The following is a 72,089-nucleotide window of genomic DNA, read 5'->3' on the forward strand; positions in this document are numbered from 1 at the left end:
TCGGGTCAGTGGCACAACTGTGTCCGCCCCCTAACTCCACGATGGATACAAGTAGTGAATGGGGCCACCATAGGGTCTATGGGAATTAGCATTACAGACCCCCCCCCCCCCGGGCCGGTATGGGGTCTATGTAAATTTAACATGGAGAAAAACCCTGGGCCTGTATAGGGTCCACGGGAATTACCATTACAGACCTTCTTGGGTCGGTATAGGGTCTGTGTAAATTTAACATTGACACCCCTGGGCCTGTATAGGGTCTATGTAAATTTGACATGGAGAAAAATCGTGGGCCTGTTTAGCGTCAAGGGGAATTGAACATGGGGAATAAATCGTGGGTCTGTTTAGCGTCAAGGGGAATTGAACATGGGGAATAAATCGTGAGTCTGTTTAGCGTCAAGGGGAATTGAACATGGGGAATAAATCGTGGGACTGTCTAGCGTCAAGGGGAATTCAACATATGGAAATTGAACATGGTGGGTCTGTATAGCGTCAAGGGGAATTGAGCATGGGGAATAAATCGTGGGTCTGTTTAGCGTCAAGGGGAATTGAACATGGGGAATAAATCGTGGGTCTTTTTAGCGTCAAGGGGAATTGAACATGGGGAATAAATCGTGGGACTGTCTAGCGTCAAGGGGAATTTAACATATGGAAATTGAACATGGTGGGTCTGTATAGCGTCAAGGGGAATTGAACATGGTGGGATTGTCTAGGGACAATGATGGTAGAGGGTCAAACACAACAGAGACAGAGACATACATACACTAGTACAAGCGTGAGATTTATATATAAAGCATTACCAAGACCTGAAATCTTGCTGGGGTGTTCTGTGTTGATAGTATATTTGGGGTTTGTATTGCGTTCGCGTACGTTTGTATGGATAGTATATTAGGGGTTTGCATGCGTTCACGTACGTTTGTGTGGAGAGTATATTTGGGGTTTGTATGCGTTCGCGTACGTTTGTATGGATAGTATATTTGGGGTTTGTATGCGTTCGCGTACGTTTGTGTGGATAGTATATTTGGGGTTTGTATGCGTTAGCGACGTTGTGTGGATAGTATATTTGGGGTTTGTATACGTTCGCGTACGTTTGTGTGGTTAGTTTATTTGGGGTTTGTATTATCTCCCTTCTGTGTTGATAGTATATTTGGGGTTTGTTTTTTCCTCTTCCCTCTGTGTGTGTGTGTGTGTGTGTGTGTGTGTGTATGTGTGTGTGTGCGTATGTCTGCGCGCGTACGTTGTGTGTGTGTGTGTGTATGTGTATGTGTGCGTATGTCTGCGCGCGTACGTTGTGTGTGTGTGTGTGTGTGTGTGTGTGTGTGTATTGGTCTCTGTTTGTCCCTATAAAACTCACTTTATCCCTATCATTTACACTCTGCCTACCTACCTACAGTAGCGTGTATTCAGGTCAGCCACTTGCAACACTGTTGACATTTATCCCCTAGTGTTCAGTACAGTGACGTCACTGACGCTGGAAATTTCGAGACTATAAATATGGACTTGGGGATTTCCACAGGTTGTAGCTATACATATGTACTAGAGTTCATAAACAGGAACGTCACTCAAGCTGAGGCTATAAAAAGATAGTGGGGTTTTCCAAAGGAATAACCCACAAGTTGTAGTATAAATAGATAGTGGGATTTCATAGGAATTTTAGCTGATTATAGCTATAAATAGATACATGGGTGTTTATCCACGATGGTCACACAAGTTGATATTGTAAGTACTTACTAATTTTATCCATTTTAGTCTAAACCATTGTAACTTAATTTTCGGGGATATGTTTATTTTCCTTTAAATTCCGGGACAATTTCCTCATTTTAGCGTTACTTTTAGTCACATCCATTTTGTCGTTGAGCATTTCCTTGATTATAGCTATTTATAGAATCATTACAATTATGCAAATTTTTGAACACCCCAGCAAGATTTCAGGTCTTGGTAATGCTTTATATATAAATCTCACGCTTGTACCAGTGTATGTATGTCTCTGTCTCTGTTGTGTTTGACCCTCTACCATCATTGTCCCTAGATAATCACACCATGTTCAATTCCCCTTGACGCTATACAGACCCACCATGTTCTATTTCCATATGTTAAATTCCCCTTGACGCTAGACAGTCCCACGATTTATTCCCCATGTTCAATTCCCCTTAACGCTAAACAGACCCACGATTTATTCCCCATGTTCAATTCCCCTTGACGCTAAACAGGCCCACGATTTTTCTCCATGTTAAATTTACATAGACCCTATACAGGCCCAGGGGTGTCAATGTTAAATTTACATAGACCCTATACCGACCCAAGAAGGTCTGTAATGCTAATTCCCCTAGACTCTATATAGGCCCAGGGTTTTTCTCCATGTTAAATTTACATAGCCATTATACCGGCCCAGGGGGGGTCTGTAATGCTAATTCCCATAGACCCTATGGTGGCCCCATTCACTACTGATACAGATACCGAACCAAATTATTTCCGAGTGATTCAAACACGGATGGTTGCGACGCAAAGCCACTTTAAAGGTAATAGTCTTCTGCCGGAAACGCCAGCGGTTTTGACCCAATCATACATGCGACTTCATCATTTAACGCTGTTATGAGTGAGCGATGTTATGTCACCCATTCAGGACAGCGCACTACATGATTCATTAGCAATTCTTGCTCTCACTGATGCACATATGATTTTGCCTTAAGTGTGATGTGTCGTTCCACAATAGCTTGATCGCGATGCATGCATACATGTTCACGACGCGCCTGCACGTGAGTTTATTATCAACACAGCAACGTCTCTGATAATCTATTTTACTGGATCCACCTGTCGAAGCCGCAGCCAGGTTAGTGGCCCACTTGCATAGATGCGTTTGAATGCGTCTACAATACTTGCTGGATTTGGACATCACGGTTCGTCTTCCTTATATCTGATGAGAACTTGATATTTTAGGCACAATAACATGTCGGTAGTATGTGACATCGATGCGATCGACAGGGTTTACTTCAGGTGCTGGTCGTTTATTGGAGTACAATTGTATACCGAGTGGTGTTCGAGACACACAGCAATTGTATCTGGGACGATGTTTATCACCAATATATTTGCTCCATGGTACCCCCAGTAGCTTTGTTAGCGCGGTAGCTATAACACCGCCAGTGACGTTTTTCACAAATATCTCATTGCTCCACATCTTACACACGTTTTCAGCGATTGCGGTTTGGTCGTTATGTGTTACAAGCCGAGCTGAATATGCAGTACGTGATTTTTGTGTGACATCGAACAGGGTATCACTACAGCGAAAACATCTTTGACGCCATTGACTTCTCTGAGTTGGTGAGCCTCGACCGCCAGTTGAGTGATGGATCGCCCAAGTAGCACTAACATGTGTCTCATGTGTCAAGGAATGACAGTCTGGCTAAACATATACAAAGACGAAATCTGCCAGAGATGCCATAACCGAGACTGCCGGCCGACGCCATAAACCTGATCGTGGACACCTGTAAAATTTCACTAATTTAAAAATTGCCCGCAAACATGTCAAAGTTATGTTACAGTCACACATACTGCACAAGAAGACCTCACAGAGGGGTTTGAAAAAATGTTTACACCTATGATCAAACCGACAAATTAGATGGCATGCGATACATTAGGCAGCGATGATGCGAACAGACGAAAGACTTTTGAACGCTTGCCAAAAGCCATTGAGAGGTTCCAAGAAAACATAGATGCAAACAGAAATGACAGGGAGGAAATACGTCAGGAAGTTAGTGCTCCCGAAAAAGGTAACCAGGTACTCGATGAAGAAGGCATGCAGGCAATTATCAGTCTTCCGAAGCCACAACCACAAACGACCAACTAAGAGATGGAAACTCTCTTCTTTATGGACGAATTTCATCAGTGGTTCCTTTTAAATCCGACTTGTGCCGTTCTTTATCGACCCCCTCCACTAACAGGAAAGAAATCTTTTCAAAGAACCAGCGAAGACAAATGACATAAATAGATATTGAATGACTAAAAATTGTATTAATGGATTTTACTGGGGGAAAAACTGCTACAGTGGAAAGGTCGAATCGTTTTAAAGAAACTAATAATGATTTAACTGCCGGGGACCTTTAATAAAGCAAGAATGTGTACATTATGTTATGTATATTTGATTTAGTTATATCTGATTTAATATATGCTTATTTAAATTTAATTGTTTGTCAGTTTTAAAAAAAAAATTATTTTTCATTACATGATATTGTAATGTAAATTTATTTACTAGAGATGATACTTTTTTCAGAAACTAAGTTGACCTTGAGTGTTAGATTATAAACACCAGGTGTTGATCTAAATCCTGTCCTTGTTTCAGAATTTGTAGCAACCATCGTAAAAAGGTTCTATTTTATTTTAAAATGATTGTTTGTTTTCGAGGTCATGATGGGACTTTGTCTTTAAGATAAAAACATTTTTTTCTTAGAATAAAATGATTGGCTTTCGTCAGGATCACACTGAGTAATGTGATCTGCACTCGCCTTCTATAACCTTCGAGAAGATGATCACGTGTGAACCCTTGTTTACGTTTTTGGAAACGATACAATCTCTGTTTTGGAGAATTAATCTCAGTAGAAGCTGGGCTGTTAAACTGTTAATTGTATGTTGTGATGTTTGGAGTTATTTCAAATTACTTGGTTTGGAGTTATTTCAAATTACTTGGATCCAAAGGATTACTTCTGTTATTTATCCGGAAAATACGTGTGCTCGTGTAATATTGAGGAACAGTCACAGGTTTTTATAAAAATGTATTCAACTATCAGAAATAGGAGTGATAATTATTGTTTCTACAAGGAACTGTAGACTTCAATACTACATATTGCAGCATACGTCATCGTCTTCCATCTTGGAATTTTCCTCGTGATTCGAACGTGAAATCAGAAGAATATTTTGTTATTAGGACTACTAAAATTGTATTCTTCGATTATTCTTGAATTGTTTTTGGATTTAATTCTATAAAACCGTAAGTTCATATTTTTTAATTTTTACAGAACTTTTCCAGGGAAATAACTTTTTGTATTTTTTTCAAAGCTTGTTGTTTTCACTCGTTCTTGTGTTACTGTTATTCGAGCCTAAACAAGTGACATAAGAATTATAACATACAAACATCCACCACAAAAATTTGTAGGAAACTGTCTTGTGAAACCTTTGTTTTGTGTAGTGGACAACATAGATAAACAGGAGTCAAAACCGCAGAGTTAAAATGTGTATCTGTAACGAGCAACAACTCAGTGAACTCTTTGATCGTCTGGAAACAATCGCGATGTATGTTCGTGAAGGCAACAATGCACCTGAAGTCATAAATGAGGCGGCGTTGATTTGAAGCCGGTTGCTCACAAATGACGTCATGGCTCCGGGGACTTTTATCTCTAATATGCGTGAATTCGGTGAAGACATAGACAACACCTTCTTATTTCCAAAATTGGCTAGATTGCGCAGAGAAAATACTAATTTACAGACTGAACTCAAATTCATTTCTCTACTCTGAAAAAATTTACAGTGCTGTCCTAAGATCTTGCAAACATTACGAGGACAATCTACAACCATTGGACGAAAAGAACATAAACATGAAAACCAAAGTTCAGTTTAAAATATGAAATATCCGTTTTATAATACAATCTAGAAATGAAACGATTTAATATCAATGTACCTGATGCATACCTCTGAAAATATTGAAGTAATAGTTAATTGTAAATGGATCTCCTGTTTGCCTGTTCATAATGCCTAAACGTGATTTGTCACGTGCGAAGTATTCTCTGGATTATGTTTCTTAAATACCGTTTTGAATGGTTGGCAAAGAACAGTATTTACAACATTTTGCTATGATCCTGGAAGCACTTTTGCTTACATAAGTATCTATCAACTGTCCGAACAAATTAAATACAATAAAATAAAAGAAAAGAGTCCGAACTGAAATAAAGGTTAAACTGAACCCTAAAGACTAATGTGTGAAATTATTTATTCAAATCAACCAGAAAATGAGTTAAAGTTTATTAAAGCCAATTGATCTACACAATGACACTTATCACACATGGATATAAACTAATCTAGTTAAATCGGCCACAAAAAGAACAGATCGCAGTCAAGATTTACACCTGTGATAACCGAGTCAAAGTGCAGCTATTCCCGAACATAGAAGTAACTTCCCTAAGACAAAATGTTCTTATCTACACAATTGATCAGATTACTTAGAGATTACGTATTTTAAATTTCCAAATTCTTAAAGATATGAGACTCCACAACATTTATTTTACATGATCAATCGCGTTTCAGCTGCTTCTCACTAATGCGTTTCTATGATGTCAGCTGTACTTAAACGTCAAAGTTGCTAGAGTACATATGAATTTTTTCCATAACCTGTTTTTGTACGTATTTTGTTTTCACATTTGAGTACACGTACTTTTTCAAAGTAGGTTGAAGATACCCAACACGACCGTTGTACCAATACCTGAATCGCATGCGATTTCTGATCTATCATCGAGTGGTTACAATGAACTTTTCAAAAAGCTTGAAGATTTAGAACAATGAACGTCAATGACATGTTAGAAATTTTGAATTTTTGATCCAATATCTCTGAAGTTTACTTTCACTTTCGATAGCCGTTGTATCTGCTATCTGAAGACAAGCATCAACTTGTGAAATACCTACGGTTAAATATTACTGTATAAATGATCATTGCTGAAATATAGTCACTGATTGGGAGATGGGGGTTTACGATATAAGAAACAGAAGAGAACGAAAACAAACCAAATTTTTTATGATTTGATGCAAACACGTCTTTTACAAGCCATTCTATTTTTGTGGTTCTCACGCATGCGTGTGATGTTATGTCAACCGAATTTAAACATCAGAATTACACGTGCTCCCATAATTTCATGAAAGGATATTTATAAGATGACATACGTAAAATGCACTGCACTTGTGAGCTATTCTTTGGCCAATCGTGTTGCTTATAATTTTAAACATGCGGCAAAGATATTTTATTTTTTGAGGTGACTGATTATACATTTTGAACAATATACTTACTGGCTCAATAATCGAGAATGGTGAGTAATAACTAACTGATAACTAAACATTTCATTTTGAAAATTGGCAAAATCAACAAAATAAAAATAATAATAACGGGAAGATAATCGGTAATAACAATGTATTTTTTAGAGTAGAATATGGCTTAACTATGGGAGATAACTCCTACAGGAATACTTCAACATCTCGATTCGCTCCTCTGAACCATATTAATGTGTTTTACATCAAATGCAAAAATATGCAATACAGTTTTCTATTGTTTGTAATTTGTGTTGCAAAAGTTAAAGTTTTAGCACTATTCATAACACTCGGGAGAACGAAGATCAATGAATTGTGTTGAAATAATCACTGAGATACGTCTTTATAGCTGTAGGATATGTTGGCATGTAAATAGATAATATAAGGGAGATTAAGCTCACTTGCAACTTTTATAATGGTAAGATTTGTCTGCCCTACATGTCGCCTACGCGCAAGAAAAGAAAATTAAATACGAAACGCTGATAAATTCAAACTTTCAGAACTCTCATTTACTATCTACTCCCACTATCGTGGCGCGAGTTTTGTATCATGTTCATTCATCTATTCCATCCATTCCAAGTATTGATATCTTGACTGAGTGAATATATAATTCGAAATATGTTAGCATCATTAATAATAACTCTAAACTTTATTGTGATAATCTCAACAGTTGTCATAGAGGTCATACGAATGTTTCATTACTTTAACATAAAATTACCAATCTATGTATCAATAGATAACGTGTATTTATTTTCATGATATAAATAGCATGGTCAAAACTATGTTACGAAATAAAAACTGAAGACAAAATTTCTGATCTGTCGATTGCAAGTATCAAAAATAATATCCTTCAATGTTTCGAAAAGATACATAATTTACAGACTGTACTCTAATGGATAACTAAACATATGTGTATTTTGCTACATTAACAGTACAACTCTATGAGCTTGTAAACAGAGAGTAAACATGCACGTCTTGTGAATATGTGGTCTTCAAGAAACAAAATGGTACACGTGGGAAACGTAATAAGGTCACTACAGTGCCGGCTGTGTTATAGATGGGTAACACGTATCATCGTAGAATAAAGGAAAAGAGATAGCGTTGAAAAGTATAAATTTGAGTTTCGGAACACTTGGTTGACGAGAGGTCTGAGGCACTTGCCTTTATAGATCACTGGTATCTCATGTCTATCGTCGTGGTTTCGAATCTGAAGCTCTGCAAAACTTGAGAGTGGTGTCCCGCGAGTCCGTGGTTCTTCCCGGGATTTTTCATGATTTTTCCTCCGCCAGATATACTGGTAACCCTGTATAGCCTATCGTGTGCTGAAAAATGGCGTTACACCCAAAACAACGACAACTGTGATTTTCACTACATTTCGGGGAAGCTGGAACAAAAATATCACAGATTATAAGCCTAAGAGATTGTGCATAACATAAAAGGATATTAGGATCACATAACCATTGATGCAATAATTAGAACGCTTAGACTTAATTCAGGTTTCGAAATCAATGGATTAGCTTGCAAAATAAACAGATATGCATGTGAGTGTGCAGCAATAGTAATTACAGGATTAATGTATTTCCAAAAGAAACAATATTTCATGTTAATTGGTATAATTTAAAACATGGATTTCGGATGAAAATAAAACTAACCAATATCGTACCTTACATTTGTCCTGCAGCTTATTTTAATGCATCAAATTATTAATTCATCTTTAACAAACTGCGAGGTTTTGAAGCCACATACACTTACAGTGATAACATGACAAACTGCGAGGTTTTGAAGCCACATACACTTACAGTGATAACATGACAAACTGCGAGGTTTTGAAGCCACATACACTTACAGTGATAACATGACAAACTGCGAGGTTTTGAAGCCACATACACTTACAGTGATAACATGACAAACTGCGAGGTTTTGAAGCCACATACACTTACAGTGATAACATAACAAACTGCGAGGTTTTGAAGCCACATACACTTACAGTGATAACATAACAAACTGCAAGGTTTTGAAGTCACATACACTTACAGTGATAACATAACAAACTGCGAGGTTTGAAGCCACATACACTTACAGTGATAACATAACAAACTGCGAGGTTTGAAGCCACAAACACTTACAGTGATAACATGACAAACTGCGAGGATTGAAGCACCAAACACTTACAGTGATAACATAACAAAGTGCCAGGTTTGAGGCCACAAACACTTACAGTGATAACATAACAAACTGCGAGCTTTGAAGCCACAAACACGTACAGTGTTTACTTAACAAAATGCGAGCTTTGAAGCCACAAACACTGAGTGATAACAAACTGCAAGGTTTGACAAACACTTACAGTGATAACATAACAAACTGCGAGGTTCGAAGCCACAAACACTTACAGTGATAACATAACAAACTGGGAGGTTTGAAGCCACAAATACTTACAGTGATAACATGACAAACTGGGAGGTTTGAAGCCACAAACACTTACAGTGAAAACATGACAAACTGGGAGGTTTGAAGCCACAAACACTTACAGTGATAACATGACAATCTGGGAGGTTTGAAGGTACAAACAGTTACAGTGATAACATGACAAACTGGGAGGTAGGTTTGAAGCCACACACACTTACAGTGATAACATATCAAACTGCGAGGTTTGAGGCCACAAACACTTACAATGATAACAAACTGCAAGGGTTGACAAACCTTACAGTGATAACATAACAAGCTGCGAGGTTTGAAGCCACAAACACTTATAGTGATAACATAAGAAACTGCGATGTTTGAAGCCACAAACGCTTACAATGATAACATAACAAACTGCGAGGTTTGAAGCCACAAACACATACAGTGATAACATGACAAACTGCGATTTTTGAAGTACAAACACTTACAGTTATCACATAACAAACTGCGAGGTGTGAAGCCACAAACACTTACAGTGATAACACAACAAACTGTGAGGTTTGAGGCCACAAACACTTACAGTGATACCATAACAAACTGCGAGGTTTGAAGCCACAAACACTTACAGTGAATATATGACAAACTGCGAGGTTTAAAGCCACAAACACCTACAGTTATAACATGACAAACTGGGAGGTAGGTTTGAAGCCATAAACACTTACAGTGATACCATAACAAACTGCGAGGTTTGAAGCCACAAACACTTACAGTGATAACATAAAAAGCTGCGAGGTTTGAAGCCACAAACACTTACAGTGATAACATTACAAACTGCGAGGTTTGAAGCCATAACGACTTACAATGATACCATAAGAAACAGTGAGGTCAGAAGCCGCAACCACTTACAGTGATAACAAACTGCAAGGTTTGACAAACACTTAGAGAGATAACTTAACAAAGTGCTAGGTTTGAAGCCACAAACATTTACAATGATAACATGACAAACTGGGAGGTTTGAAGCCATCAGAACATACAGTGCTAACATAACAAACTGCGAGGTTTGAAGCCACAAACACGGACAGTGATAACGTAATAAACTGCGAGCTTTGAGGCCACAAACACTTGCAGTGATAACATAACAAACTATGAGGTTTGAGGCCACAAACACTTACAGTGATAACATAACAAACTGCGAGGTTTGAAGCCACAAACACTTACGGTGATAACATAACAAACTGCGAGGTTTGAAGCCACAAACACTTACAGTGATAACATAAGAAACTGCGAGGTTTCAAGCAACAAACATTTACTGTGATAACATAACAAAGTGCGAGGTTTGAAGCCACAAACACTTACAGTGATAACATAACAAACTGCGAGGCTTGAAGCCACAAATACTTACAGTGATAACATAACAAACTGCGAGGTTTAAAGCCGCAATCACTTACAGTTATAACTTTACACACTTGGATGTTTGATGCCACAAACACGGTGATAACATAACAAAATGCAAGGTTTGAAGCCGCAAACACGTACAGTGTTTACTTAACAAACTGCGAGCTTTGAAGCCACAAACACTTAGTGATAACAAACTGCAAGGTTTGACAAACACTTACAGTGATAACATAACAAACTGGGAGGTTTGAAGCCACAAACTCTTACAGTGAAAACATGACAAACTGGGAGGTTTGAAGCCACAAACACTTACAGTGATAACATGACAAACTGGGAGGTTTGAAGGTACAAACAGTTACAGTGATAACATGACAAACTGGGAGGTAGGTTTGAAGCCACACACACTTACAGTGATAACATATCAAACTGCGAGGTTTGAGGCCACAAACACTTACAATGATAACAGACTGCAAGGGTTGACAAACCCTACAGTGATAACATAACAAGCTGCAAGGTCTGAAGCCACAAACACTTATAGTGATAACATAAGAAACTGCGATGTTTGAAGCCACATACGCTTACAGTGATAACATAACAAACTGCGAGGTCTGAGGTCAGAAACACTTAACGTGATAACATAACAAACTGCGAGGTTTGAAGCCACAAACGCTTACAGTGATAACATAACAAACTGCAAGCTTTGAAGCCACAAACACTTACAGTGATAACATAACAAAGTGCCAGGTTTGAAGCCACAAACACATACAGTGATAACATGACAAACTGCGATTTTTGAAGTACAAACACTTACAGTTATCACATAACAAACTGCGAGGTGTGAAGCCACAAACACTTACAGTGATAACACAACAAACTGTGAGGTTTGAGGCCACAAACACTTACAGTGATACCATAACAAACTGCGAGGTTTGAAGCCACAAACACTTACAGTGAATATATGACAAACTGCGAGGTTGAAAGCCACAAACACCTACAGTGATAACACGACAAACTGGGAGGTAGGTTTCAAGCCATAAACACTTACAGTGATACCATAACAAACTGCGAGGTTTGAAGCCACAAACACTTACAGTGATAACATTACAAACTGCGAGGTTTGAAGCCATAACGACTTACAATGATACCATAAGAAACAGTGAGGTCAGAAGCCGCAACCACTTACAGTGATAACAAACTGCAAGGTTTGACAAACACTTAGAGTGATAACTTAACAAAGTGCTAGGTTTGAAGCCACAAACATTTACAATGATAACATGACAAACTGGGAGGTTTGAAGCCATCAGAACATACAGTGATAACATAACAAACTGCGAGGTTTGAAGCCACAAACACGTACAGTGATAACATAACAAACTGCGAGCTTTGAGGCCACAAACACTTGCAGTGATAACATAACAAACTATGAGGTTTGAGGCCACAAACACTTACAGTGATAACATAACAAACTGCGAGGTTTGAAGCCACAAACACTTACAGTGATAACATTACAAACTGCGAGGCTTGAAGATACAAACACTTACAGTGATAACATAAGAAACTGCGAGGTTTCAAGCAACAAACATTTACTGTGATAACATAACAAAGTGCGAGGTTTGAAGCCACAAACACTTACAGTGATAACATAACAAACTGCGAGGCTTGAAGCCACAGATACTTACAGTGATAACATAACAAACTGCGAGGCTTGAAGCCACAAATACTTACAGTGATAACATAACAAACTGCGAGGTTTAAAGCCGCAATCACTTACAGTTATAACTTTACAAACTTGGATGTTTGATGCCACAAACACGGTGATAACATAACAAAATGCAAGGTTTGAAGCCGCAAACACTTACAGTAATAACATAACAAATGCGTTCATCGAGATACAAATTTACATTTAAACTCAGTTATTTGCATATAAAATTTCAATTTAAAGATTGTCAATGATGACTCTATTACAAAATACAGATAAGTTAAAATAGGCATTGTGGTGGCAACATTTGGTTGCGGGATTTTCGTAATACATTTTATTAACCAAGTGAAAGCAATACACAAGAGTCATGTCTACTTTCAGATGCAAAAACTGCTGTTTTAATGTAAACAGCCTGATCTCTCTTCGGTCATTATATTTGTGAAATTGTATACATTGTAGCAATGTATTTTATACACTGTAGCAATGTATTTTACACTGATAAATAGTGAAGTGTATTGAGTAAACTGAAGTACTTTTGGCTGATATATTTCTGTCATTAAGTACTATGTGGTGGATTTTGGTTGCTAGTCATCTGCACTCCCAAACTCGGACTTACATCTGTACTAGGTACAATGTGGTGGATTTTGGTTGTTAGTCATCTGCACTCCCAAACTCGGACTTACATCTGTACTAAGTACAGTGTGGTGGATTTTGGTTGTTAGTCATCTGCACTCCCAAACTCGGACTTGCTCAATTGATGATTCTCCTTGCTTATGTTTTGAATATAACACCGTAAATGGCTTCCAAATGAAAGTTAAGAAATAAAATAAAAATATTTTTAAAGCATTCATGTATTGCAAAATATGGGCGTGATGAGCAAAATGAGCCCTGCATCATATATCATGGAGCAGCCAATAATCAATGATAGCTAACTGGTAGTCCTTTTGGAAGTATGTTTGTACCTTGCAAAGGATGAGAACGGCATATGAATAGATGTTAAGTCTATGTCTGTCTGTAACTTGCATAATGGAAATACAATCATTATGTTACTGATATAAAATGGCACAACAATACCACTGAAATTCTAAAGAGGAAAGGATCATCGAGTTGACACTTCTATCGATAGTGTATGATAACGTGGGCTCTGTATCGTTACTTGTATTGACACGCGACACAGGTGTATCTTTTAACCCCTAAAAACTACCGCAGTTGTGGAGTTGGAAAATAGGCTAAGATGTTATCAAACAAGCACTAGGCCTTTCTACAAATATTGCATTATCAACGCAGTTGGGAATAAGCCAAGATTTTCTGGAACGACATTGAACCATTTTCCAACTGGTATATTCCCAACGCTATTGAAAATAATTACTGAATCGATATATGACTATTCGTTTTTCCTTTGACCCGAAACTTCAGCATAACGTAATCATTTTTCACTTCTTTAACATTTGGTACCAACTGTATCTCAAGAACAAAATTTAAGGTAAAATAATTAATTCATTGAATTACTGATATTTTTAACTAGAAATCTAGATGATCACATCTAAGAGAGCTACGAATATTTTTTAAACAATTTCTGAAAGTAGTTATTTTAGCCCTAGACGACTGTTTCCTGAACAAAATTTAAAATAGGCAGGGGTCACATGCTGTTGAGGTCGGATACACCATATATATCTGGGTGTAACATCTTTATATGTGTTAGGAATTGTTATATATATATATATATATATAGAGAGAGAGAGAGAGAGAGAGAGAGAGACAGACAGACAGACAGACAGACAGACTATGAATTCATTCAAGACTGTGAGTGGGATCCTTACTGAATCGATTGCATTTCTGTGCACATATCGGTACAAAGATTATTGAATTACCTTTCAATTCATGCTAAAAATAACACCATAGATTGTATTCTTGTTGTAACTTGACAACAGACTAAGGAATGTATTTCAATGGAGAACACTTTGACAGTGGCAATAACACAATTTTTAGTGTAGAAAAATAGCCTTTTAGTTAAGAATCCCTTGTTTTATAAATTTGGTGAAAATAATAAAGGATCATGTTGGTCTTACTACTCATTACGTTTAGAATTAATCATACAGGTTTAGTACAAGGACATGATTCAATTAAAAAAAAAATTGGTCTAACATTAATACCTTGTGTTGGCGTCACTTCAGAGGCGTAGCTATGATATTTTGCGCCCGGGGATGAACTATAAAATTGGCGCCCCAGCCCCCTCCCCGTTTAATCACATTTTTGAATATTACCCTTGTTTACTTATTATAATGTAACGTTGTAAGCCTCATTTTGGCGCCCCTGTACCTTTGCGCCCGGGGACATATGTACCCCCTGCCCCCCCACCCAGCTACGCCTCTGCGTCACTTATTTGTTAGCACAAAGTAACCCATACATTTTATTATGTGCCAGATCGAACGAATATGCTACTGTATATCCTTTACAAATTTACATCGATAACTTTATAATATATACACATACAATTCAATGCACCGAAAATTAAAATAACTACACAAAGAATGAAAAGTTTGCATTAAATAAAATACGTCACATCATGAATGACTGAAACGTACATAACCTCGTAAAGCAAACTTCATATTACTAGGCCGTATTGGCAGTTAAATTGGATGTTGGGAGAAAGGCATCTGAAATATTATCTGGTCAACCGTTTAGCTATTTTAGCCTTGAAATAATCAGATTTAAAATGTAACTACGTTGATGTGTTTGCCTACCGTGTTGAGCCTTGTAAAGATAGGAAAATGCTGAAACTGTATGAAGGAACGAGGTGAATTAGCAGGTAGGGAGAAATGAAACAAAGTGATACTGGTATAATTATTGTTTTCGGGGAAGCTCGGTCATAATTCCTCAAAGACAGGATCTACAGGTTCTCTTCACTTTTCGGTACAGTATCTTGTTGTGCTTCAGTAATTGGTTTTGACAGTACACCAGCACATCAAAGGTTATATCGTACAAAAGCAATTGTAGTATAGTGTCTTGCCCAGATATACATCACGATGAACGATCCGGCCTGGCATGGACACAATTTCGACCCACACCCTTCCGGTCACATTTTCAAAACACTAATCAATATGTTCCTGCGATTCCCCAATGTTTTTAATACAAAAATTTCATTTCAAGTACGTATTACATTAACCACCTCGTATATCATTAACTTGTATCCCTGATATTTAAACCACTGGATTCAAAAACACATTGGTGGTATTCTGTCAAACATTTTGACATTTATTAACGTGTAGAGCATATTTGGGCTCGAAAAAAATAGTCAGGTATTGGCCTTCGGCTTCTCTCCCAAAACAGTTTTGCATGGCTTTATTGTACTGATGTATGGATAATTTGGGGGCCCCGAGTGGCCGAGTGGTCTAAAGTGCTCACCGTTCCGGATCACTGCCATCTCACCTTTGTCTGCGTGGGTTCGAGTCTCAGGCTCGGCTAACGTGGGTATGTGAGAAAGCCTTCCAGTAGCTTCTCGTAGGTCGGTGGTTCTTCCCAGGGTTTTCCATGGTTCTTCCTCCACCAGTTATACTGGCCGCGATGTATACCCTATCTTGTGCTGAAAAATGGCGTTAAACCCTGCAACAGCAACAACAACGGATAATTTCTTGCTACTGTTAAACTCTCTTTCAGGGTTATCATAAATGAAACTGCTATTCTAATTATCTACGTTATATATATATGCATACATCTTCGGTGATTTGTTTTATTTTCTTTCAATTGTTTTCATTTGTCATAGGCAATTTCGAGACGAGTCAATAACTCGAGTATATTTTGATCGAAACAATTAAACCATTCTCTCTCTCTCTCTCTCTCTCTCTCTCTCTCTCTCTCTCTTAAAACCAGTGGAACTATAATTTAGGTGCAACGTGCTTCTTGTCACACTCGTCAGACACTTACCCACGACATGCGCATAATTCGAAAATGGGTGATGTCAAATATTTTTGACTTTCAAGGAAATATCTTCAGCTGGTAAAGGTCACTGGCAATGGGAAAGTTCAGCATCAGTGCTATCCTATATCATTTCCTCCCGCGATTTAGTAAAACTTAAAACTGAATATCTATTTCCAATTAAACTTGTATGCAATACATGTGATTGAAACGTTCGAGAAACCTTCCTTTCAAAGAAAGAACTCTTTCGGAATTATCAAAAAAAAACTAATTGCTCATTCAGCTTTCTCACAGAAATCTTATTTTGGTAAAATCTGAGAATGTATCTTAAATGTGCTTATATACGTAGTACAACTGTCTTCCTCTTGGTAGGTCCCACCCCCAACAAATAGTGTTCACGACCTAATATACTATGTTTATAAATATGTTTCTCTTTCTTGCAAAAGTCATAAATAAGATAATAATTCGTATAGTACACAAACATATATGTCTTTCATGTAAAATTCTGTCGTCGTTTTCTGACATTTTGAAATTAATTAATGCCAATGACATATTATATTTATTTCCAATGAAATAAAATCAAAACGAATCTTAAGAATATAATTTATAATACATATAAGACCGCACAGGAAGCTTTCATAATAAGGTGAGCTACATAGATAACCTTACATTCCTAGCAAAACGAAACTGAAACCTGTGTAGTCGACGATATCAAGGTTAGATAATTTCATTTCTTGCATTTGCTAGTTTAACTATTGTTTCTAATAAACAATTTAAGTTGTTTACTCGTAACCTCCAAACTGTTTTTCAAATGTAAGTGAGAAGAGCGATAAAATGACAGCAATAATAGGTTCATATACACGTCGCATTCATTACCATTGTTAGAACATATGCCATTACAAAAACATCGTTGCCGCTGAGGTCATTGTAATTATAAAAAAAGAGTGCCGAATAAAGGGAAATTACATGACTGAAACGAACCACAAATAAAGTACTAAACAACGAACCTATTGATTAGAAAGATCTTTTATAAATCGTTATGAAGTCATTTCTCCAGATCTGTACATTCAGTTAGAAACGCAATATCTGCAGATAATTCCTTTTTATTGTAATTGACAATGTCTACATTATCATAGCAACGCTTAAATGATACATTTCCATCAGAACTTCTATAGAAAATTTTGATTTAAAAACACCGTTCTTTAAAACAAATTATCGAATTTGGGCCTTTTCCTCTGTACGTCGTGTGACTTTTTAAATGACTTAACAAATGTCCGCAGAATTTGTTTGACTTTACACCTTGAATGGGCTTTTGAAAACCTGGTTGAGACAACGGCTGTCTTGATCATGATCGGGGAATATGCGAACCGTATGTATGTCGGTATGTCCATAGCAAGAATGTTCGTAAAAATTGTCGCGGTTAGTATTTAGTCTGCAATTTTGACAAGTGCGTTTATGATTAAATAACTTGGTTATTTCAACGAATATGAACCTGGTAATACACAATGGTATGGAAAGTGGAACATTTGCACATGAGGAGTAACATCTAGAAGAACATAGGAATCATGAGACGGAAGAGGTTTATGACAATTAATAAATACCATAAAATGTTCAAGCCATCCAATAATGATGCAGAAAATAAATATATTATAATAAGAATGAAATGTGTTAGTTAATTGCTTCAGACAATGTACAGTTTCGTTTGTTTGACAAAAGATCGTCTCACTAGTGACACAGATCATACGGCCAAGAGATATTACAGGGCCGTGAAAGAGAAAACATGCGATAGGAAACAAAAAAGTGCTTAAATCCAAAATCGATGGTTCACGGGCGTAATAAAACATATAGGAGTAGATGTTGCGTGACTATTTTGATAAGATTTTATTTTAAAAAAAAAGTAACTGCCAATAAACCTATAAAGTCTGCATTTGTGTCGCTAAGACATTACTACGTTTGATGTATGATAATACCAAAGTTAGCTTGGCTCCACAGGGCTAGAAATAATACCACAGTCACTACATTTTCGCCCTTTTTACTACCTAATCGCCCTTTTCAGTCAAAACGATAAGCAGACATAAAACACTTCTCTACTTTGATGTTTTCTCTTGAGAATTTGAATGGATTGCGCAGCTGTAACTTTTTGGTCAAAAATGGCTTTAACTGTATAGTTCCATTAAATAATCCTCTCCCTACTCCATCTAGCCCAGTCAAGAAAAAACATTCTTCATTGATTATTCAAGTTATATAAGGTCACCAGTTATTTCTTTCATTTCTCCTTCACCATTGAGTATTTATTGTTATTAGTAGTAATGCATGCAGGTGTTTACGTACATAAAGAGACAAGATTTAAGAGTATGGTTTTTCTTCCGTCTTAATAGAAGCATGATCCACTATTGACCAAATCACGCAGTCAATGACGTCCAAAGTCCCTTGTGGAAACTGTATGAGCTGGAAACTGACAAACTGCACCTCGATTAAAGCAACAACAAAAAGTAATAACTACTAAAAGTTCAATTACAAATTGTTGGGATGTTTTATCTTCATGTTTTCCCTTGAAAATTACAAAAACTGTCGAGTAAATTGGATAGCCGAACGGAGGTCTGTCTTGTCAGAATGAATCTGAATGTTTTTGTTTGTTAGTCCGGCAATTTAAAACGCTGCTGTCCCCCGCATACACGCGCATATCCTTATGTCGCGATTACCGCTCCGGTGGCCTAGTGGTTAGAACGTCTGCCTCGGATGCGGGAGGTCGTGGGTTAGATCCCCGGCCGAGTCATACCAAAGACTTACAAAAATAGTACTAACAGCTGCCTCGCTTGGCGCTCAGCATTAAGAGGTTAGTGTTAGGACTGGTCGGCCCGGTGTCAGGATAATGTGACTGGGTGGGACATCATGCTACATGTCTGCGGCATGATGCCCCAGTGCTAGACATCACTATAAACTGCCACACTGCAGACATCGTAGCGATATGAATGAAAAATTGTTAAAGCTACGTTAAAACTCCAAATCACATCACACTTTCTGTCGCAATTACGTTTCGCTTATTAAAATGTAGCTCTTCAAACAGATTATTTTGAAATAATATAAGCTTGTGGTCACCTGATACGCTTTGACCAATGAAACACTACCCCTTACGCGAAATATTCATATTACTTGCTATTATTCGCATTTTATGACTACTTCTAACTCAGTTAAATGCATGTATATTAAGCTGTGAGAATACAAAAGTTTAAATGTATATAAAGTTACAAATTTCATGTTCATGATGAAGTTAAAAGTTGAATCTTATTCAGGCAGTACACCTGCGTGATTCGTCCCCTAAGTATATAAAAGAGTCCTAAAAGATCAACCTGCTTATTAAATATCTGTAACGGACGGTATTAAAATCAGCAAGCAATATGTTTTCCACTATAAGAGCTCTCCTTGCTGTCAGACCTTTTTCTTTTGATTGCATTTAGTAGTCCATAATGATGTTATACCCATTTGTCTGATTAAACAAAGATTACATAACCACTTTATACAATAATGGACGCAGTCCTAAAATGGGTCTAATAAACTTGGTTATTATGCTATGTATCAAAACAAATTTTAGTTGGAATCATGCCTGTGTTCAATTACAAAATTATTCATTTATAATTGCTCTTACTCGTTTTAAAACTATATATAATCTTGCTGTAGAATTAGATCGTTAGAAACATATCAAAGGAAAGGTTTTATATAATATGTAATCAAAGCATGTCTTAAACAAAGTATCATTTCCTCTTTGAGCGTTCTTTCTATCGAGACTTTCGAAACAAATATTTACCCACGAACTTCTATTTTTGTTCTGCATTAGGCAAGTTTGAATCTTTCATTTTCACTGTCAAGAGAAATTATTGAAGTAGCTAAATATGCTCACTCGTATCTTGATCACTAATGTCTTTGTCTGCTCAATGATCGTTGTTTTTTGTAGACATGTAATACTCGTAAATACGTGTACCGTATAAGTGCATTAAGTTATAACTATTCACTATAAGGTTAAAAAACTTTATGTATGTTTAACAATAAAAAGCTTTTCATTTTTATTTACGACATCTTATTGATTCTGTGATATAATCAACTGGAAGGGAATTCAATGTTTTGTAAGGTTATATGTACGTACATGGTAATCGATCCTGTTATGTGAGCTCGAACGCAAGTTTTAGTTATTTTCACATGCACCGGTAAATACATTTGCCTCCTCTGAGTTCTGAACAAATAATCAATTATTATATGTGAAGTATAGTGTTATCATTGAAGGCATATGCGCACCAAGAACTAATTAAATTCTAGTAGACCGGGGTACACCCGACTTTTAAATTGCGGTGACAGTGACAACATGAAAATGGTTGGAGGTAAAAACTTACTATTTAGTTTAATTTTCCGAAAAATGACGTTTCAGCCAGTCAATGACCTTCTTTCTTTTAATTACGGTGTTTAATATAATATTACAGACGGGTTGGTTCCGTAGCTCATAAGATAATTATGTATCTGTTTCCATATATCTTGTAAACATTTGTAAGTAGTTCTGCTGCAATGACTCACCATTGCAAATCTCCGCTCTTTTTGCTGCTTATTCAGACATTTATTCATACGTATACTGACCATGAGTCATAGTGTCAAATCCGGTACTTTAATGATGCATCGTCAGGGAAATATTTTGGGCGGAATAACTATTGTTGTACTTTATTTGTTTTATGCATATGACTTTTGAACCCCACCTCCACCCCACCTTTTTTTGCATATTGTTTCTCAAAGCAGAACATCAAAATATATACAGAGTTTCGTGAATTTCCATCCAATTTTTTTAATAAACGCTATGTTGATGGAGAGACAGATTGTGAGTCGGAGGAATGGTAATACAATTTCCACCACTAAATCTCTTATCGTCTCCTTTAAAGCTAAATTAACAAAATAGCCAGCCCTTAGAAACAAAACACAAAGTTACCTACTCATTCAATCCTTCAATTGCTTCTGCAGCTATTATCTATGGGCAAAACTATATAGGTTATTTAATGTCTTGTTTGTCTGTTTCTTTTTGATCTGCTTTGTTCCCAAACGAATTGAAATGATTGAATAGTCCTTCCTATTTCTTTAACTAGTAAAAACATTTATACTCCGAATAACTGAAAAGGCAGAAACAAGTGGATATATGGTTAATTTCAATGTGTACAAATCTAACGGTATCATTTTGCGAAGTTTATCACAATGTAAATACGAATTTTCAATAAGAGCCCTAGGTTTCTAATGATCAAAGGATAATTATTTATCCTTGTAATATAAATACAATAATGTGATAGGTATATGAGGCTATAAGTAGTGGTATTGGTCAATTGGGGGCTTATCTCATCATTATATAGGCGCTCTTAGACTAACATGCGTAGATGCGTATGGGTTCACATATTAAATTCTGCGTTAAATTGGTCCATGCGTTTAACTTGCAGGGTTGGACTGAGGTCAAACGAGTTTGTCTGATCAAGAGTGTTTATGAGCCATAAGTGTTTATATAATCAAAAGTATTTAACGGATCAAAAGTATTTATAAGTCAAACATTTGTATGGGGTAAAAGCTTTTATCGGAACAAATGGGAATGGTAATACTTCTGGTTTTATCTACAGTTTAATACTTCAAATATACAATCAACACCTGCATTTTAATTATTATCCAAACACCCATCACTTCAATCCAAACACACTCCCCTACCATCCAACGAAAAGGGTTGGAAGTGTTGATTCGCATACTTTCACACAAACGTACAAACATGCTATCACACAAGATCTAGAAGAAGGCTGGATGAAATAGACAAACTACAATAACCTCTTATACAAATATACTAACAGAATCAAAAGCAATAAGTACTTACAGATATACACGTTACATACAAATACACACAAACACACACACACATACACACATACACACACACACGCAAACAAAGAGAGAAGAGGAACATATGGTTTATCAACAACGTAGACATTTTGTTTGGTCTTGGTGCTTTACGGTACAGAACACAAGTAGGTCATTAAATGCTGAGGCGATTAGAGCAAAATGTAGTGCCCAAGGACACACCACGGTAAGTGATCGAGTCTGATCCTTTAATAGGAGTCGAACCAGAGCCCTTTCGATCATGAGTCCTGCATGCTAGCACCTGAGCCACTGAGCTAATCCTCCTCCTCCTCCTCTGGCACCCAGTCTATATAACTGAGTCTTCTGAATTGCTCTTAGATTTCATCCAAGAGAAATTCAGTCTCTCAGACCCCTCTTTCCCCTCTCTTCTTCTTTTGTCCTCATCCATGCCGTCTTTATGTTCTCCACTTCCTTATACATCACATCTGTAACAAATTTTTTGCAACATGCAAAGAGGTGGTTTCCCTCTTGAGATACTCGTGATGTGGTAGCATTCAGATTCTTCTACCCGATCCAGGAGATGCTGTACTCTCTTCATCGTGCTTATGGCATCCACACGTTTTCCTACTCTGCAGTGCTGGCTACTCATTCTTGCTTTCTGGTCTACAAGGAATTGCGAGACTGGAGAACGCGCCTTTTCATATCTCTGAAATACGGATATGACTTTAAACATCCCTCACACAAAATACAACTCACACTCAGAATATAGAAGGAAACAGAATCTGCGTGTTGCTAAAAATGACTATTTTTTAATTATTTTTGCTTTGGTTTACAAATGAGTAAGGGAGTGTTTATATATGCTCTCTATACCTACATAAAAACACTATACCTAGCAAAAACACACAACTTATAAGGGAAGTGTTTTTTTTAAGTTATGCGTGGGAAAATATAAGGACATACAGAAAACATACAAACAAAATGGCAAAATGATTAGCATATATCTTTTTTAGAGGTGTGGGTGACCCTGAATAGGTCCGTTTTGTATGGTGAGTGGTCTTGGTTTGAACTTCTGGCAAAGTACGGTTTGATGACGGAAGATAATGAAGATGTATAAATTCACGATAAACATAATAAGCGTTTCCACCGTTCTCGTAAGGAGTGATGGCACACTGTTGTGAAATGAATAACTCAGTGTAATGGAGCTGCTGTATAGCCCACCTCATTGTACCCGACCAAATGGGTTACGCAAACAATAAATTGAATACATCGTTCAATTCATCGAGGTAACGAACATACTTGTAGATTCGATCGTTGTTGTAAATGTCTTTCACAGGAGCCAGAGCAATGTAACCAAAATAGAAAACTGCTATGTTATTGTACTCGTTCTGAACACTCTTGCGAACGTTCTACAGAGCTTAGCCAAACTGGCAACAATAATTTCGACCAGATATTAAGCATTAACATAATGCCCAATATAGATTGTCATAATGGCAGCCTAATATGTAACCCTTTGCGATAGGTGTTTTATTCATAAACGGTAGGCCAATTTTTATCAAGCTATTCTTGAACTTGTTCGCTCATTCAGGATATCGACGATGAAAGTATTTTGATTTTCATTGATATTCAGGTTTTGAATAGGATAAGTGATTTCTACTAACAGCAACCTGTCTCATTGTGGCAATCTCATATTGGCAATCGATGCTCCAATGGCAAAATACCATTGAAAAATTTGGCGGACAAACACGGTTTGAGTTTTTGCAACACGATCCCCACCTCGAAAACATAAACATTTGTTTGTTTTTTTGTAGCTCTTGTAAAGAGGATCTATGACAAGTAGTGGTAGCCGCTGTGCTTAATTCTTCCTGTTATAGTCAATAATTTGTTAAGCGGCAATCCACATGTCATTCAAATACAGAATGTTCGGTGTTTGTATTTAATCCATATCCATTCTGTTTCAATATTGAGACACATTCCAACGTAATTTCACACAGTACACCATGGAGAAGGACTGCCGGTTCCTGATGCACCCGAATCTTTCTCACTTGAGTCAGACGATGACGAGGAAGAGGATGAAACTTTTAGTCCTCATCCATCAATGTCACATGACGCATACTTTCTACTATCCTCCTCCTCTGAACCACACCTTATAATATATGGTCAACTGAATGACTTTTTCAGGGATTTGTAACTATCCAAGAGTAAGGCACAGATGTTGGGCTCCAGACTACAGCAGTGGAATATCCATTACAGGTGATGTTAGGATTTCTATGTTCCGTGACCGTCAAATGCATCTTGTCCCATTCCTCTTCATGACAGGTGATCTTGTAGCTTGCAACAACATCGATAGTATAATGGCAACCCTCAACGTCGTTCATCATCCAGATGAGTGGAGGATGTTCATTGACTCATCGAAGACGAGTCTTAAATCCATCAGTTTTGCTGCTTAATGGCAATGTTTCGCTATCCAGTCTAGTTGGTCATAGAATCCATATTAAGGAAACCTATGAAAACACGAAAGAAATTTTGAGGTGCATAAACTATGACCAACATCAGTGGAATCTTTGTGGCGATTTGAATGTTCTCTCTCTCTCTCTCTCTCTCTCTCTCTCTCTCTCTCTCTCTTCTCTTGATTGGTCTGCAGACTAGATACACAAAGTACGGCTATTTTCGCTGCGAATGGGATAGTCGTGTGAGAGAGATTCCCACTACATCTAGAGAGATTGGCCACTCCGACAGTCATTGGGGCCTGGGAGGAAAAGTGTTCTGCATCAACCACTTGTTGAATAGACGAAACGTTTGTTACCATCCTTGCACATTAATCTGGGTATGTTGAAGACCTTTGTCGTGGCCATGGACAAACCATAAGCAGATTTCAAGTACCTCTGTAGAAACTTTACAAGGTTAAGTGAAGCTAACATAAAGGAAGGTGTCTTTGCTGGTCCTCAGATTCCTGAACTTCTTCGAGATCATCCTTGTGATCGTGCGCTGCCTGGCAAGGAAACGACGGCAGGGGAAGCCTTCCAGTTAGTGGCAACAAATTGTCACTAAAACAACAAGGCAAACAACTACAGGGAGTTGGTGGAAAACCTCCACAAGGCCAACAAATGCCTCGGTTGCAACATGTCACTAAAGGTACATTTTGTGCACTCTCATCTTGATTTGTCCACAGAACTGCAGAATAGTGAGCGACGAGCACGGTGATCGATTTCACCAGGACATTGCAACAATGGAGAAACACTATCAGGGCAAATGATGCTATATAGCTATAAGAATCACACAATGATTACGTAATCAATTATCCTATCAGGACGTTGCATTACAGGAGAGCTATATCAGCGCGTAATCTTACTGCATTACAATTAAAAACTAGCCTTATGTTTCATAGTATGTTTGAATGCAGTTTGATTTCAGAACTTTGTCCTCATGCAGTTTAATTAAAGTGTGGTCCCGAAAGCGTTTCCATTTAGTTATATCTGGAGTCATTAAATCTGATCGTCAAATACCATAACAACTCAACAAACTCTGTAGTAGGTTGACAATAATCCATCTGTGTGTTTTTTAACATGTGGTCAAGAGTATGGCTGGTGTGAACACGGCTGAAAAGAACGTCAGTCGTTAGATATGAGACTCATAGAAATGTGCATGGAATGTTGCAGGTTTTAACATATTCATTTCAAATTTTTGCATGCGTTTTGCTTCAATGACGAGTTTTGTGGGTAAAATGACAAGGTTACCAAATGACATGGTTATTTTGCCTCAAGTCATTAGAACCACCAAAAGGTTGTCTTTAAAATGCCAAAATATACGACAAAAGCATTAGGAAGGGTTTAAATCAAAACATAGTGGATAACCGACGAATTCGAACCTATAACAGGCAAAGTATGTCTGTGAATTTTAAATATGTTTTCTATTTGTTAAAATCCTATACTCTTATAAATTCTACGTTTGCGACACTATAACAAACTATCTGTGAAAACTATACATAAGTCATTATATGCCCAACTGTTGAATTAGTTTGTGGTAGTTAATAATATCGCTACGTTATCATTATCGTACTTCTCAACACTATAGGCAAACCTTCGTTTGTTTTTATGTCTGAGTTCCTAAGAACTTGAATGGATCTTGTTCCTATTATTCAACTGTTATGCTCCTAAGATGTGACCCCACCCTACGATATTTACCCCTGTCAGGACAAAGATTTCTTGGTTGATTATTGCAGTTATATAAGACCTTCGATTAGTCATCGATGTACAGATTTACACATCATCTTCTATCATTTATATGTTTCATCTGAATGCTTAATTATCTGAGTAGTTATGAATTCAGTCAGTTTCAAGGTAACTGACGTATGTGAGTAGAGGACAGCTATGTTGTTATTAATGTTACTTTATGTTACTTTTGAATGTATAATATATACAACATTATAGTTACCTAACACGAAGCGTGTTCATGGTCAAGCGAGTAAAACTGAATTGAATCGTGTCCAGGCAGTAAACCTGTATAATTAGTCAGGTAAATGCAAAAACCTACAAAAACGAATAAGCGACCCACATACCTTTTTATCAAAGTTCTGTTGTGAAACTCCATTCCACAATCCATTAATGAATTACGACATGAGTACAGTTTTGCAATTCAGTATCTTGTAATGGTATATTTACGTTATTAGTCCTCCATACGACAAGGTGAGCAATTTAAAAAGAGTTATCTTTATCTGCACAGGTAAATCGATTTCTGAATAAACCATGGTCTCCTCGAAGATCCTAAGAAAAAACTGTTTATTGTTTGTGCAAATAATATGCTCAGTAACGTAATATATCTTGTCAACATTGTAATTGATATTTGACCAACAGCTGTGTCTCTCTATAGCATCACCACGTCCAGTTTACTGTATATTCCAACCCTATATACATATCCCCTGCTACTCACTGTTAATCATAGAGCAAAATCCATCACAGGTATGGTATATATATATATATATATATATATATATATATATATATATATATATATATATATATATATATATATATATATATATATATATATATATATATATAAAGGTTGGTCTGGAAATACTTAAAAATGTCATTGTAAACGGGCGGACAGACGAAGAGTATCACAATTTTCCCCTCAAAGCAGTTTGATGATACTTGCAAAATTAGTTGTTGTATTTATTCAAGCTAAATGGCAATACAAATCGACCTTAATAAAACAAAATAAATATTCCTTGTTGACTCATTCCTTCGTACGTTTGCATCTACATCTATTCTATGTAGATGTAAGTACAGTCTTGCATGTTAACGAACGCTTCGGTCTTTTAATTATATATAGCATTGATATTCTTATTTCTTTTCGTTTGCTAATTAAAACATAATTGGCCCAGAATGTATTGCAAGGTTAAAATAACTAGAGACACACCAGTTGTCCAAGATGTACTGATTAGTGCACATACAGCTAACGTAGACTATTTGTATCGCTCTTTAGAGCTTATCACTATCCAATTAAGAAACATCTTTAGAGTCATATTCTTCTGTTGGATCACAGCTAATCATATAGCCTTGAAGCAATCATGTAATGTCTTAAATAGGGTTCTAACATCATCACATGTTTGCTATATTTAGAATATAAAATCTTCATTATTGTTAGGCATGATAATGTCTTTTCTTTGATATTTAATTTTTTTGCTTTTTCACACACATACATACACACACACACTATTTCTATTGTTTCTTTTTTAAACTCGTTAGTTTCATTCCCCATTTGTGCGCATCTAACAGTAAATAAGCATACTTCAAGAATAATTCATAATGCAACGGATAGTAGTAATCATGTTCGTATGGTAGTAGTTGTACTAGTAATTGGTGGTGGTGTTGTTGATGATGATGATGTTGTAGCAGAAGCATTCGTAGAGTTACTTTAAGTAGTAATATTATCAGCTGTTACTATTGTTGTTGAATTATTATTATAATTTGTTATGATTATTGCATGTGTTATTTTTTATGTTAAGAAATTTAAAAAATATCATGATATGTTAGTAGTGTATGGGGGCGATAAAGCGTCAAAGGGAATTAGCATTTAAAAACACCCTGGGGGATATATCGTCAATGGGAAATTTAACATTACGAAAACCCCTGGGGGGATATAGCGTCAAGGGAAATTAACATGGGGAAAAATCGTGGGCCTGTTGAGCCTCAAGGGAATATAAGATACGCAAAAAAAAAATCTTGGGCCTGTTGAGCATCAAGGGGATATGGAACAGGGTCGGGACTCTGTTTTAATAGGGTCCCGACCTGATAGGTCTATGGAAATGGAACAGGCGAAAATTGAAACAGGAAGGGGTCTCTATTAATTTTTTTTTAAAAAAAAAAGATAAAAAAATGGGGTAGGCAATGAAAGTCAAGGTCTTTTCGACAGATTGGAGTGGCCCTGAAAAGGGCCTTTGGTTTTATGTTAATATGCTCTTAACATAATGGGCATCTGCGACATCTTCTTCTTCTTAGGCTTCGTCTAATGGTAGGTCCATACACTAAAACTCTTTTCAGGCATCCTTGCTTCTCCACGTAAATCCTACGTATCCATAGGCTCGTGTCGGTCCTATGGACAACTGTCCACTCGGATTGGACATACATCGGTATGTCCGTCCTGAACATCATCGTTGACACATGCGTAGAAGATTGAACGTCGGTCCACATGTTGAGGCGCCGAGAACAAGTGAAGGAATGCAGTGAACTGCACTTATTTATAGGGAGAGGAAGGATTGAAACGGATTGAGTTCGTCGACCAATCCAAACACGCGTTACAAAATTCAGTCAGTCCGCATCCAATCCGAAGAGAGCAGTCTGTGACGTCACGTGGTCTATATAGATTCGCTAGCGCTGTGCGCAGTCAATTCATGCGACAGTTTTTTCAACATGACGGAAACTCAGAAAACGATAAATTGGGGTGCACCAGCAGTGGAGACCGCCCAAGGGAACCCGGACTTACCTTCAGAAGAGGTGAATTGGGATTTTGTGGATTTTCTTACCTCGCAAGAATTTGTTCCGGTAACTTCGCCACCTTCTCCTTCATTACCACACGTGGAGAATTTTAGAAAGAGACAGAAAGAAGAATTGGAGAAATTTATACAACAGCAGAAGGAAGCGGAACAAGCTTTTCTACAGCAACAACAGCAAGAAGAAGAGGTAAGAAAAAAACAACAACAAGAAGAAGCAGCAGCAAAGAAACAAGGGTGTGAAAATCAAACGGTCACGGTACTGTTAGACATTTTAGCAGAGTTAAGAAGTCTGAAACAAATGTATCAGACTTCTTTATTACGACCGAAGAGAATACGACCTTCCCGAGCTAAACACTCCAACCCTGTGACTAAGCCTACTGTACCACCCTTAGTGATTTCAACCAAATCATCATTATCATCAACAGTACGCAGTCCAGAAGTAGGCCTTGGCCGTGGCAAAGGCTTAAGACAGTTAAAGTTGATTGTTTAAACTCATCCCTGCACCAAAAAAGGCCCTTTTCAGGGCCACCCACGTCTCTCGAAATGAGATAGACTTTCAATTGCCAACATCCATTCAAACTATAAAAAAAAACATTTTACCCCTATAGTACGTGTGTATGAGTGTGTGAGTGTACGTTCTTATTTTAAAATCAAAACCCAAAGACTCTTACTTTTTTATACCTAATTTATTCTTTTATAAATATTTACAATCCAATTCACAATTCACAATTATCAAAAGGACACTTTAAAAAGTTCATACACTTCTTCTGTCTCATTGTTTAGTCTCTCTGTTTTTTAAATTTCTTCACCGTCACAGTCTTTTCCTCCTCTTCCTCCTCACTTCCTTCCCTTTTTCTTTTCTTTTCCCGTTTCTTTTTCTTTACCTGGCTGCTTTCTTCCTCTGAAGAATCCCTCTCTTCTTCTGACTCCTCTGAAGAAGCCCTCTCATCTTCTGACTCCTCTTGTTTCTTTTTTGGGCAATCTGGAGACCAATGTCCTTTTCCTTGACAATAATAGCAGGTATCTTGACTTTTGTCTTTTCTAACCCCTTTTTTTCTTTTTTGACGGTGTGGACCAATGCCCTTTCTTCTGACAGATATAGCAAGTATCTTGACTTTTATCTCGCAAGGAAGGAGAGTAGTCCGTCGGCTGGTCTGAAGAGAATTTTCGGATGACCCCTCGCAAAGCTCTGATGAAACGTTCGATTTGTGTAGTCTCTTCCATCGTTGTGCTCGGTTTGAGAGTGAAATGAATAGTGAAAGGACAAGACACATACCCTTTTATATACGCTGGTCTGCCATGACTATAAATTAGTCCATGGTGTTTAAACTTTAGTCATTTGACGTTTTGCTATCAAGATGAAACGATCCAATTCATTCAAGAAGAAAGAAGAAGAAAGTAAGAGGCAGAAACGTGATCTATCTCCTCGTACCAGGGCTGAAGTCTTGGCACAAATTCATGCCAGTGATTTTGAAGAGGACATGAGTGAACCAGAATCCAAACCCTCTAAACAAAGTTCACCACCCTTAGTCAACCCTGAAAAATACTATTCCATTCAAGAGACGGAAAAGCGACCCTCTAGAAAATTTAGAACCACGGCTTACAAATACACGGTGAAGTTTAAAGATTTCAAGTCCGGCGTACCGTTAGAGAAAGCAGAAGGGTTCATCACCGAGATGTGGGATTCTTTGCTCACCACACTCAAGCGACAATGTCAACCCAAAGAGGACGATCGCTTGAGCCTTTCCATCAACACGACAGTTTGAAATCCCTTGTTTGGATCGAGCTTAGCAGCCCTGAAGAATTGACCGCTTCCAAAGTCATGGACAAGATTCAACACGTACAACAATCTAATGACCAGTTTGACATCACCGATGGAAAAGCCACACTGGACATGACCCACGTCTCTCCTCCTCAAAGGACCGGACAACGCAAAAAGATGTTATTGGTGAACAACCTTCGCAGCATTAAGCGTAGCCTTGTCCAAATTCACAATTCTCAAGACCAGATGTGTTTAGCCAGGGCTATCGTGGTGGGACGAACCTATGCCAACAGAAACGACACGGTAGAATGGAAAAGAGCCTGGAAAACTATTCAACAATCGGACCGAGCCAAACAACGAAGTGAAGCAGAACTCCTGTTACAACAAGCAAGTTTACCTAAAGACGAACCCTGTGGCATTTCTGAGATGCAAAAATTACAAGCTATCCTAGCTCCACTCTACACCTTGAATGTGCATCCTCACGAAGTGCGTGGGTCTCTGTTGTTTCCAGGGAAAGACTTTAAGGATGGAAAATGCATTCACCTTTATCATCACGATGACCATTTCGATACCATTACCACCATCACTGGATTCCTGGGATACATTTATTACTGTGAGAAATGTGACTATGGTTATAACAATCGAGAGCAACACAAGCATTGTGGATCGAAATGCTCAGGATGTTTGACCTCTCCACCCTGTCTGAGCGAAGGGCAAGAACCAGTGCATTGTTCAACTTGTCTGCGCACGTTTGTCAGCACTGCCTGTTACCAACAGCATTTGAAAACACAAGGTTCACAGAAGAAATGCGCTTGTCAACTGTTGAGATTGTGCCCTGCATGTGGACAAGGTCTACGTACCAACAGTACCAAGGCACACGTATGTTCAGGAAAGAAAAAATGTCACATTTGCCACCACATCGTGGACTTGGAACACCAATGCTACGTGCAAAAGTACCAATCCCAACCAGAGAAAGAGGATGGTCACAAGAAGAAGAAGAAAGGCAATTTCATCTTTTTCGATTTCGAATGCATCGACAAGACGCGGAGTCAAGAGGATATCGAACGTTACGGAGATTGTCATCGCCATGCCACGGTGATGGCTCACACTTTCTCCGGATACGATGGACAGTTTCTTTTGAGATACTATACGGAACATGGCACCGAACGTCCTAAAGTGACTTTGAACGGAGCCAAAATCATTTTCATGCAAGTGGGACAAGTGCAGTTTAAAGATTCGATGAGTTACTTGGCATACCTTTGAGTCGAATGCCTAAAACGTTTGGAATGACAGAAATGGCTAAAGGGTACTTTCCACACTTTTTCAATACGGAAGCCAATCAACACGCCGTTCTACCCCATTTGCCTGAGGCTTACTATTACGACCCTGACAACATGCGTACCGAACAACGAGAAGCTTTCTACGCTTGGTACCAGGCTCACGCCTCAGACCCTTTCGACTTTCAGGAAGAAATGCTAAAGTATTGTCGTTCCGACGTGGACATTTTACGGCGTTGCTGTGGAAAATTTCGAGAACTGTTCATGGAACACGGAGGGGTCGATCCTTTGAAAGAAGCTTGCACCATTGCCAAAGCGTGTTCCTTAGTGTACCGACAACGATGCCTGAAAACCCCGTGGCTGTCATCAGTCCTCAAACGACCAACTATGTCAAACGTCAATACTCGGTCAAAGCCCTACGCTGGTTACATTACTTGTGCGACAAGGAAGACAAATGGATTCAGCATGCCCGCAACGGAGGAGGCGAAAAGACCATCGGAACGTATTCGGTCGATGGGTGGGACTTAGAAAACCCCAAGATCGTGTACGAGTTTAACGGTTGCTTATTTCACGGATGTCCCGTCTGTTACCCTGACCGTGGCACTAAAAATCAGTTTTTACAACGAACCATGGAAGACTTGTACCAGGACACTTGTCAGCGACGCCTAAAGTTAGAACAGCAAGGATACCAAGTGGTGGAAATGTGGGAACACGAATACGATCACCGTTTGAAAACTGATCCCGAGTTTAAACGCCTCGTGGAAAGTTACCAGTTTATGGACCCCCTGAACCCGAGGGATAGTTTGTACGGAGGAAGGACCCATGCCACCTGTTTGCTGTACCAAGCCGACGAAGAGAAAGGAGAAGAAATCAAATACTTGGACGTGTGTTCGCTGTATCCTTACGTGTGCAAATATTGTCGCTTTCCTGTAGGGCACCCGCAATTGTTAACGGAACACATCGACCTGAAAAACATTCGACAATACGAAGGCTTGATCAAGTGCAAAATTTTGCCTCCCACGGACTTGTACCATCCCGTGTTACCTCACCACTGTCAAGGCAAACTGATGTTTCCTTTGTGCCGTACTTGTGCCGAAACGTGCAACCAAGATCAACCTTGTCAGCACACCCAGGAAGAACGGGCCTTGACGGGGACATGGGTTAGCGTAGAATTGTTCAAAGCTTTGGACATGGGATATCAACTGTTAGAAGTGTACGAAATTTGCCACTTTCCTAAGACAGAACAATACCACAAGGATGACCCCACGCAGAAAGGCATTTTCGCAGACTACGTGGATGCCTTTTTGAAACTGAAGCAAGAAGCCAGCGGCTATCCTTCCTGGTGTCACACTCCCGAAGACCAAATACAATTCAAAGAGAAATACTATGAACAAGAAGGCATCTCTTTAGACCACATCGAGAAAAACGAAGGCAGGCGATCGTTTGCCAAAGTGATGTTAAATTGCTTGTGGGGTAAAATGGCACAACGAATGTGTTTACCCAAGACGGAGTATTTGACCGAACCTTCCCGCTACTTTCAGATGATTCACGACAAAACCAAATTCATGAAACACGTGGACGTCGTTCGCGAGGATTTGATCTTAGTCAATTACGAAGAAGATCTGGACTTTGTAGAAGCTGACCCCTTTGGAAATGTCATCATTGCGGCTTACGTGACAGCTCATGCTCGCTTAAAACTGTACGAAGCTTTAGAACTGTTAGGGGAACGCGTCCTGTACTTTGACACGGACAGTTGCATTTACATCCATCACCCAAGTCAACAGCATCCTGACATCGAAGGAGACCGTTTAGGAGCCTGGACAGACGAGCACCCCGACGACAAGATTTTAAGTTTCGTCAGTGGTGGTCCTAAAAATTACGGCTACGAATATCGGGACAAACAAGGAGAAGTGCACACGAAGTGTAAAGTGAAAGGATTGACTCTGAATTATCGCACCAGTCTAGTGGTCAACTTTGGGGTATTGAAAGAAGCCTTGCAGTCTAAAGAGGATGAACACTTTAAAGTGACCACCTATCAGCCAAACAAGATTGTACGTTTACCCACTCACAACATCGTCAGTCGACCCTTGGAAAAAGTCTATCAAATCGTGTACCAGAAGCGAGTGCGGCTTCCCAGCCACTTTACTTTGCCGTATGGACATGTCGGTATAAAACATTGGCTGTAAGAGGATAGCCACCCACCAGAAGGATGACTTCGCCACAGCAAGAATCGAGTGCGAAATCCAGTGAGAACTCCAAGTTCAAACCCTTCCATTTTCCGGTCTTCTTACCTGACTATTGTGATTGTTCCCCTGGATTGGAAACGTTTCAAGCATGGCCTACGGATAGGGAAGGATTACCTTCTTCGAATGTTTTAGCTAGAACAGGATTTGTCTACTTGGGACCTGAGTCTGGACTGGGATACGAAGTACAGTGTTTCGCTTGCGGACTGAAGTTACGAATGGATCTATGTATCTATGAAGATTCAGCTATTTTGGAACATACTCGATGGTCTCCGCACTGCCCTTACCTTTCTATGGCCTTTCCACCCATTACACTACGGTACAATTATGACGGTACCTTAGAGACGGTACCTTCCAAAACTAGACATAAAAAAGGAACGATGTACAAGCTTGAGACTGCATTGCGACTAGTATAAAAAGGGGCTATTGTCAAGATCGATAGTTCATTGTGACTACCAAGACCAAGCGAACAAGATGAATACTTTCAGAAAAACACAAAACAAGTTCAGACAGGCACAATTCAAGTTTGGGGCCTCTGAAGTGGAATGCGATTGTGAGCCTTGCGATGGGAACGATGATGTACGTTGTGACCTTAGCGATGCCATAAAGCATCATGGGAACTTTGTTCTCACTACCCCTATCATGGAAAGTGATGCTGTGCGTGTCAAACCTGAGGGATGCGAAAGCGATGCCGCTCGTCCTCTTGGACACTTTACTGGGTTTCGTTTTAAAGGTGGATGTCCACCTTCACGTCTACCTCCCTACGGATGTCATCCAGCCCTGAGCAAACTCCTGTCATTGTCACCCAATCCTCATCGAAACGAACCTGTGAAAGACGAATATTCGTTTCCTGTGCGTTTGTCGGTATACTGCGACTTTGAAAATCGTCTTCAATCGTTCAAAGGAAAATGGCCTAAGTATCTGGGAGGACGGACCCCCGAAGAATTAGCCAGAGCCGGATTTTTGTACTTGGGCGAAGGGGATAAAGTCAAGTGCTTAAGTTGCGGTGTGTCACTTCACCACTGGGAACCACAAGATTCGGCCTACCTAGAACATGCTCGTTGGTCACCGAATTGTCATTACTTACCCTTAGTGGGACCGAGACATTGAAGTAACTTACCATGTCGTTGAAGAAGAAACCAAATTGGTTAGGAGTCAAATGTTGGACATCACCGAGACCAGTATTTAAACTCCATTTCAAAAACGATATTGAATAATTACCTAAAGAACTGCAAGAGAAGATTTACAAGGAAGTTTGGCAGGGGTTTGCCAGAGTGAAATCTCAATGGGTGACTGTAGAACTTTTGTGCCGAGAAATTCACAAGAGGAAAGTGAAAAAAGTCAATCAATGTGTTAGATTTCTCTGGGTCAAGTGTGCATTCATCCTATTATATCACTCTAGACTGTTTACATCAAAAGTGTTCAATGAGATTCTTGGACGTTACCCTGAATGGCAGTGGTCAGAAATTACGTACTATCTGGATTACTTTTACTCTAGGAGAAGATTGTGAATTGTACGGACTGACCTATTCATGGATACTTTACAAGAGAACATTCGTGCTTTGGCTGTGGAGTTGAGAGAACGCATTTACCGAGAACTGGTCAAAATACAGAACAATTGCATCAGTTACGTCACCGGTGTTTGAACCACTGGTTCCTGAATGCTATACAAGGACTGATTCAGTTGAAAGTGTTCCAGTGGACAGACATTGATCAACGCCCCCCCCCCCCCCCAACGATCCCCTGGTTTTAAAAAGAATTGGTTTGGTATTGATAATTCTATCTACTACATGTAAACTTACTGGATCGAATTCCAGAGGAAGAGTTAACGAATTACCAACATCTTTTACGTAATGTCAACTTAGTGAAAGAGGAAACTTCTGAACGAATTGTAATGTGTAAATTAGTGATTAAACGATTTAGATTCGACAATGAATTAAAACCATGTCTGTGCAAACAGTACATTTATTGTGTCAGAAAGAGGATTTAGTATGGATACAAGTCAAACGTAAAGAACAGTTGCATCCGTTACGTCACCAGATGTTTAACCACTGGTACCTGAATGGTATAAGAGAACTGATTCGTCAGAAATTGTTTCAGTGGTCAGACCTTGTTCAACTCTTTGAGTTAGTGAATGAACGAAATGTTCATAATTTTGGTTACTTCGAGATTCACCTAGTGCAACGCATTGAGGAAGACGAGTTAAAGGATTACCAACATATTTTACGTGGAATCTACTTAGAGGAAGAGGAAACTTCTAAACAAACTCTGAAGTTTAGGTTACAGTATGCAAGATTTAGATTCCCCACTGGAGAACGAAGATCTCTGGCTAGAAAGTACGTGTATTGCTAGAGAGTATAAAAACAGGAATCCATGCCACGACTTTTATCACATGTGATTGAACAGATTCCGTGGAAGGAACTCAGTGACCACATTCAAACCGTGGATCATTCCCATCAATTATTACAAGAACTGTATCCGTTCAATTTGGGACGACGCATAGTGTGTGTCTTAGTGACTTGTTTTCTGGGATTTCGTTTACCAGCGGATTCCTTGTTATGCACGAGAGTTGTTCAAGGAAAAAAGTTACTTTTCAACCTGTGTTAGTGACAGTTCAAGAAGAAGAACCCGTCACCCAGGACAGGACTGTCGTGAACATGCCTGAAAGACCCTTTCGGGAGGACACTTGTGTGACCTTACCCAATATAGAACTGGTCAGAACATTACCCAAAACATGTTGTACAGACACTTGTGTTTATTCCACGTCGATGGTTATCATGTGCCTTTTATCGTTGTACTTAAGCCTTTGGCTTTTATGCATTTTTGTCTTTCGTGTTCATGTTTTAAACATTCAATAAACGTGTCACGAAAAAAGTATATAAACTCTTGTCTTGTTTGTTTTCGTGTCACAAGTGACATTCCTAACACTATGGCTACCTCTGCTGTCTCTGCTCCCTCTTCCTCCACTGTCAAAGTCATCGACGAACACTTAGATCGTGCCAGTTGGGAGGCTTTGTATCTTCGCCATCCCTTTAACATGCTCATTACTGGACCTAGCGGTTCAGGCAAAACCGAATTCGTCAAACGTTTGATCGAACATAAACATCATTTGATCGATCGACCACCTCAACGCATCGTGTGGTGTTACAAAGAGTGTCAATCGGCGTACAACCTCTTGCGAGAAAGTCAAAGCGATTCCATCGTGTTTGTGGAAGGCATTCCTAAAGAAGATGACGGCATCGTCTCTGACTCCCGTCAAACCCATTTGGTCATTTTCGACATGTTAGGAGAAGACGAAGAAGAAACTAAACTGTGGTTCACGAGCAAAGGGCATCGCCGTAATGCCAGTGTCGTTTACATCACTCAAAATTTGTTTCAACAATGTAAAGCCCATCGCACCATCAGTCTCAATGCACATTACGTGGTCTTGTTTAAAAGCCCTCGAGATAAATCGCAAGTGCAAGTCTTAGCCAAACAGTTAGGAACGCCTTGGCTGACTCAGGCGTACGACGATGCCACTCAAACTCCACACGCCTATTTACTCGTCGATTTGAAAACTACGACCCCCGATGATTTTTGCGATTTCGTACCCACTTGTTTCACCACTGGTGCCAAGACGGATGGCCTGTCCTGTACACGTCTCCGTCCTCGACTTAATTTCACTCCAAAAAATCTATAAAAACCTCAGACACTTTTCGTCTGTCTCACACAGTTTGAACATGACGTCCCTTCAGTCGCATCTTCCCGTCAAATTGATTCGTGCCTTTTATGGCATCAGTCGAGAAAAAAATCCACAAATACGAGCTCGTGTCTTACAAGCTAGTCTCTGAGAAGTTTTACGATGGTTCACGGTGACAGCACGTCAATTACTACAATGAATCATTCAGATTCCTCATCAAACCAAACGCTTTTTTGATCGAAACAAAGTCGCTTTGACCCAACTGGCCGATCCCCGCATCGACACTCAAACCAAAAAACAAATCATTTTGAAACCTGGAGGGAGCGGTACTCTAGGAGGAGTCATCATTCGCTCTCTCTTAAGATGGGATCCTAATGCTCCCAAACTTCTCCCCAAGAAAAAAGTCTAACGAAGTTCCAAGAAGAAAAAGAGCCACGGTGTCAAGACCAAGTCCCCAAGGAGACCCGTGTCTCCAACAACTTCTCCAGTGGCGGGACCCTCCTCTTACCAGTCACCACCCCAGAAAAAGGAAAAACCCCCAGAAAAAGAAACAGAGAAAAAGTCCCCAGTAAAAGAAATGTCCACAGAAGAAAACTAGTCGCAAGAGAGGTACTTCGGCCAGGACGCAACCTTACACTCGCAAACCACGACCTGCAACGGCGGTGACCGCGTCTCCGGTAGCCTCAGGTTCATTCACTTCTCCGTTGATGACACCAAGAACTGAAAAGTACTTGGAGACGTTGATTACACCAAGAACTTCTCCGTTGATAACCCCAAAAATTTCCCCAGTGGCAGGGCCCTCCAATTTAGCGGCAGTGGCTGCTGCTCACAAAGTACCTTCTCCCAAAATCAAAGTCCAAGAGAGATCGGGCATGTTACAAAGTTTACTGGATTTGTCCAAGCAAGAACTGGCTCGATTTAGTCCGATGCGTACCCCTGCACGACGTGTCATGTCTGTCCTCAAGTTGATACGACGTAAAGACAATCAGTGGCGACGCGTTCCAGTATAAAAAAGGCCTGTGACTAAGTAGGGGTATCGGTGTTTTTGGTGCTGAAGACTCAAAGATGTCACCCTCCAGAAAACATCCCTCTTCTAAAACCCAAAGAAAGAAAAGGAAAGGACTGCCTCCTCGTTTAGTCAAACATGTGGACATGTTATCTGTCCAGTGCAAATCTTCTCCACCCCTACGAAAAAAACTCATTCAATCAGCCTCCAAAGAGGTCATCGATACCGTGTGCGAATATTGTTTGAACGTCTTGAAAGGCACGATCCCTTTCTCCAAACACCAGAAACAATGCTTACGCAAACATCGTCACGTTCTTCGCCAAATGGTTCTAAAGAAAATTCCCATTCTTCAAAAGAAGATGTTGGTCCAACGTGGAGGCATTTTACCCCTCTTGTTAGGCCCATTGCTGAAAGGAGTCTTGGGAACCATGTTGGGAGGACTGGTGGGAGCAAGATAAAAAGGCCCTCGGAAGTCCCAAGATCTCAGAATCGACCCCTGACATCCCATGGAAGGACGAAAACTAGCTTTAGTGCCTTACAAACGATGGATGGAATACCATCGTTGGCAAGAAAAACGCACCCCGTATTTACCTCCCAATTCCAATTTGAGCCAGATGTCCCAGCTACAACACGAATTGCAGTCCTTGATGGATCGCCAAGATTTGTCCGAAACAGAAAAATCGCAAAAGTACGGTCAACTCTTGCAACGACTGCAACTCTTTCACCAGAAAGCTTTAGACGAAACAGCTCTACCCACTCCGAAAGATTTTAAGACCTTGATGAAAAGTCCAGCACCATCATCACTACCACCACCACCACCACTACTACCATCCCCAGCGGTCACCAAAGATGCTACCCCACGAAGACATGAGGAAGAAGAGATACGAGAAGTGTTTCAAACACCGTCAGCAGCTCCCATGTCAAGTAAGATTGCAGCATCCTTGTTGACCCCGTCCCCCACACCCCAACGAGAAGAAATGAAAGCTTGGGTTAAAAAGATGATGTCCATTCCACCTTCGACAGAAGTGAAAAAGAAAGAAGGGAAACCAGAAGTGAAAAAGGAAAGGAAGACCAAAGCCATTCCATTGTCACCTCCACCATCACTACCTTCGACTTCTACTCCCGTAGCCCATCGGACACGTAAATCCGTTTCCAAACCACCCTTTCGTCCCACCCAAAGTGGCATCCTCGAAGAGTGGGTGCCTTATTAACAAACAAAAAATGGAAAAAGTGTTAGCCAGCATTTACTACGATCCCTCCCATCCTGCAGGTGACGCAGGAGTTCAAAAAATTGTATCGTGCTGCCAAAACTCGACTGAAAAGTCTCCGTTTACCTCAAGTGCAACGATGGTTACAAGAACAAGCTACCTACACTTTACACAAACCCATTCGACGCAAGTTTGCCAGAAGTCGCACCCGAGTGGAAGGCATCGATCATCAATGGCAAGCCGATTTAGCCGATGTCTCTCATTTGGCCAGCTACAATCGCGGCTACAAATATTTGTTTTGTGTCATCGACGTCTTTTCCAAATTTGACTGGGTCGTACCCTTGACTTCCAAATCGAGCAGTGAGTTAGTGCGAGACCTGCAACGAGTGTTGAAACAAAGCGGTCGTCATCCTCTTCGATGGCAAACGGACAAAGGCACCGAATTTCTGAACCAAGCCTTCCAAAAAGAATTAAAGAAACGTGACATTAATTGTTTTACCACCGAGAATCCTGAAACCAATGCCAGCATCGTGGAGCGTTTTCAACGCACTTTGAAAGAACGCATGTGGAAATATTTTACGCATCACCACACTCTGAAGTACATCGACATCTTACCACACCTGGTACAAGCGTACAACCAATCTTACCATCGAAGCATTGGACGTGCCCCGCAAGAGGTGACTCCCGACAACGAAGTGCTGGTGTTTGAGCGCCTGTTTGGTACGTCCTCGACGAGGGCTGTCCCCAAGAAAAGTGGAGTGTTGGCCGCAGGAGATTGGGTGCGCATTGGCAAAACCAAACGCACTTTCGACAAAGGTTACTTACCTAACTGGACGACCGAATTGTTTCGTGTCACTGGACGAGTGCATGGCCGTCATCTTGCCGTGTATAAATTGGAAGACATGAACGGAAAAGTGCTCAAAGGAACGTTTTATTTGCCCAAGTTACAACGTGTCACCAAACAAATAGACGACGTGTACGACATCGAAAGCATTCTCGAACGCAGAACCCGTAAAGTGGGCAAACGACGTGTCATAGAAGTCAAAGTACGTTGGAAAGGATATCCACCCAGTTTTGATTCTTGGATCGACGCTTCGCAAGTCATCGACTATAAAAAGAAGTGACCATCATGCCCTTTCACACAGACGCAGCTACTACGGCTACCACTCCTTCACCCAGTTTTCCTCTGCAAGATTTACAAAAACAACCCTTGTGGGTGTGGTGTGGAGAACGTGTGCCTAAAAGGCAAATCGTCTTTTTCTGCCAAATCTTCGTGGTGTATTGTGTCATCGGTGCAGCCATTGCCAATTTGAGTTTGCAACAAGGAGACAAACAATTGTGGACCATTTTATTGAGCAGTTGCATCGGTTACCTGCTTCCCAATCCCTCCCTGAAATTCTCTTCCAACGGGAACAACGGGAACCTTGTGTTCAGTGCCAGTGTCAGTCACCACTCGAACGACAACAACCCCATTTTGGGCGGAGACACTCCTCTGACGTCCATTAACCCCTCGGACAGCCACAGAACTCTGGAATTATGAACAATAACAACCAATTTTACTTAACCTTACCCAGTGACAGTTCCATGGAGGTGTTTCCCAAGAACACGTCGTGCTGTTACACGGCCAAATTACCTCAGGCCATCCAATTAGATCACGAAGCCCATTTGGAAGTGGCTTTAGTAGAAATCATTTACCCGACCCAAGTCCTCAATGTCCTTCCCAATCAAAACATTTTTGATGTGGAAGTTCATGACGAGCAAATGCAACAGTACTTGGATACACATGGCAAATATGACATAAAAACCCCTGGCACAAAAAATCAAAAGTACACCACCTATCACTTATTCATTCCCCCAAGCTATTATATTAGTGGTCAACATTTGGTGAGCACCATAGCCTCCAGCTTTAATGTTGTGTTTATGAAAGCTTTCGAAAATTTCATAAAAGTTTCACCATGGAATCTCACAAAGCAGCTCGTCTCTTCTTGATGAAATTTGACGGGAGTAAAATAGTGTCCATTTTATTTTGTCCTGAATTGTTTGACATGTTGGGCGGAGACATGGACATGAGAATGGCCATGATCAAGAAAAACGAATTACCAATCATTTACGACAACGAGTCTTTTAGCAAGTTATTTCGTGCCCCGGTAGAACTGAACCAAGGACTGAATTTGATGTTTGTGTACTCCGATGTGATGGAGTACAACGTGGTGGGACACAACTCTGTGCTGTTACTGAGTGTCATTCCTTTCAAAAAGTGCATTCTGCCACGAACGCTAACGAGGAAAGTGCAAACACTTACCATGTTCACCGCGAATTTGTACATCCTCACTATTTGCCTGTCAGTAAGTCTTATTTGGACACGGTCAACATTGCTATAAAAGGAGATCTGGGACAAAATATTCCATTCACCAAAGGAAAAGTCACGGTGAAACTCCATTTTCGAAAACGGTTCTCTCACGAGTTGTAAGTCATGTATCCAGTGTACCGAGGGGTTGCTCGACAGCGAGGACACGTTTAGGAGATATGTTAAAATCAGCCTTTCGTTCGGTGGCCCCGGTGTTGAAACCGATGGTGACACGAGGATTGCACGCCTTGAAAGATGCGGCATTGACGCAAGGCAAAGAATTTCTCCAAAATGTCATCATCAACAAACAAAACCCTAAAGAAGCCTTCATGAGGGCAGGCAAAAATGTCTTGCTGCAAACAGGCAAAAACATTTTGGGCCGACGAGAAACACCTATAAATGCCCTGCACACTACCGAGTCAGACATTCCTACTTCCCTGACACCACAGCAAGGACAAGGCAGAAAGAGACGACGAAGAAAACACCCTTTCACCAGACTTCACACTTCTAAAGCTAGAAAGACAAAGAAAAGAAGAACCGTTCGAGACTTAGACGTTTTAGATTATTAAAGTATTGAGACACAGAAAAAATGATGCACCGAGAGTCTTGCGCCTGTTCCAAGTCGGAACTGTATCTGTTTGCCATTCCCCCACGATGATGACCATGCAAGAATCCCAGTGGGTGGAATTTCATCCCGTCTCCTCTTTGACGGATTCCGATCCCATCGAGTTTGAAATCAAAGGACAACCAGAAGATTACATCAATCTGAATAGCAGTTACCTGTATTTGAAAGTGAAAGTGATCGAATCACCCAACGGTAACATAGACAATGATGATGTAGTAGCTCTCGTCAATAATTGCATGCATTCCTTGTTTAGCGAAGTGGACTTGTACTTGAATAACAAATTGGTCACCAGCAGCATGGATACTTACCCTTACCGAGCGTACCTGGAAAATCTCTTAACGTACGGAAAAGAAGCCAAGAACACTCATCTGGATGATTGCGAGGTATGGAAACCTGACAAAGCGACTAAGTTCAACAGCATTACAGTTGCTGGGGATGCTCAAAATACAACGGGATTTGTAGAACGACGAACGAAAATTCATCTAAGTCGTAGTTTAGAACTGATGGATCGCTTGCATCTAGACATGTGGTTATAAGAAAAGTATTTGCTCAACGGGGTGGATATCTGCTTGAGACTGAATCGCAGCAGTGCCGCTTTCATTTTCATGGCTGCTGATGGTTCCACTTGCAAAACCAAAATCGAAGAAGCCAGACTCTACTTGCGTCGTGTGGAAGTGTTACCTAAAGTGGGAAACGACGTCAGTCAGACGTTGAACAGAACGACCGCCAAGTATCCGATACGAAGAGTGGAAGTGAAAACGTTCACCATTCCTGCTGGACAGCGATCCATGATCGAAGATCATCTGTTCCAAGGACAGTTACCCAAACGTTTAATCCTTGGTATCGTCAAGAATTCAGCCTTCAACGGAGCCTACCATGAAAATCCTTTTGAGTTTCAACATTACAGTGTGTCCAAGATTGAAGTCAGTCGCGATGGCAAGACCTTGTGTACCGGACCCTTTGAGCCTAACTTTGGTGCCGCGAAGAATTATCTGAGATCGTACTTGTCCCTGTACGAAGCTACCGGACAGTTAGGAACCAACACCAGTCACGGTATTACGTACGAGGACTATGCAGGAGGCTACGCTTTGTGGGCTTTTGATTTCACTCCAGACCAAGGCAGAGACGAGGGACATTTTCACCCTATAAAATCCGGCCAGATTCGTGTGGAAATTCAGTTTGCGAGTGCACTGCCTCCAGAGAACACAGTGAACGTCATCCTGTATGCAGAATTTGATAATACCATAGAAATCAACAGTTTGAGAGAAGTCATTCTAGATTATTAGAAGCTATGGAAGACTCTTATCCCTCTTTACAAAGTGGAGAAACTTTGGACGTGAAATGTGATGAGACCGTGGAAGAAGAAGAAGAAGAATCCCAAGACGAAGAAGTTGTCATGATGAAGTCAAGATGGCCAGAACAAGAAGCCCATTTAGTTTCCTGTTTTGCTACATTCCTGGCAGATATAATGAAAGAATTGATCAAGGAAGAGTGCTATGGGTGTCAAAACGATCATCCCAGTCAAATTCAACACGACAAATGTCTGATGTTGAGTCAAGAAGAAAAATTGGACGAATATCTGGACAAAGCTTGGGGTCACATCGAGATAGAATTCGTGTTAAACGAGTGGTATAAAGGCTTGGATAAACATTCTTCTCCTCCATTAACGTCTCTGGAGTACCGTCGCATCGAATCTCTCTTTGACCAGAGTAAGAAGTCGGATCTAAACGCCTTTTACTTGTCAGACATTTTCAAGCAAAAGGTCAGGATCGAACTGATCACTTATCATTACCTGTGAAGAAAAAAAAACACACAAATAAATGGATACCTGGGAACTTTATTATCTTTTGAACCACAGTTCGTACACTGCTTCTTGGAATCCTGTCGTCTGTGCTAAAGATGAACTCACTCATCGCAAACCTCAAGACCATCAAGCTTATGTGATCAACACGGACGACAGTCATCTCCCAGGAACCCACTGGGTAGCCGTCTACTTTCCTCAAGAAGGATGTGTGGAATATTTCGATTCCTATGGATTGTCTCCTCTGGAAGACGATATCATTGACTTTATGAGAAGAAATGCTCAGACCACCCGATTCAATAATGTGAAATTACAAGGCACAGATTCCTTGGTGTGAGGACAATATTGTGTGTATTTTCTGCATCATCGCAGCCACGGCTATTCCTTAGAACATTTAGTGACTCATTTTGATCCTCGTTCTTCTTCTAGAAACGATGTGAAGGTAGATAAATGGTTTTGTGACCATTATGCTTATCTTTTGTCTCAAGCTAGGAAACGTAGTGTCCATCAATGGCCTAATGACTTCCAACAGTGGAAATCGCAATTTCATTCACAACGTTGTCAGCCCTGTCCAAAATAATGTGTTAGTTGAAAAAAATGTTTGTGATTTGAAAAAAATTGTTTGATGTTATATTGTTTGGTTATTGTTAAAAATGTTAGAGTTGTTTGTTAGTGTTAAGTGATTTTGTATAAAAACAAATGTTGTGTTTTGAAGAAAAAATGTCTTTGTCGTTTGTTTGGCTATAAGAATTTTGATTCATGCTCTTTGACTTCTTACTATCCCTCTCATGACACTCATTGAACGTTCCTGCTAAAAAACCGTGAAGGGATGTTTTCCTTCACGTCCGCGCTTTGACCTTAAAGCCGGGGTAGCCTCCAGTCAAACCATCCATTGTCGACTCATCCTCCTACGAAGATGTGCTCCAAACTAGCTAAGCTAAACGAAGCCTACGTGAATTTGCATAGGATCAGACACAGTCTGATACCTAAAACAGAAGAGATAGAGAATGTGAGAATGTTAAAAGTCACTGAAGATCTGATAGAAGAGCTCTTCAGAGAAGAAATGAACAGGGAGAAAGAAGAATTGACAGAGAAGTACAAACTTCAGAAACAGCAGAGAGAGCAGCAACAGCAACAACAACAGCAGCAGCAACCTGAACCTGACAGAGGCTTTGTCGATTGTCGTATCGACACAAAGAGTTCTTCATCTCTTTCCGAAGAAGCAGACCTATCGTCAGAAAGTCTATCGTCAGAGGACGTCGCATTCTTAGAATATAAAAGATCGCCCTAGCTTCAACTTCGCACACAAAAAAACAGCCCTTTTCAGGGCTACCCAATACTCTAGAAAAGAAATAACAATCGATTTGCCAATGTATGTATGTAGAGTAGTGTGAATATAAACACTCACTCTTTTCTGGTGTGATTGTATGTGTTTATGTGTGTGAGTGATTGTAAGCGCTCAAGTAAGTTTGTGTGGATAGTATATTATGATAATGTTTTTTGCTGTTTGATGTGCGTGGATAGTAGATTTTGGGTTTGATTTAACTGCTTTGTGTATGTCGATAGTATATTATTTGTTTAATGAAATTTTTTTAGAATAGTTATAGGTAGTATAAAAAAGTCATTGAGTGTTTCTTTTAGGTCCGCGAGTTGTTTGGTTATGATCTAGGTAATATAAATTTTGTTTTAGGGGCTGTTTTCCTTCACGTCCGCGCTTTTTGTATAAATTAAAAATCGCTCGGCAGTCTAGCTACCCTTGTTGATTGATCAACACTAGAGAATGAGCAGAAGGCTAGCGAAACTGTTGTAACTTCATGTGCACCTGGAAAATGCCAGGCTCATACTAAATGAACTGGCCGCGGAGGCCATCATCGAAGAGGGAAGAAGAAAAAAAGAAGAGGAGGAAACGGAGAGAAGAATGGCTGTACCACAGACACAAGAAGGAAATTTCAGAATCCCAGAGACAGAAGATTGGGATTCTGAAGCCATTCATTCCGCCTCTGCGCTCCCAACAAAAAAAGTAAAAGGAGACTGGAGTAGAAGATGTGTGTGTGGTGCCAGGCCTGGAAGGTGCCATCATTAACTAGGTGCCCTGGAGTTCAAAACAAACAGCCCTTTTCAGGGCTACACAAACCTTTAGAGAAGAAATAGTAATCCATTTGCCATTGTGTGTATGTAGAGTAGTGTGAATATAAACACTAACTCTTTTTTCCTAGTGTGAGTGTATGTGTTTGTGTTTGTAACAGCTAATGTAAGTTAGTGTGGATAGTAAATAATTGGGTTTTGTAAGAGCTTAAGTTGGTTCGTGTGGATAGTAAATTTGAGTTTGTTTATTGCTGCTTCACGTATGTGGATAGTAGATAATATGAAATGAGAAAAGTAGGGTATTTTTCCTTCACCTCCGCGCATTTTAAGTGATGATCTAGGTAATATAAGATTTGAGTCTTAGGGGGATGTTTTCCTTCACGTCCGCGCTTTAACTATAAGAACCCACAAAGATCGTCGTTCACACCATTCGGAAAAGAATAAAAAAGAAGATGGCTTCGAACCACCTTGATAAAATGAAAAAATTGCAAGACGTCCTGGACAATTTGGGCATGATGGAGCAAATGTTAGTTAGGCTAAACGAGGATCACTATTCTTATAGTCCCCATCGAGTGAAGATGGAGATTAACAACTTACGAAAACTAAAGGAAATCATCAGTGATCTGTTGAAAGAAACAAAGGAGGAGAAGGAGGATGAAGAGGAAATGATAAGGATGAGAGCATGTAACGAAAAAATTGAAAAAGAAGAAGAAATGAGAAGAGGAAGAAAGAAGAGGAGGAGCAGCAGAAAGAAGAGAAAAAGAAGTAAAAGGAGGAAGAAAAGAAAGAAAAGAATAGAAAAAGTGTAAGACAGAAAATAAGAAGCTGGTGGAGAAATAGAAGAAATTAGAAGAAGAAGAAGAAACCCAAAGGCCCTTTTCAGGGCCACTCCAATCTCTCGAAAAGACCTTGACTTTCATTGCCTAGCCCATTTTTTTTTTAAAAAATAGAGATCCCTCCCTGTTTCAATTTTCGCCTGTTCCATTTCCATAGACACATCAGGTCGGGACCCTATTAAAACAGGGTCCCGACCCTGTTCCAATTCCCCTTCATCCTCAACATGCCCAAGTTTTTTGTTTTTTGCTTATGTTAAATTCCCTTGAGGCCCAACAGGCCCACGATTTTTTCCCATGTTAATTTCCCTTGACGCTATATCCCCCCAGGGGTTTCCGTAATGTTAAATTTCCCATTGACGCTATATCCCCCCAGGGTGTTTTTAAATGCTTATTCCCCTTGACGCTTTAGCGCCCCCATACACTACTTATGTTGTTGATAATGATATTGTTTATCAATATACTTCACCCATTTGCTGAGTGAAGTTCTTGCTCGATATATATATATATATATATATATATATATATATATTACGTTTTCATGTGTCGAAAACGTGCTTATCCGTATAACAACGTTGCTTTTTATTCCCACGATTGCATTTTTGCAGACTACCATAGTAACAAATGTGTCCGTTCCTACCTCAATGTAATTTTCCAAGCTTTCATCCTGTCCTATGAAGAGCCTTGGTAAATTCCAAATGTAGCATCCTGCATTAGTGAAGTCACTCTCCTAAAAATTGAATTTCAAAGTAGCTATCCTACGAATAATTTAATAATGCTGTATTCTATAAAAGCATTTGAAGCAATGTTCGGTACTAACAAGCAATTGATTCGCCCTTCAGGTGGTAGTAAGAGCCACTCTGGTAGCGACTATATATGATATAGTGTGAAGCTGCTGAGAAACATATGTTTTGTCCTTTCTGCAATTCTTATTATTTGATACAAATACTGGCTAATTAACATAAAGCATAAACTGGAAGGCTATTATAACAATTAATTTACAAATAAATAATCAGTATTCATTCACATTTTCAATAAATATTTTACTTAGAAAGTTATATTCAAACTCGAACTCGCTCCTCTGCATATACAAGTTTCCATGATGTCACCCTATGCCAGCCTGTAGGCACTCACAACAGCAAGCAGTACTGGCTGCCAAGTATTGTAATGGGATTTTAAAACAATATGTTTTATCTCTTTATTAAGCCTAGATCACCTGCATAAATAAAACCAAAATAGTCAGTCATTGGAAATTGTTGTTCTCAATATAATAAAATGGCCCGAATCCATAAATAGAATGCTGTAGCAAAACACGCCTTTTTTAGTCAGATCACTTTCACACGATAACTCGTTGTATCCAGGTCGAATACACAAATATACAAATATTGCATAGAAACCTTGAATACTATTACAAAAACTCTGGAAACGTTAGTAATCAACTCCCGTCTTTTACACCCCAGTCTGGAATGTTGAGCTAAGTTTTTTGGCAGTTCGTATATTTCCAATAAATCCTTATCGTTCTCTCAATCTGGTAATGAATAAAATCGTCTATTTTGTACTTTTATAATTTACGTCGCAATCAGATCATCGCCATTCCAATCTAATTCAGAATTCATAGTGTCGAGGAGGATAAATGTTATCTCATAACAAAGACGTTATAATGTAAATATAACGTCATCTTTGGTTTGGATTGGAAAAGTTGTTATAACATCATTAAACTTCCTCAACAAACAATCTTATGTAATATGCGGTTTTTATATTAAATTGTCATCCATACATGACATATGCTATAGTATTCTTATTAAATCTATTGCACTAGATTCTGCCGATTTTCTAGAAAACGAAATCCCGTGCAGGACAAAGAAGTTTATCGACATTGCTGGAGTTTAATTCAGGTCATATTCCTAGATGAGTGAGTGGGGGGGGGGTTGGATTTTTAACGTAGCCTTAACACTTCTTCATTCATATACCGTGGACTCAAAACATTTCCAGACTTCACTGAATACCAGCACAAAAAATGAAATATGTCTGAGTGAATGAATAGTGTGATATATGATACAGACCTATTTTTAGACCGGCAACACAAAGAAGCTACACGTTCGTACCTTTGATAAAACACGCAAGATAGATAGATACTTGTTTGGATAAATGAAAAGGAGAGAAAAACGAGACCAGCTAAGAAAGAAAGACTGCACTCTTATTTCAGGGGTTAGCATGAAACGTATTATACTACATATTATAACGTTGAATTTTATAATAAAAACCAAAATGAATATCACCGACAATAATAAACACATTTCTAGTTTGATGGCAATTATAAATGTACCAAATCAGCTCTATTCGCAAAATGAATAGTTAATGAAGCTATCATTCATATGAAAGTTAACATCAAGTCGATGAATTATTTTTAATTTTAGTGTCACTAAGTCTTTATGTTCGCATTATTCAGTTTTAAATCCTTATTTCCTCTTTTGAGAAAATAATTTCACAACTTTGCTAGGTTTTCGAGAATAAACGTCTCATTCAATAAAGCGTGTGTCTTATGAGTATTGTGTCTTTTAGTCAAATATCGTGCATGAATTTAGTTACCGGAAGAAAGTTCCAGCTTTCACGTGGTAATAAATCTGATATGTCATGCATGATTTTGAAGAAATAAGTAACGCTTTGCTGCAGCCTCTTCAGCAAAAGCAAAGTCAGAGTCAATTTTGGATCATAATCAGATCTAGATGAAACTTACGTTCACAAAATCTCTCTCTCTCTCTCTCTCTCTCTCTCTCTCTCTCTAAATCTCTCTCCATTGTGGTACCTGTATTCCTGGATTATAGATATGCTGACTAAAAATCACAAAAATGTAATCATACAGTTTGTTCATTAATTTTAGCCGAATTGTATTTTAAGAATTAACAATGCCAAAGACCTGAGGGATGAAAGCTGTTTTGTGCATGCATCGTTCGGAGAAAAATATTAGTTAATATTAATAATTTGAAGCAAAATGTTGACTGATCCTAAATTGTCATATATTTCTATCACTTGTATGAGGGCGAGAGAAGGTGCACAGTAGCGGTAAACTATACAGCGTGTAAGGGACTTGATCGCCATACGTAGCAAGGTTTTATTACTTCACCGACCAAGGATATCGATTTTGATACATTTAACGTCAAGATAATCAGTAAAAAGTACTATTTTCTTATCATATATCAAATGGGTCTCGAGAATTGATGTTATTTAAACAACAAAGATTACAGTAAGACAGATTAATACCAATGTATTTGTTCCAGTGCACAATCCTTCCCCTACCGATGAACTTGTCATCGACGCCATGACTATGGCATAACAAATTAGAACATAATATTTTCTCGTCATTTTTGGGATTTAAAAAAAAATAAACCATGCTATATATTCCTTAAGCTCTTTTATATTCATTGGTAATATAATCAGGAAACTAATCGAGATTTCGTTTTGGAGGAAATAGTGCCATATTATTAAATTTATTTCCACGAAGTGGATAAAAGGACGATCTATTATTATATCCAGATATACACCATAGCATTTTTCTCTTTATCAAATCCGTATTACCCTTATGCTTCCAATAAACTAAGTCATATGGCATTGAATTTAAAGTTTACATGGTAACATTGTCTTCTTGTAATCACATTAACATATAACTGTTTTTCAGGGTTCAAGGTTGCGAATTCATAAAAGTGTATACTATGGTCCACGAAACGACCTAAATAATAAATGCTTAAAATGATCATTGTAAGGAATAACTACTCTGTAATCATTATTAATATTATCAATTCTTATGTCATATACCCTGTAAGTAACAATACCGAAAGCTATATTTTTTGTTGTTGTTGTTGTTTTGGGTCGACTTCTTTTCATGTGCCTCTTCTATATTTAATTATCCTCATCCCAAGATGCAGACTATCCGACTCATAAAAAATACAAAAATAAATACAAATGACAGGCGACATTAAGGTGTCAATAAGGGGAGGAAAGTGTACTTGTTGTGATTCCTTGTACTGGAATTGTATGGCCAAAATGGCGAGGGATGTAAATGGTGAGCAAAGAGCGTGGTTCATCTTATTAGTTTCGTTAAGAAGGAGCTCAAACAAGAATACGTTCGAAATTTGCGTATGCGTTAGATGGTTTTCATGAAAGCGTTTTCTGTCAAAATATATACCCTGGTCGCAATTGCGCTGGTAGTTTTTGAGATCTTTGGAAGGTGCAAAAATGTGCGCTTCTTGGCAAATATACTCCATTTACGTAGGAACAAAACTAAATGTTTATTTCACATTGTTCCACCATACCATATTTAAATATATTATAGTACGCATTTAGTCATTGTGGTATGTCACAATTATTTTATGCATTCATTGTTGCGCAAACGTCAGTTGACCGTTGCAGAGATGCAAGATACCAATGAACTCTGACGGACTTAAATCTTTTCGTATTTCACATGGTCCACCCGCGGTAACCAAAATGGTATTCCAGTAGGAGTTTATTCACGCATACCTTTATATTCTGTACAAATACGTATTTAGTTGCCGCATGTGGATCACCTTTATTTTTTTTAAATGCCTACAATTTTAGCACATAATGGTTTTATTATAGCCATATATGACGTAAGGAGCACGTCTCTAAGGGGTCATACAAAATATGTTTTAAAGTAGTTGCTATTTTAGGGTTTTTAAAGGATGACACAATTTTGACATGGTATTACCAGATCAACTACTTTTCGTAAATTCTGTGAGTGTTTGGGCCAAAATGAGGTTTTAGTACGTACCCCTTTCTCATTATTCACAGTCTATTGCCATTTTACAAAGAATGATGTCTTTCTTTCTTTCTTTTTTTGGGGGGTGGGGTGGGGTGGGGGTGGGGTGGGGTCGAACTCAAAGTTGCATGAATGTTAAATACCTAAATGACAAAGCCTGTTTACTTAAGAACTATATAATCATCAACAATATTCTCGCTTCAATCGTGAACTTTCTATACTTTTCACACATTAGGTGCAGGTAAGCTTAGAAAGTAATCTAATTTTGAAGATTCCGGAATGCAATAAATTTCATGCTCTTAACATGATACTAAAAGCATTATCCCTTCCAAACCTATACATTTTAGCAACAGTAAGAAAACACGCCATTTAGATGGTAATGCACATTTGGTTTTTATTTGGTAATGCATATATTAATACAGATGTTTTCTGAATACAATGTATAATGAAAAAAGCGATAGATACTACAACGAAACAGGTATGAAAACCAAACCTAACAAACTTATTTTATGATGAAGTTGGTTATAAACTTGTAACCATCTAAAATACCAATTAAAATAATAACGTGGTCTCAAAAAACAAGCTTTATCTAAAAATATATGGTTTTAATCAATTAGTGACAGAACATACTATTATTTTAGTGTCTATATACAGTATTCTGTTTATTATTGTATTTGGCTAAAATATTTTCTGAACGATAAAGTACGAATGCGTACAAATGTGATATATTTGCTACTTGCTATTTATTAAGTTTGTCTTTATTTAGAAACAATGACAGTATTATGAAATGAACCTGAAATAATATCGGAATCGATCTCACAATAATAAAAACAGTTGAATAAAAAAGAAGCCTGAGAAGCTGTATAATATTGTCAAGTCAGCTTTTGTCACGCCCCATTAATACATGAAATCATAATTATGGCTGTTTAGTTTGGATCCTTCACATAAACGACCATAATGATCGCACCACAATTGTTGCTCAACTAAAATTTTGAGATCTCTAAAATCTGCTTCCATTAATATAACTTTTATTTGCAGAAAATGAAATCAAACTTTATTTGAAATACTCTATGTGCTTGCACAAGAAAGCTCTTTTCACGTTTCCTCATTAACTGTTATAGAATTGGTCTATAAGATTGAAACTTGGCTTCTTTTTCAGAATCACTTTGAAACATCCACTTAACTTCTGAAAGGAAACACAATCATTGCATATGATCAACAACAGGTATAAAATGATAAGCTGTGTTCAGCGTTATGCATGGATTTTACAAATAATTATGTATCGTATACTTCAGAAAGAGCCCCCGTAACGACCATATCCAAACCTCAAACCCAAAGGTGACGTCTTTACATCAAGTCAATAACTGATTTTTTACAGCTTTTATATATTCTATTTCTCATGAACTGAGCCCTCCATTAAATAGAATAATGTGTCTTACCTCCTCTGCAGTTTACAAAGAGGGTGGGGTAGGGTGCCTGTATCTATATATTCTTAGTTTAATTTACATAAGTTGAAATTAAAACGCATAATATTCATTGTTGAACTGTGGTGCATGATTATCAATGTCCAGTAGACAATGTTATGTAAATAATTACATATTTAGACCACTTTCTTGTAAACTAACAACAAGAAAAAATGTTAAATATACTGAAGCTAATTTAATCTTAATTCTTGGCATGGTTTGATAAAAATGTGTATCATGGCCGTGAACCTTAACCTACTGATTTTTGACTTTTCATTGTCGCTGCTGAGATAATATGCAACGAATTAGACCAAAATAACAGAAAGGTAATTTATTTGCTTCGAACTACTTTAACCTGAACCATATGACTATTGAGCCGAACACCGTGATGCAGTTCAGAGTTCGCCTTGTCAGCATCAGTTTGATAGCTGGATGTAAATGAAATGTGGCAAGCATTTCAATCAAGGGATAGGATTTGTTTACCCAAATTGTAAACCAAAATTGTAGTAAACCAGTACACTAAATATATTTCCTTCTTTCATACTAGCTGCTGAAGTCCATCTTGCGTGTGTGACGGATGAGTACCTCTGTGACGTTAGCTTTAGCACAGAGACGGGCGATGTCGAACAGCTTGCCGTCAGCTCTGGTATGGATGTAAACTCCCTCGCTGCAGTCTTTGAAGGCGTACTGGAGAAGTATGGAGAAGAAGATGGCAAATAGCGTCGGCGTAAGGACACAGACTTGTTTGACTCCGCTGATGACTGGGAAGGCTTCCGATGTTGCGCCATTGACGCACACTGTGCTGTGTATGTTCTCGTAGAACGACATGAGGACAGCAAGCAGACGTGGGGGTGGGGGCATCCGATCTTCTGCAGGAGTCTGAAGAGTCCACTCCGACTAACCAGGTCAAACGCCTTCGACAGGTCTATGAAGGCAATGTAGAGGGGCATCTGCTGCTCGCGACACTTCTGCAGCTGACGTAGTGAGAATATCTGGGTAGACGCGGGAGGATAGGATATGCAAGCGCGCCAAGGCAACACGGGCGAAAGCCTTTCCGACGATGCTGAGGAGGGAGATGCCCCGGTAGTTGTTGCAGTCGCTACGGTCTCCTTTGTTTTTGTACAAAGTGACGATGTTGGCGTCACGCATGTCCTGTGGGATGTATCCCTGTTCCCAGCAGAGACAGAGGAGTATGTGCATGGGCTGGAGCAGTGCTTGTTTTCCGCTCTTTAGGACTTCAGGTGTAATGCCGTCGCTTCCAGGAGCCTTCCCACAGGCAAAACAATCGATGGCTTTCCCGAGCTCTTCCGGGGGAGGGGGGGCTGTATGTCTAGCTCCTCCATGACAGACAGGTCTGGAATGGCGTCCAGGGCAGTGTCAGTGACATTGTTTTGGGTTGCATATAGCTCGAGATAGTACTCAACCCATCGCTGCAGTTGTTTCCACTGGTTTGTGATGACTTCACCCGTCTTGAACTTGAGGGGGACGGTCTTGTAGCTGGGGTGGCCTGCCGCCTTCTTGATACATTCCTCTTGCATTCCCGGTGTCGGCCGCTGTATGTATACTGTTGCAAAGGTTCAGCCAGTAGATATTAGCACAGCGGCGGGCGGTCTTCTGGGCGTTGTTCCTTGCAATCCTGAGGCCTTGTAGTGTTCTTGGGCTAGGTGCAGCCTTGTATGCTAGGAGAGCTTTCCTCTTTGCGTCAATCACGGGCTCCATCTCCTCCTAGTTTGCCTCATACCAGTCGACATTCTTTCGCTCCCTCTTCCCGTAAGCGGTGATGTCTGAATTGTACACAGAGTCACTGGTGTCATCAGGTATCACTTTGGTGAGGGCTTCCGGCAGTTTGCTGATGAACGGCTGTATTTTCTCTGGTTTGCTTGCACAGAAGGTGTTGACGCGTGGGTGACCCTTCTTTTTGGTGTGGTGCAGCTTCTTGGTAATATTCGCACCTAGCTGACGACGAGGGAATGGTCCGTGTCGCAGTCGGCACTGTGGTTTCTGCGGGTGAGGAGGACACTGGCCAGTTCCGCACGCCTGGTGATGACAAGGTCTAGCTGGTGCCAGTGGCGTGAACGTGGGTGTCTCCATGACACCTGGTGGATCTCCCTGCATTTAAAGAAAGTGTTGGTCACACATAGGCTGTGAGAGCAACACAAACCAGCTGTCGCTGACAATTCTCGTTGATCTTGCCCCTTCCGTTAAAGCCGAGACAGGTCGACCTGGCCTAATAGTCAGCTCCCACTCTAGCATTGAAGTCTCCTAGTAAGTACTAAGTAAAGGCCTTCATTGTTGGGGATACTGGATATTCCCTGATCCAGAGCCTCATAAAACTTGTCTTTCTCCGCGTTGGTGGAGCAGAGGGATGGGGCGTACACGCTGAAGATGTTGACCGTGCCTAAGGATGTTGACAGATGGAGGGCAAGGATTCGCTCAGTACCTGGTGTGGTCTAAGGTTGACATTGCCCGGGGTGGGAGTGGGGGACAAGCGCCTCCAGAAATGCCCCATACGGCTTGCGTTTCTGATTGCCTCTGTTAACTAAAATCCAGCTTCTGGCCTTAGCTACTGGCTTAGATTTGAAGTCCGGCAGACCACGTTTTCCACTAACAGGAGAAGGGGTGACGGCGGGACACTGGCTAATTAAAATCAGTTGCTTCGTGTAGATGAGACTAGTAAACCTTGGATGGTAGCTCATCTAGGAGAAGGAAAACTCCAATTCCTAATCTCTGCTGCCTTGTGGCTATACCCACACATTGGAAAGGTTAAGAATACAACCATAATATCCCTTTCTAGTGGACTTATCCAAAAATTGATTGCCTTCAAGTATGATCAACAAATGAATTTAACAATGTAGTTTAACTTGTTCAAGAGGTTACTAATAACACGATAATCGTCCAATGCGAAATATGAATACTCACTTTGCTATTTATAATTTCCATACGTTTTAAACGCATGTAGCACATCTCGTTACAACTTTCAAACTTAAAAACTCACAGGTGATGTCTTTCAAATCAAACATTTACATGAATAAGTAATGAGTGTTGTCAAAATCGCAACTGTTGCTCATGCAACCTATATATTTGTCTTTTAGGTCAAGGTCATAACAGTAGTGTCTCGTTTTAAATCACGTTTAGTGTTTAGTAGCAAAAACGTTTTATTAATACCTTCAAGGAGCACTTTAAATTGTAGATAGCAGAGAGTGTAATATACTTCCACAGTTTTATCCAAGTCTTTGTATTGATTCATCTTTTTCTAATCTTCAAGCAATACCCTCTAATTGTGCGAGGCCTTCCTCAAAAGCTTCTTTAAATGATTTATTTAACCACTTTTCTTTACATCAGATATAACTGAGAATGTTTGAGCATAAAGATGGATCATTTGCGTGTGACAATATTGCAAGTCACCATGTTAACTGGTAACTTTGGCTGCTAAATAAATAAGAGAAGACCTGCACGAGATTGGAAAAGTACATGCAAATAAAGTATAAACCCCATTTCTAGTACAGTCAATCTCACTCAAACAATGCGAGGAAACGACACAGAAAGCACACACATAATACACTAAGGATTTTATTTTATTATCATAATTATTACACCGTTTTACTCGCCAAAATTCAAAATAAAAATAAAAATTAAAACATACATCATTGGAGATTCTACCCAATGGAAAATGATAGGACAACAGAGTAAAAAAAAAATTGATATGTAAATGCTGTCCCAACACGAAAACAATATATAGCATACACACAATATAGCACATACACATAACACACACGGGACGTAGGCGACCTCTAGAAAAGGTCAATTATGAAAACAAGGAAGGAAGTCCGAGTAGGTGAGAGAAACCTAACCCAGATGAACAACCCTATAGAAACACCAGGGAACTTTAGAAATACCCCAACCAAAATATTTCTAATTAAATGTTCAATTCAAAATTCTTTTTATAAAATTAAACAAACAACACACCTTAAGGGGATAGAGACAGAAACACATAAAACATTTATTTTTTTGAATAGGTGGAGGGGCATTTGTCTGTTGCCCGCCCCCCGCCCCCCTCCCAACATATTCATGTAAAGTCTTTGACAAAATGGGTACTTTTTCTTAACATGAGATAATTTCTTATAATCGAATAATTTTATGAAAGTAAGAAATAAGTATTAAGATGGTTATTATGGTTACTGATTATTTTCTTAGGAAATCAGCTCAAGTCAAATGGGTCTTTTGAAAACCTTCATCCGTCCCACCATCTGTCTCACTCTCTAAGCATATGTTTGCCGCTTCTTCCATGGTACTTTATTCTAAATCATATCATGCAGATTCACGAAAACGTGATATCACATCATCACCTTTCTGATACAGCACATATATACTGCATAGGAATAAAGTTTATAATGTCTTAACTAATCCCATTCTTTGATGTCACACACTCTCTCTCTCTCTCTCTCTCTCTCTCTCTTCCATTCCGTCCGTCAGTCATGTAAACTTTGCTGCAAAGTTACTACAGAAGCAATTATACGTGAATCTAAATACGGAGTTTTGTTATCATTCATTTTTGTACAGATTAAATTCCACATGAATAATTGTCGTATATTATAAACTATACTGCAAGCAGAGGAGGGGTATGTCCATCAATATAATCCAATATAAAGAAACGTGTTGGTAAGAAGTAAAGATACGAAAATCGTAGCAACAATGCATGTCCCAAATTATGACATCTCTCTCTCTCTCTCTCTCTCTCTCTCCACACACACACACACACTCACCTTTGTTGACATTGAGCATGATTAATTTAAGGCGAGTGTAACTATGAACCTTTTTCTCTTCTCCACTTTAAAAGTGATTTTGGAAAATCACTCCTCTTTAAGTTTTATCACGTAGGCTTGCAAAATGTTTTATAATTTAAACTGGATGCACCTATATCAATACCATTTTATGTAAATTCATTCAATTTTTAGCAGCTTTATCATGTGAAACGTGCATGCATCAATTAATAGCGAGTCTAAAGTCGCAATATCCGACATAAAATAATTAAATTCAGACAATTATTGTATTCATTATTTTGTATTTCAAGTTAATATATATTCCACTGACAGTTATTAATTTCCATTTATATTCAAACATATTTGTTATTTATAAGCAAGAAATGCGTTTGAAATTCAGTCTGTTTTACATTTTTTATTCGTATATTTTGTATTCATTGTGCACGTTCAATGAAAGTATTCATAAGAAATTGTTGATATAGAAAGTTGCAGCATTTCACAAGCCGTATTTAAGTCGCTGTTGTCAACTAAAGATTTGAAATGTTAAAATACATAGAAATAGGCAATCTCTCAGGCGTCATGCCTATACAAGACGGAACACGTAAAGTTTTTAATTCACTCAAACTATCTGCCGAAGCTAATTTTGACCGTCCTTATGATGCATCCATGACATTTAATGACTTCCGTTTAAATGATATGAATATAATTGATTTTGTCCAATAAATAAAAGTAATCATTAAACACACGTAACGAAATGTAGATATTTTTAATGAGGTACAGTCAAATCTGGTTGGAAAAACTAATCCGCTGACCATCTGGAAGTGGTCGTAATCAGCAGGTAGTCTTATAAACTATTATGTATATTTGGTCTTAAACTAAGTAATACAAAGAAGTGAAAATAGAAAGTTTTGTAAAATTCAACAAACAGTTTTATTTATATGAGTTACAAAGAGAAAATTAAAAATAATCTTAAAGTATTGTAAGTTAAATCCCAGATAATCATATAAGTTCTATCACAAGTCAAAACTTGAAGAGTGTCCCGAATGAATTCGAGTATAGAATATCCTGACCTACTTATACTTTTGAGTGATCTATTGTGCAAATAGTCATGATGTATCCCAATGATATAATCCAAAAGTTCTTTGAACGAATTCGCAGTAATCACAAAGTAATGATTTTGTCGAAAATGTCAATGAGCACTTTGTAATTCCAATGAATATTATAAATTAATGATTCCCGATTATATTTGAACACAACAGTAATAATTCTAGAGACTGAACTTAAAAAGGAATGAATGAAATACTTATTTTTATCAGGACCTTCTATAAAAAATATAAGACATAATAAGATGGCCCGGATGTGGATAAAACGTTTTATTAAGTAGCCATCTAAACGTCACAAAAATAAACTGCTGACATAATCACGCGGGATATTCTAATAAATCTGCTACTTAAGTCTGTTAAACATATTTCTGACCAATAAGTTTGAGCATAAATGAAAAGAAAATGTGTTTTTGTACGAGTGAATAACGGATACATCTCCTTCCGTGGGTGCAAAAGGTGTTTTCAACCATTGCCGTTATTCACAAGGAGCAAGTAGTTATCCTCTCGAGCCTCGGATTTTAGCATATAATCATATACAGTTTGGAAATATCTAATTTAGTCGTTTGCTGGTATTATAAATTTCTGTTGTACTCAGATTTTATGGTTAAGTCAGATAATAAATGTTGCGTGTGTTCGGGTTTTAAAGTTAAGTCATATTATGCAGTTTGGTAATCTCAGATTTTATCGTTAAATAATATTAATTCAGTTATTGTGTCAGTATCATTCGATAAATTTCCAATATCTTCGGATTATATAATATCGGATATGTGTGAAACTTGGTTTTGAATTATATTATAAATTTCAAACTGAAAATTAAACATAAAGGGTGAACAGGTAATGTTATAAAAATGTAGAATTTTCATTGGGAAAAGACGATAATTCTTTGGGGTTTTAACTTTCGACTTTTACAATATAAACATTTACACAACACAAACGTGACCATCTGTGTTTGCAGGCAGGTGATAACAAAGCGTATATGCATAATAATAGGAGCATTGTCGTTTGAATATCAAATATCAATCCATTGTAATACTAACCCCACACACACACACACACACACACACACACACACAAGCCACTTCTTTGAGTACGCTGGCAAAGGTATGCACTCTTGTGAAGGAAGCAAAGAAAATATAAATCAGAATATAGACTCTTCCTTTCAGAAATGGGTGAGTACACTACATGGCAGCTTTGGCTGACTGGAGCGCCCTTTCTTTATTATTCGTACCAATGTTACCGTTCTTCGTCTTTCGAAATCGAAGATGACTATAACATCATGACTCATCTGGCCAATTTGTGATCTTAACTGTCTGTGACACACTTGATAGGTAACGCCGCTTGGGGTTCGTTTAATCGATAGATGACATGCTACAGTTCTGAGATTTACACTTCTCCCACATCTGTGCTACCTACGCTGTTCTAGTCAAGTCAAATTCTGTATCTCCAGTATTGGACTTTGCCAGTGAATCGCTCGACCAACACGCAGGCTAAATGGTGCAGTGCTTCAAGGATGACTTGAAGGAATCGTTTAAGCTTTTTTATTTGCGACTGATACCCTTCGTTTAGCAAGCCGTAGAAGATCTTCTTTGTTAGTCACATTTACATCCAGGTAACGTGACCTGCCCATCTCCTCTGTTATTTCATGAGCAGAGTTTGGATGTTTGAATTAGTTGTCCGTGTGTGCACCTGCCCTATTAACGTATACTCATTATTATTCTTAGGAAACCCGTTTGAAAAAGGTTCAGCTTCCCAGAAGGACGTCTTTACACCGTCTAGGTTTAGCCGGCATAAGGCAGGGTCGGCAAAAAATTACTATAGACATTAGGTTTTTGGGGTAGATTGATACCTTTGAGCTCCTAGATATTTACGCATATTTTGCCGAAGGGTATACTTGCTTTTAGCAATTCTGACGTTTGTAAGAACATTGATGTGGACTGCACGTGACCGTTTACAACTGAGATCGATGAACGTGTCCACTGCCAGTATGGTTTGGCCATTCACTGTGCTGGTAGGCTCTAAGTGAAGCTTTTCTGGTGCATGTCGATGCAGAACAACCGCAGAGACACTGTCAATACTCTGTTGCATGTCAGACTCAGATTTGGCATTCATGATAAGTCATCAGCAAATAGGATATAGCGAACAGTTACGTCCCATTCCTTCTTCATCGCCTGTAGTGTCAGATTTAAGAGCTTGCCGTCTGTACAGTATTTGATGTCGATCCCATTGTCATGATCAGAAAAGACATCATTATGCATTGCAGAGGAGATGATACTGAGGAGGACTGGGACCAACATACAGCCTTTCTTGACTCCATTAATAACTGAATGGTTCACATAACTCGCCGTCGTCCAGGACAGAAACGTACATGCCATCAAAGATTTACCTAACCATGACAACGAATGTCTTTTGGTAACCTAATTCTGCCATCGTACTCAACAGGCCTCCCACAACTGACTGTGTCAGAGGCTTTTACCAGATCGATGAATGTTGGGTACATGTAGGAGTTCTGTTCCTCTGACGCATCCTGAGGTTTATGAGTTCTAAACACAGGGTCTGTGGCCCCACGTCCTTAATCGTGGCCACACTGACTCTTCGACAATATCCCTCTTATCGATGTGGTGCAAAAGGCGATTCAGCAGAATTATGGTGTCGATTTTGTCAGCTACTGACAATAAGGGATACCCCAATAGTCTTAGCATTATTGTTTATTGCATTTCCACCTGATCAAGTGGACAATTGATGCATCCCTGTATTCGTGCTATATAGTTCCTTGTATCGACATCACATGGAATGGTCATATAATTTATGTACATTCTACGAGTCTTGTTAGACTTCTGCCAGTATATCAGCTCCTCCGTACGATTTGTTATTTGACAGCATGTCAATTGTTTCCTTAGTTTCAGTCAGAATTGGAGGATCTGCAAGAGATATGCTGATTTCCATCCATTGCCTCCTCCATAATAGATCATTGCTGACTGAATTTGTAGTTGAAGTGTTCCGCTCATCGTTGAAGTATAGTTTCTTCGAGAGCAGTATGGTACTGTCAGCTCTCGGTATTGGAAATGTTCCTGATGACTGTAGTCTGTACAGTTTCTTCAGATCGACATGGAAATTCTTCTTGTGATTCCTGTCTGAGATGGACTAAATGTTATCTACCTTATTTCTCTGTCATGAGCTATGCAGCTCTCTTGGTTTGCTTTGGACAATCCTGCTGATGGTGTTGAATGCTGCCTTTTTAGATGATGAAGTACAGTCATTAATGCAGAACTAGATGGATTAAGGACTTCTTTATCAATGAACCGAAGATACAGTTTTGTTCATCTGAAATAAACGTTATTGTTCATTTGTTGCACAAGATTGAAGCGTTCTGAAGAATTTCTAAATGCTTCCTGGTAAAGTCTGCGACATATTATTTGTAAGTTCCTGGATTATGGCGTTTTACTATGGTGTTCATTTTGATGATGAAAAATGGTGACTGTGTTCTCAATGGACAATGCACTGTAAAGCCGATGAAACCTTCAAATCGACCCATAACCCTTCAAACTTGTTAATGTTTTGTCCATGGCTTTGACAAATTTCTTCATCGGACCCAGATTGATGTGCAAGGGTGGTAACACAATTTTCCTCTATTCAACACGTGGTTGTTACGGATCACTTTTCCTCCCATGCTCCAGTCACTATCGGAGTGGCCAATCTCTCTTGTTGTAGTGGGAATGTCTTGCATGACTGTCCGACTCGCAGAGAAAACAGTACTTTGTGTATCCAGTCTGCATACAGTGTAAGAGACTAAGAACCTAAGAACGACAGCGTATGATTTCTAGAACTGATATAGGGTCATTTGTTCAGCATAGTTATGTAAGCTTAGTTATAATTGCATCATCCATGACTTCTAGGAAGAGTATATCACTTAACGGTTGTATGCCCCAAAGAAACACGAGCCGATTTAAAATGTAGCTAGCTACTACAATGCAGATAATCCAATGCACGTGTTTTCAAAACAAAATTTTGAAACAGAAGTGACAAAATAAACACATAAACAAAACTTTAAATATATTTTTAGGAACCAAAATCACACATAGATGAGAAAGTAGATCATTTATAATATCTCCCAAGGGATAAGAGCGTAATGATGTTTAAAATAATATATCTAACCCTCTGTAACAGCTGCAAATATGTCCAACCGTAGTCAGTCTGACTCAACCATGTAAATAAGAGCAAAATAAAAGTATGTAACTTTCTTCTAAATACGTTTTAGTGGAACTGACTCGCTGTAATGTATGTATTTGTTATAATATAGAGAACAGACATTCAACAAAATAAATTTAAATTTCCTATTTCAATGTTGGGGATTGAACTATGTAAAGGAACGCTATGTACGCTCTGTTGTTCAGTAAATTACATCATGCAAAATTAAAATATTTACAGTCCAATGAGCTTATATAATATGGATACACTGAACTTCAATCACATACTAATATTTGTACACATCGATATTTACGTCAACTTTGTACTTTATGAGACATTAGAATTAAATCAAATCCATTATATAAAATGACAAGTCCGTGTCTGCATTTTGTTTTCGTTTCTGCCTAAACTTTGGAAAGATTTACATATTTGATGACTTTAACTGTGCATAAAACGGACTTCATAAAAAACGTATAACTGTTGTTCGCTTTGACAAATATGTCCCATTTCTTTATTCTACAATTTCCTTTCATTGAGTGCACGGAGGCTTGTTATGGGTTGCAATTACACATTGACTATCACCAACTACAATGCTAAAGTGTTAGGATTCAATAGCTAGAGACCTATACGGGCCTCGTCTGACTCCGATTTAGTATTGATGTTCTTAAGCCAAAACATTTACATATTTTGCTCAACGAAATGACCAGTAATTACTGTTAGGTTTTTTACTCGTGTTTACTCTAGTCTTTGCCTATTAATTATACTCTTCAGTTAGGAACGTTTAGTGAGAGAGTACTTTAAGACAAGAACGTGTGTAGAGGTTTTACCATTTTTTTCTCTCTCTCTCTCTCTCTCTCTCTGGTCTAACTGCCGTTTACCGATCCGTCTGACTGCTATCACATTACAGTCATATTTAACGGTATAGTTATTAGCATGTGTCATTTCACTTGTACCTTTACAATAAGCATGATATGCAAGTGAAGCTAACGGTATGTAGATTAAATGTGATTTTTTGAAGTGTGTATCAATCCATGGGTAAGAAATACTCCCACAAGAGATGTGCTTGCACAACATAAAAACAACACACTCACATTTACTCTGGTTGCTCAGTTTGGTGTTGCACCAGACCGGCGTTTGGAGAAAAATACTGTACAATTGTCTGAAACAGTACAATCATCAAATCTTTTTACAATGACAGTTCACTTATCACGATATACGAGCAATCAGAGCTTAAAACTTGAGCGAATCTGGAATAAAAATGTATATTTGGTATTCCTTGTGACAGTCTATATTTATGCATAAAGGTAATATTACCATCAGGTGTATATGGTTACCTAAGTGGAAAAGTAGGGCACGTTAGGTTCCAAGGACATAATACCGGTAAGAGTGCTGTCGCTAGTAAATAATGGGATCAATGACAGCAACAACTTTAAAATGATACGAAAGTACTAATCGTGTGCATTCTTTGTTGTCAAATAAATCAGAACCATATATATGATTATATTTTTATGTTTATATAAAATATTGTTTCTTTCAAATCTTAATCTTCTTGATATTTGACTAACAAGCTCACTCCTTTTCATATCTATACAGTACACTATGTTCCCGCTCGTAAATTCCAACTCTCTATCTACCTTACATAAAGGGAATATACATAAATGGTAAGCATATTGATCTGAACATTTTCCACATGAGTCACACCGGGTTGCGTGACCTGAAGAGCCATTAAGTTCCGAATAATTAGTAAATGTTCCCTGACACCAGATGACCAGAGCGGTTTATACAATACATGAAAGCAGGATTCATAGAGCGAGAGGAAATAGACGTACTTAAGGACTGATTTCCATTCGAGGTAAGTTTAACTCGTATTTAACATTTCATTGTCGTTTGTTTTATTTGTTTGTCTCACTAAAGAGTGTAAACATTTTCCATTGCAAACTGAATCTGAGATGTTTCTTTAATTTACAGATTGGTACAGGTAAGAAATAAGTTGCATCATCCATTTTACTCCAATACACAAATTTCAATATCTTATGATATACATTTAGTTTACATAGTATACTGCTATTCAGATTTACCCAACTGACTCATTACTTGTAGATCGCTGGCAGAAATGATATCATGTAATCTAATATGGAATTTGGAGAATAAGTCTGCATACACGTTAAATAAATAGTGTGTTAAATAAATAGTGTATTACCTGCCAGTCAAATAAAGATTTAAACCACACAATAAGCAGCCTTATGAGTCAGCAATTATGGTTATATTAATGTCAAAATTGTGTCCGTGGTGTATATAAGCGTTTACACAACACATACGTGGCCTGTACTTTTGTAGGAGGGGCATGTACGATATAACAATAAGGTCAGAGTATCAAATATAAGTGCATTGTAAAACTACACAAGTTAGTTCGTCAGCTAGTTTGTTAGCATATATGTATATATGTATACGCACACATGGGTCTGAAAGGAAGGTAAAATGCATGATCGAAAAATGCAAATTAAAAGAAACTAAGTGCAAAAATACTGGACCAGAATGAGGTGAATACGAACGTGCAAGCTGTGAGGACACAAGAAAAGATGTGATGTAAAATCTAAATCATTTAAATATACAAAGGAAAAGTAGAACTATATGCTTTTGAGTTAATAAATAACTGAAAATATACTAACCCAACGAGATGCGAAGCATATGGTACAAAACGGAAACAAACAAATTGTAGTTAATGCAGATAACACAATGCTCCGGTAGAAAGCCCTTATTCCATGAATTAATAGTCCAAACCAGTTCGGCGATTATCTCTGCTCTCATGTTTGCATTGCCTCAGCAGTTCTACTCAGTTCAAATTCTGTATTTCCAGTATTGCATTCACCATGTGGATAGTTCAACCAACACTCAAGGTCAATGGCGCAATGTTTCAAGCATGACTTATTGGAACCTTTGAAGTTTATTTTATCTGCGATCGCTATTCCTCGTTTAGCTCGCCATACAAGATCTTCTTTGGTAGTCGCATTTCTGATGTTCTGGTAATGTGATCTAACCATCTCATATGTGATTTCATCAGTATAATCAGGATGCTTGAAATGGCTGTCTGTGGTAGAACCTGTCCTGTTCTCTTATCTTCATTACTTTCCTTAGGCGCCCCATGTGAAAAAGGTTCAGCTTTGCACCGTCCACATTCAACATGCATACGGCAGGGTCAGCAACACAATGACTCCATAAACCTTCAATGTTTTGATTGGTAGATTGATGTCTCTGAGCTCCCACACATTTGTGTATATTCTGCCAAGGCATACTTGCTTTAGCAATTCTGACGTTGGTTCGATTATCTATGTTGAATGCACCTGACACTGTACAACCTAAATAGGTAACCTTGTTCACTGCCAAGATGGTGTGGATATTCACTGAGATCGTAGGCTCTAACTACAACTTTCCTTGTGCAAGTTGGTTCAGAGCATCTGATTGTGAGAAGTAAATTGTCACCTAACTAATAATCAATACCAGGTACAATTTGTAAAAAAAATGAAGTGCGATATCTGTTTCACAGTATACACACACACACACACACACACACACACACACATATACACACACACACACACACACACACATATATATATATATATATATATATATATATATATATATATATATATATATATATATATATATATATATATATATATATATATATATCCTTAAGTATTAAGTATTTCATGGTTGAAAGAGAGGTAGTAATGCTAATATGAATGTGACTCTGAAACAGGTCACCATCCCTATGTATATATTTATCAAATCATTGATTGCAGGTTTGAAGATTTAAAAGCAATGTGGTTGCTGGAATTTACCGAAGAATTTTGTTGTAAGCTGCAGTGCTTGCCACTAAAAAGATCATGCATGGGGTCCATACAATATGGTTTTATGCCCCCCCCCCTAAAAAAAAATACTGGTCGATTTAAAATGTAGCAAGATACTACAAATCGAATGCATATAATCCAAAATTACGTATTCTGAAATACAAAATTTGAAACAGAAGTGACGAAGTAAACACATAAACAACACGTGTTCCGTATTGTTTTGTTTCTTCTTCAGAAACCAAACACACTTATTGTTTCAGAAAGTAAAGCATGCAAAATGTATCCCACGGCATCTGGAAATATTAAGACTTATAATAGCTATATAAGCTATCTCTGACCCTGTGATATATGCAAATATGCTCAGCTGTAGTCAATCGGACTCAACCATGTTTAGAAGAATACAATAAGAAGTATACAACTTTGTTTGAAGTACGTTGTAGTTCAACTGACTCACTGTAATGTAAACGAAACCTCCCTATAGAGTTTAGGGTAAAGTACCGTGTAAAGGGACGCTATGTAGGCTTTATTGTTCAGTGAATTATATCATATGATAACACAAATAAAATATTCACAGTCCTATGAACTTATATAATAAAGGTGGTATATACACTAAGCTTCACCTTTAAAAAGCAGAGATACAAAATGATGCACTGACAGTAATATGTTTACACGTCCATAATTACGGCAAACGTTGTACTTTATGTGACATTGGAATCAAGTCTGTTATATCTGACATTTCGTTGTCTACATTTTGCGGAAGTTTTCGTTTATGCCTAAATTTTGGAAAGATTAAAATTTTTGATGACCCAAATTTTATGCAAGAAAGAGTGTACATATACTGTATACGCTCGCGAGAGTAAACAAGTGAAAATTAGCATGTTTTCTTTTATAGCTCCCTTTACCATACACACACACACACACACACACACACACACACACACACACCTACGCAATATGTCCGTTCTGTTATTTTCGCTGCAATAATATCATTCAAAGTGGTTTCTATTAAGTGCTAAGGCGTCCACCTTCATGATTATTTACGCATGAACAATCACTATGCTATTACTGAAGTTACAACACTAAAGCAAATACAAAGAATTTCATAAATAACGCTTAACTGTTGTTTGCTTTGATAGATATGCCCCGTTTCTTTACACTACAATTTTCTTTCTTTGAGTGCACGGAGACTTGGTACGAGTTGCAATTACACATTGACTGTCACCAGCTACAGTACTAAATTGTTAGGATTCAAAAGCTAGAGAACTATACGGACATCTTCTGACTCCAATTTAGTACTGAGGTTTTTAAACCGACAAATTTACATATTTTGCTAAACGAAATCACCAATAATTACTGTTAAGGCTGTTATTCGTGTTTACTCTAGTCGTTGCCTATTAATTATGTTTCTCATGCAGCCATTGTTTACACGACCTGGATTGTGTTTTAAAACCAATTACAGAGGAGTAGTATAAACTGATTTACTATCAGCATCTGATCGGCAGTGTCAGATTTCAGTGGTAAGCCTGTTACGTATGTTTTCCGCATTAATTATATCACGTAGATCATATATATATATATATATATATATATATATATATATATATATATATATATATATATATATATATATATATATATATATATATATAATGACTTTAGAAATGTATCTTAGGGTCCTGGTGATGTTCCAGCAAACATTGAAATCAAAACCTACCTACCTCAACAATAACAGTTTTACCGATCTAGCAGATTCTACACAAGAATATGATAGAAGATAATATAAATTATATTAAAGTAATACTCAGTGTTACTACTCTATGGACTCAAACAACAGAAAAGAATGAAAACCAACAAGTTTTGTAACTTTCAACAAACAATTTATTTCCCTAGGCTAGAAAGTGAAAATTAAAAGAACTTACAGTATTTTGAATTAAATCCCAAATAGTCCCAAAGGTTATGTCACACGCGCAAGAATATAGAGTATTCCGAATAAATTCCAGTGGTATTCTGAGTGAACCATCGGTGCTGATGTACCAGATCTTTGAATCTGCTAATGTGCCAACAGGCTTGATGTATCACAATGATATAATCCAAAATGTCCTTGAATGAATTCACTATATTCCCAAAATATTAATTTAGTCCGAAAAGAATTAAGGAGAACTTTGTAATTCTAATGAAACTTATATAAAAATAAATCTCATATTAATGGAATTTTCCATCAAATTTGTAAACAACGACAGGTATCTTTACTTACGTTTTAGCAAGTTGCACGGGAAGGGGCAGATAAACAATGTTTTCTCCCAGGAAAATACCATTGTCATGAATTCAGATACAGATGAACATGTTTACCTTCAAAAAATCATGATAATAATATTAATATATAATCTAATATCATATTAAAAGTTAGGTATTGACATCTTCTTTATAAAATAACAAGTTATTAGTCAGTTAGGCCCAAATCCTATTCTTGTGGATAATGATCAATCGCACAATACAAAATAAACATATGTACCATATTTTCATGGACAAAGCCAACAAGCAATACAAACTGTATACATATAATGGACACAATTAAAGGCAGATTCTACTTTGGATGTTAGGAAAGTATATAGCATTTTCAAATTGTTTGAATGACAAGATCAAAACGATAAAATGTTGTGTTCAACGAATTTGATAAGAAATAACACGCTGTGATTGAGCAAGGAATTACACACTGAGATTGATCAAGACAGTTTTACACACTGAAACTGAACAAGAAATTGCACACTGAAGTTGAACAAGAAATTACACGTTGAGGTTGATCAAGAAAGTACACGTTGAAGTTGAACAATAAAAAAAAACACGCTGACGTTGAGCAAGAAATTAACCAAATGAGTTCAATAATATATAACACGCCGAGGTTGTGAAAGAAACACGCTGACGTTTAAAAAGAAATTCGACGTTTAAAAGTCTAAAACAGATAGGAAAGAATATGTTGCTAAAGCTGTTGATAATCATATAGGCAGCGTACAATGCAGTGTTTATGAATCATATATAAAATTGAAACGTTTGCGAAAGATTAAAATGATTTGAAACTAGGGTTTTATAGAAATGGGAGAAGCTGCTCTCATTTCTGATCCTGATGACGATGAGAACCCTTTCATTGTCACTAAAGAAGACAAAATTGTTTTCAACACTGTTTTTCACTGCAAAATCTGCACTACCTTTGTAAAGAAGATTAATGGTTTTCTCGAGCTACAGATTAAGACTGTTTTTTGTGTTAATTGCAGAAACCTAAGCTGCATTACAGAGATACAGAATTCCATAGTCCATATTTTAACAAATGACCTTAATGCTGCTATTAATTCCCCTCTAGTATTTTCTATTATGCTTGATGATATGTTTGACGTCACTGTCGCTAAAAGGCTCACTATATGTGTTTGATATCTTGCGCTGTGAATTTCAGAGGAGAAATGCGATGTTCCGGAAAGTAGGACCACTACTTGAAGGGACACTTGCCAACAAAACACAGTGTTATGAGACTGTTGATGGTAAATGTTTATCGTTTATGAAATCGGAAATACAGATAGAATTTGATGAAGCATATTATAATGAAGAAAACATTGACTTACCGCAGGGAATGGATACTGCATTTGAAAGTATCATGAGGATTATGTCAAAAGGACGAGAAAAACATCAAGAACTGGTTTAAGAATGAGGACATTGAAATCTATGATGATCTCGCCAAAGTACATGAACCATTTAATGTGACATCTGA

The 72,089-nt window shown here is 38.4% G+C and overlaps 1 long non-coding RNA gene across 1 annotated transcript; it reads right to left on the bottom strand.

Moving 5' to 3' along the window:
• Positions 1-7,699: 7,699 nt before the first annotated feature.
• On the bottom strand, positions 7,700-27,216 carry LOC149799326 (uncharacterized). The gene is made up of 3 exons (XR_016420893.1): positions 26,889-27,216; positions 13,237-13,319; positions 7,700-8,443 (listed from the first exon to the last, which is right to left on the bottom strand). It is a non-coding gene; the product is annotated as an uncharacterized LOC149799326 (long non-coding RNA).
• Positions 27,217-72,089: the final 44,873 nt, after the last annotated feature.

Source organism: Sinohyriopsis cumingii, chromosome 5 (assembly GCF_028554795.1).
Source record: "Sinohyriopsis cumingii isolate HCF-2022 chromosome 5, ASM2855479v2, whole genome shotgun sequence".
Classification (NCBI taxonomy): domain Eukaryota; kingdom Metazoa; phylum Mollusca; class Bivalvia; order Unionida; family Unionidae; genus Sinohyriopsis; species Sinohyriopsis cumingii.